This window comes from Rhopalosiphum maidis, chromosome 2 (assembly GCF_003676215.2).
Source record: "Rhopalosiphum maidis isolate BTI-1 chromosome 2, ASM367621v3, whole genome shotgun sequence".
In the NCBI taxonomy this organism is placed as follows: Eukaryota; Metazoa; Arthropoda; class Insecta; order Hemiptera; family Aphididae; genus Rhopalosiphum; species Rhopalosiphum maidis.
Window position 1 is genome coordinate 91868047 of NC_040878.1, and position 57942 is coordinate 91925988.

At 26.6% G+C, this 57942-nt stretch overlaps 5 protein-coding genes, 1 long non-coding RNA gene and 1 pseudogene across 6 annotated transcripts; 5 read left to right on the forward strand and 2 right to left on the reverse strand.

Moving 5' to 3' along the window:
- LOC113552674 overlaps positions 1-3160 on the forward strand; it is a 168107-nt pseudogene extending 164947 nt beyond the window's left edge.
- Positions 3161-5323: 2163 nt separating this feature from the next.
- Positions 5324-12110, forward strand: LOC113554066 (peroxidase-like). The gene is made up of 14 exons (XM_026957742.1): positions 5324-5676; positions 5759-5886; positions 6522-6672; positions 6743-6945; positions 7010-7186; positions 8094-8272; positions 8382-8580; positions 10282-10479; positions 10662-10809; positions 10876-11032; positions 11149-11322; positions 11413-11611; positions 11696-11801; positions 11968-12110. Exons 2-14 carry the CDS (start codon positions 5799-5801, stop codon positions 12029-12031), a joined length of 2043 nt encoding a protein of 680 aa, XP_026813543.1. The 5' UTR covers positions 5324-5676; positions 5759-5798; the 3' UTR covers positions 12032-12110.
- A 1859-nt stretch (positions 12111-13969) lies between these two features.
- On the forward strand, positions 13970-20653 carry LOC113553843 (peroxidase-like). The gene is made up of 13 exons (XM_026957384.2): positions 13970-14086; positions 14229-14319; positions 14399-14601; positions 14672-14845; positions 15697-15878; positions 15994-16192; positions 17016-17213; positions 17691-17838; positions 17915-18071; positions 18190-18363; positions 18476-18674; positions 18772-18874; positions 20450-20653. The coding sequence occupies exons 1-13, from the start codon at positions 14005-14007 to the stop codon at positions 20511-20513; spliced, it is 1974 nt and encodes a 657-aa protein (XP_026813185.1). The 5' UTR covers positions 13970-14004; the 3' UTR covers positions 20514-20653.
- Positions 20654-28432: 7779 nt separating this feature from the next.
- LOC113552676 (zinc finger MYM-type protein 1-like) lies at positions 28433-32030 on the reverse strand. The gene is made up of 6 exons (XM_026955520.1): positions 31578-32030; positions 31226-31300; positions 30854-30952; positions 29283-30601; positions 28997-29174; positions 28433-28798 (listed from the first exon to the last, which is right to left on the reverse strand). The coding sequence occupies exons 1-6, from the start codon at positions 31611-31613 to the stop codon at positions 28433-28435; spliced, it is 2073 nt and encodes a 690-aa protein (XP_026811321.1). The 5' UTR covers positions 31614-32030.
- A 1961-nt stretch (positions 32031-33991) lies between these two features.
- Positions 33992-36177, reverse strand: LOC113553873. Its single transcript, XR_003405219.1, has 3 exons — positions 34779-36177; positions 34631-34704; positions 33992-34542 (listed from the first exon to the last, which is right to left on the reverse strand). It is a non-coding gene; the product is annotated as an uncharacterized LOC113553873 (long non-coding RNA).
- A 1316-nt stretch (positions 36178-37493) lies between these two features.
- LOC113553209 lies at positions 37494-43554 on the forward strand. Its single transcript, XM_026956411.1, has 10 exons — positions 37494-37764; positions 37847-38164; positions 38689-39290; positions 39365-39553; positions 39750-40016; positions 41421-41613; positions 41679-41848; positions 41925-42022; positions 42462-42657; positions 42761-43554. The coding sequence occupies exons 1-10, from the start codon at positions 37638-37640 to the stop codon at positions 43280-43282; spliced, it is 2682 nt and encodes an 893-aa protein (XP_026812212.1). The 5' UTR covers positions 37494-37637; the 3' UTR covers positions 43283-43554.
- A 3787-nt stretch (positions 43555-47341) lies between these two features.
- LOC113554938 lies at positions 47342-47677 on the forward strand. Its single transcript, XM_026959040.1, has one exon. The coding sequence runs from the start codon at positions 47342-47344 to the stop codon at positions 47675-47677; it is 336 nt and encodes a 111-aa protein (XP_026814841.1).
- The last annotated feature ends 10265 nt before the right edge of the window (positions 47678-57942 follow it).

Sequence of the window (57942 nt, forward strand, 5' to 3'; positions counted from 1 at the left end):
AGAATTTTTGTAAATAAAAATGTCTATAGTTGTTTTAATGTTATCAATTAAAGCAAGACATTGCATAATTTTAAATAAAATTGTGTACCTATATAGTATTATTATATATAATACTATTGTGAAATAACACACTTATAATAGAAAATAACTTCTATTTTAAATAGACTGTTTAGAGCTTAAAATTATCAATCATCATTCGAATTAGTTATTATAAAATATCCAAGCAAATATATTTTTTCTTCAACTGCGCTAAAAATTGTGAAATCGACTATAGCAAATTATTAAGCATTATTAATTTCTATTAAGAGGACGTTATATCCGCTTAATGTGTCTCTGTCTTGCTAGCGTACATCATACCAAAATTGCGTTCAATAGAACACTTTTTGTGATGTTAGCTTTAATAATATTAGAATAAATTTACCTATTATCAAATTTAAAGTTAAAGATATTACCTAGGAAATCATATCCTTTTATCGATATTATCATTTTAAATTAAGTTATAGCTATGTAAAATATTACAACTTTAAAATGATAATATCATTAAAAGCATGTGAAATTTTCTAAATAATATGTTTTATTTGATAATAGGTAAATTTACTCTAATATTAAAACTAACATCACAAAGTTAATTCTGCTGAACGAAAATTTTTCATATTTTATGTATGTAAGATAAAAACAACACATGCTACTCGCAATGTCCTCTTAGAGAAATATTAATTAAAAATTAAACAATTATCAGAAAAATAATAGAATAACACTATAAATACCAAAAAATAGGTGCAATAGTTCTTATCAGATAAATATGTATTAAATACTCACATATACTTATAAATTATATCTCATTTGTTTTTTTTCAAGTCGAACTTTATAAAGTATTACTTAATGTACATAATTATTAATTGGTAAAATAGATTATATGTTTACCGATAAACTAATCATATTATTGTCAGACAATTATCTATATGCAATTATTATGTTTAATATATTTATGTATGCGTATTTAATTTAGCTTTCTATATATGTATTATTATTTTATTTTATTAAATTCTGTTTTTACAAAATTAACTTCCTTTATTGTATAAAATGTACACTTTATTCAGGAGATCTAAGAGTTAACCAACATCCCAATATGGCAGTCAATACAATTTCCTTATTACGATTACATAACATACTGTGCGATGAGTTAAATAGATTGAACCCCGCGTGGAACGACGAAAAATATACCAAGAAGCCAGGAGATTACTCATCGCAATGTACCAGCATGTTACTACAATGAATTTGTTCCGGTAATTTTGGGTAGGTGATCACTATTTTTCCATAAACATTGGATTTTCAATAAAACATAAAACTATTACCTACAGATGTATTCGTCAAATACATAAAACTATGCGTATAATGTATTGTAATTATCATACATATTAAATAATTACAGGAAGAGATTTTTCCAGAGAAAATAACTTATTACCGTTAAGTCAAGGCTTTAACAATAATTATGATGCATTTTAAACCCGACTACATTTACTAGTTTTACCGCTGCTGCGTATAGAGCTCTCCACAGCTATATACAAGGATCCATGGAGTAAATTCAATCATATGCATCATAACATTCATAACATTATTCTACGAAACTCATTTAAATTAAATTAAAAATGATTTATTTATAGTTTAGTTAATGAATCCAGGCAAACCACGTCAACGCTACGTCTAAGTGATATTTTTTAAGACCCGACATAGTACAAAATAAAGATAATTATGATAGCCTCGTTAGAGGAATGCTTACTCAGCACGCACAGGGACAAGATCAATTTTTTACCAAAGAAGTATTTCATTTTGGTTTTAATTATATTATTTACCTATTGGGTGAAAACAATAATATTTGCAACAAAAAATGTGTTGATTGTTTGATATAGATAAGTGAATTTCTATTCAAAACCCGAACAAAACAGACGGCGTTGACTTGATCACCATAGATTTAGAACGTGGCCGAGATTTCGGGGAACCCCCCTATAATAAATTCAGACAACTATGTGGATTGAAAGCTGCTAGAAAATTTAGTGACTTGACTGATCAAATAAGTAAAAAAGTAAATAAGAATTCACTCGTTGGTATATTATTGTCTAATGCAATAATTATCTATATCTAGTAAATTTAAATGTTTTGTAGAACGTCGACGCCTTAGCTAGCTTGTATGAAGATGTGGATGATATTGACTATTATGCAGCTGGTACTTTAGAAAAACCGAAACCGGGATCTATATTTGGGCACACATTCCAGTGCGTTATAGGTGAAATGTTTTTCAGATGGAAATTTGGTGATAGATTTTTTTACGAATTTGGAAACCAACCGGGTTCTTTTAGCTTAGGTAACGTTGATGGTTATACAGTTTAAGTACCACTATTTTTATGTTAATTTAAACTGTTTAATGGATAAATTTATATATATTTTTTTATTTTATTAAAGACCAACTTAATGAAATACGAAAAACGACATTAGCTTTCCTGATGTGTGTGACGTCAGACATTCGTTTTATACAACGGAATGCATTTGATGTACCCAGTAGTCGGTGAGTACTTTAAAACATTAATTTTTACAATTTAGATTGGTTTCAACTAATTTTATAGAATACATCGTACACGGGTATTTAAAAAAATATGCCATAAAAATATAGATATAATTAAATTTCCATTATGTATTTAAATTTTAAATATAATATAGAAAATAATAAAAAGTGTATATAATTAATAAAATTATAATATTATTATTATGATACGCAACGAATGCCATTATCAATGCAAATTTATTATTAAATTAATAAAAAAAATAATTTTTTTTTCTCTCTTTCAGAAACCCTTTGGTATCCTGCAACTCAATAACGAAATTCAATCTGGCTCCTTGGATAGACAGTCAATAAGAATATTGTGTCAATTAGTTTATGTATACATATATATTCTATATTTATATACTTTGTATCATGTAGTAAATAAGTATAAAATATTATACATTTGTCATTAGATATTTAAACATGTTTAGTATTAGAAGTTAGAACAAAATTGTTACACATGACTCGTACTACATGAAAGATATTTTAAAAAACTTATCGTTTTATTTAAATTATTTAATATCTATATACTTTTTACTTTTAGATGTCAAGAATATTAAAAATTAGACAGTAGATGATTATTTAAATTAAATATAAAAATTACAACTTTTATTTCTATAAAAAAACATTATTATTATTTAAATGGTTACCGAAGAAAAAAGACCCGAAGTTTTGCACTATCGAATAACTACTGTGAATGTTGCAAAATGCTGCCATACACTGGTCAGTTGAAACTTGAAATGGCTTAAATACTAAATTATTCGGAATCCTCAAAGTAAAAATCATTAAAAATAAAAAAAAAGCTTCCACTGTTCCAAAAAATCATCGTAAAGAAACTTTGTCAATTGTTTATACTTACAACAATACTTTAATATTTAATTGCTACAAATTATGATTGGAAATTTAATTTCTTTTGTTCAACCATAATCATTCACAGCGTTATCTAGGTACGTACATTTTTGTTAAAATTATATGTATCTATATCCAAAACCAGAAGGGTTCTTGCACTTTGCATAAGTGTTTTGAAATCAAACATTGAGAGATAATTTCTCTTAAGTATATTCTCCATAAAAATAATTAAATTAATATAGGTTAGGTTAATTTTTAACCACATTCTGCGTACATTCCTGACATGAATATCCGTAGTACAGTGATTATTATTGATATTTATATGATAGTGTAAAACAAAAACTATTTTGGTTGACATTATTACCAACTATTTTTGTTAAAATCAGTTATTTAAAATATTTCGATATTGGATACCTATCGATTTAATAAAATGTGCTATAATCTGTCCCGAACCATTATATGAGTTATATTGTGTTGTTTAATTCTGGCTTCTGAGTGTGGAATGATGTGTCTGTGTATCATTATTAATCACACCATTGACTTAAAAGTTAATGATTACCTACATTATATGATATTTGTTTTGACGAAGACTAGTTCAACATATTATCGTATTACCGATGGAAATATAAATGTCTAATAAAATGTCCTTAAAAATAAAATATTAAATATTAACTGACAGGACATCTCTGCTTATTATAGTTTTTCGTTTTATAGAATTATTTATCGTTTAATTCAAATTCAAATTTAAGTTTTAACAAATCTAATTTAATGATAATTTTTTTTTTTTAAAATAAGAAATTTGGATTTAAAATTTAGTTGACTATAATAATTTGTGTTTCGATAAACATAATAGCTTAGTATGCCATTATTATTTAGGTAATACAATATTATATCGTAACATAATGTTAAACCAGACCCATTTAATGGAAAACACTTATTTTTTAATACCTATTTACACTTTTTAAGTTGGATGAAACCTACTTCAAGATAATCTATGATAGGACACGATTTAAATGCATCAATATTACCTTAATTCATTACGCGTTATAGACAAGTGGTTCGTCCTTCAGTTATTGACCAATTATATAATTAAATGACGCTAATATATACAGAGTGATTAATTTAATGTAATATATGCATTGTTTCAGAATTAACTGATGGTTTTGTAAATATTTATTTTACTTATTTTAAAGCCATTAAAACCAGCATCTTTCTAAAACAAAAAAAAATAGCTTTAATAATTTTTTATCGTTATCATTTGAAATTTTTTTATGAAGGATATATTTTAGAAAAAGTAATTTGATACAAGAAAATTGAACTTTAGACTACTTGTTTATAAATTATAAGTATTTGAAGTTTAAGCGGAATGGAGTTGCACAGAGGTGATCCACAAAATGTTTGAACAATTACTCCCCTCATCCAAACTTTAAATATTTTTAACTAATAAGCTACTTGTAGAACATAATTTACTTACATCACGAATTATATTCTGCTTTGAAAAATTAAAAATTAATAATGTATGTTGTCATTCGAGTGAGTAAAAAACTTAAAAACGATAAAAAATATTAAAAAAATGCCATAATTTTTTTTCAAAAACGTTGTTTGTAACGACTTAAACTTATATAAAAAAAAACCTCAATAATTTTTAAAATAATTAAATGGATCACTCCATAGATATACTTAAAAAAATATGCAATCAACATTATTCGTACGATTATATAATTGGTCAAATATCAATTGATGATAAGTATTTATAGTATAAAATATAACATTATACCTGGTATAAACTATATAACCACTTTTTAAAATACAATATTTGGTGAATTTAAAATTATTTACACTAATATAAATATTTCCACGTCGCGATTCAACAACTTCACTAATTTCTAAATCCACATTTAGTAAATATAGGATAAAGTCACAAATTCTATGTACACACACTATAAGTTCTCTATACGTTCTGTTTGTAAGGAATTTAATAACATTTCCGTAATCTATCTTTATCCGATGTATATCAGTGCTCATCTGTCACCGAAATAAAATATAATTATTTTCATATGTGCAAATCAGTTTTACATTTAATATAACCGTGTGCGCCTACGAGTTCCGATTTTTAGGTAAAAATTATAGATTTTGCGCAAACAAGTTGCAGCCAACTAAATTATATAATCTAATACTTATACCGATATGCCAATTTAAATATCAAACCAATCACCGGTATAATATAGGTAAGTTACAACTCAATAGAGTATTATAACAATTCATTAACGACAAAAACCATTTAAAATTTCAATTCTCAATGTGTTTCAGTTATTGCATTACTATACTATAAGTTAACAAAAGTTCAAATATGAAGACAATTGAAATTATTAATTTAGTGTTATTTGTTGGTGTATCGCATGGCCTTCATCAAAATGTGGAAAACTCACATTATACAGGTTAATCATATATTAAATCATATTTTTCAATTTTTGTCAGCCCGGTACCCTGAATTTAAAATATTTGATTTAAACTATTTTTAGAAAGTAGATATTCAATTAGTAACAATTAATAACCAAAAATGTTGTTTAAAGGTAGCCTTTAACTTAATCAAACTTTGAAAAAATAAATTATAAAAATTCGGTAAATATTAAATGTATAGTAATATAGATTAAAAACAAAAAAAATACAAGTAGGTATAATACCTACTAGTAAAGTAGTCCAGTAATCTCAACTATACATTAAATTTCCATAAGTTAAAGCTGACGAGTTAGAATTAAATTAAACACCACTAATCAAAACAGATTAGAGCTAATTACAAATTGTACTAAAATGTGCTCAAGATTAAATAAAATTACTATAATAAACAAAGAATAAATACTATAATTAATTAGAACAAGATCATAATCAGATAAAATTCAGCTGAGATAGTAAAAAAAAAATGTTCACACATGAAACATTAAAATTAAAATTAAACAGTTTCGCGAAATTTTTAATAATAACTGTTTTTCATGATAAGTAAAAACGGAAAAATTGTATATTCCCTCTTTGTATTTAAACATAGTATAATCCATCATTATTATTTTTCAAATAGATTACAAAAATCGCATATCAAAGGGAGCCCGTTGTAAATATGCAACAAACGATGTCCATGAAAATGACAACATTCAGGATACAAGAACGTATAATTTTATAATAAGTGATTTATTAACTAATAATTCAGATCCAAATCCTTCTACAATACCGTAAATAAAAATTTAATCTGTGTTACCTTTTTTCTTTATATTTAATTGTGTTGAATTTTGTATTATTTAGGTCACTTATGAAGGAACCTGAATCTACTGGACTCTTAAGCCCAGACGATATTAACCTTGCCGACAAATGTTTTTCTAAGCCCGATTGTGATATCGAGTATCGGTTTAGAACTATGGATGGTAGTTGTAATAACTTAGATAATCCAGTTTGGGGACAAGCTAATACAGCAAACATACGAATTATCCAAGCAAACTATTCAGATAGTATGTATACTAAGTGAATATCTTTATTGTTTATAATATGAAAAACGAATAAATTTAATTTAAGATAATAGCGAAATAAGAAAAGCGAAATCGGGCAATGAATTACCAAATGTCAGACACATACGAACAACTGCTTTCATAGATAAAGATTTTCCGGCACCAAGACATAATTCACTTATGATGCAATTTGGTCAAATTATTACACACGATACTGCATTATTGCTTTCCAAAACTACATTAGGTAAGTATCTCAAAGCACGTTATTCAAATTTTAATTTTTGCGTAACACAAATTAATATAAGTAAACTTTTACCATTTTTGATGAGATGATTTTTAACAGCTTTTTTCATGTAAAATAATTTATTATTGCTATATACCTAATACTCACATATTCTACTAATAATAACACTACTATTTTAAATTAATGAGAGGGATATGAGGTATATGTTTTTTAAGGAATCGATTAAATTACCTACCTATTTAGTTATAGTTGGATGATAAATAAAAAAACCTTATATCTAATAATTATAAAAATGTAAATTACTTAAAATATTATTGTGTAATATTCTTATTTATTTAAGTTCCAAACAAATTAAAAATAGTGATTCAACTTTTTTTGTCAAAAACATTTTAATTTAAAACAATGCGTGGACTCGGAACTAAAAATATTTAAATACATTTTTATAAATGCTTTATAACTCAAGCTCACAAAAAAACACGATGAATGAACCTTTATATAATATTATGTCCATTTAAAAGGTGCTAAATAAACACAACTATAACTATAGTGTTAAAATCAACAGCTTCTATCTACACGATACAATTAATTAGTACTAAGCATATTTGTATGTTGTAGCATATTTCTCTTATATATTAGTATATTTAGTATATATACTAATATATACATTTTTGATCGACGTGAGTTTCACACATTATTAACGCATCTAATACACGGGCAACGCCGTGACGGAACAGCTAATAATGTATAAACAAACTAACTAATTAATTATTGTATTTGATTATTAAAAATTATTTTATCAATTATTCAAGTTAACACATCATCGATGGTTCAATATTGTGAATATTTTAATAAATAATAATTCATCAAGCGTCTTGTTTTTAATAAAAATATCTTACATTTCTATAAGACGATAGCAGTCCGCTGGAATGTTGCAATCCAGATGGTACTACCCCGGAAAATCTACCAAAACAATGTCTTAATATAACAATCCCCGAGGACGATTCTGGATCGAAAAAACGATGTTTATCCATTGCACGAACAGCTGACACATCTGATCTAGGGTGTGCGATCAAACCAGTCAGACAAGTAATAAAAATGAAAACAAAATACAATTTATTTAAATTATCTTATATTAACTGAAATTTATAATGAGATCTGTATAATTTTTGCCGAATTTCGTTTATCTACGTATTAGCAAACTGGAGCTTCCAGTTTTCTTGACACTTCGTTATTGTATGGTCCGGATAATGACACAGCTATGTTCTTACGGAAATTGACTGACGGAGAGCTCAAATATCAATTGGGACCCAAAGATCAGGTATTTTTACCCAATGTCGAAAATTCAACACAATTTTGCAACGTGAACAATGAAACAGCAGTATGCTACTTTACAGGTATTTCAATGTCATATTTATACGATTAAGATAACGTCGTAACCAAATGTGTTGTTTCCGTCTTACTAACGCATACCATCCAAAATATACGTTCAGCTGTTCCAATTGTAGATGGCATTATTAACACTAAAGATGGCACTAATCTGTATAAAACTATTAACAATATATTAATCTACTGGATTCCGAAAATAATGTAATAATATAATCTGAATGTAGTATAGGTCGATTATTTTGTAGATATTTCAGTTTACCAATGATTTAGTTATTTGTTATACAGTGATAATCCAAAATTCAATTCCATTATTTTTAAGCGATTTCATTATACAATTAATAATTAATAATTGTTTAATGAAATCACAATATTAATAGCGTCTATAAACATAATTTCTGGTTGATACTACCTGGACAAACCATATTGAATTACCAATAGACAACAATAAAGATAGTTTGTAATTTAATATAGGTAGTAATATCATTAAAATGTTATAATATACTAGATGTTTAATGTTATACACAATACACTTCATACTTTTATAATGTAATAATATGAAGTCATTGATTATAAATACTAATGTATGATGAAACTTTTATCCTTAAGAGGACGCCTTACCCGCATGTGTTGTCTTTGTCTTACTAATGTACATTATAACAAATTTTGTTCAGCAGAATACATTTTGTGATGTTAGCTTTAATATTAGAGTAAATTTACCTATTAACAAATTTAAAGGTATGAATATTATGTAGACAATGACATATGATTTTATTGATATAATCATTTTAAAGTGAGTTATGAACATTTTAAAGTTGTAATAGTTTACATAGCTGTAACTCGCTTTAAAATAATAATATCATTAAAAGCATAGGTCATTATCTAGATAATATTCTTACCTTTAAATTTAATAATAGGTAAATTTACTCTAATAATCAATATTAAAGCTAACATCACAAAATGTATTCTGCTAAATAAAAATTTGTTATGATGTACATTAGTAAGACAGAGACAACACATGCGGGTATGGCGTCCTCTTAATCAAGTTATTTTCTATACCTATGTTAAAACAATTTTTTTCCCATATTTTAATTGATTGGAAAAACGTTTTGAGTCATAAACCTTTGAAAGTTAATAATAAGTACAAATTATTTTTTTTTTAAAACAGAAATTATGTATAATTAGTATATTATGATTGGTATGTTATGCTACAAAAAATCACTCCATTCAAGATTCAATTATCTTAGCGATACAGCATAAATAAAATAATGAAATGGTCTATTTGATAATAAGTTATGTGTATATATATATATATAAGTTTGATAACTTAAAGGTAAGAACAATATTTGTATTTTTTCACACTCGTCGGTATTTTAATTTTTAAGTGAATTATGATAATTTTTAAATATTAATAATTTACCCACCTATTATACTCATACCTCGCTTAAAAATTTAAATACCGTAAAAAATTCAGTGAGAGAACGCAATATTCTTACTTTTAAGTTTAATAATTCGTCATTTCACTCTAATATTTGAGCTAAAAATACAAAATTTGAATTGCCGAACGTGTATTTTGGTATAGTAGGCATTAGTCAGACTGAGAAAGATTGGATAATTATTTTTATTATTGAAAATCGTATAACTATTTATTGGCTATCTACTCAGTTGAATTGTATAAAATTTAAAAATAATTTGGTTAATTTTTAACTTAGGTGATCCAAGAGTGAACCAACTTCCTGATTTAGCAGTTGAGACGACTAGCTTTCTTAGACTACATAACTATTTATGCAAAGAACTTAAAGACATGAACCCATCGTGGGACGACGAATGCATATACCAAAATGCAAGGAGAATAGTTATTGCAATGTATCAGCACGTTACATATAACGAATACGTTCCGGAACTTTTAGGTCAGACGCCATTTACCATTATTATTGTATATACATATTTAGTATTTTAGTATAAGATTAATGATGAAAAGTATAAATTATTATAGGTATATTCTGTATAAGTATACATACACTAATAAGTACTTTGAGTTTATTAACTATAAATGTTTTTATTATTATTGATTTGTATTTTATAATCTCAGGAAAAGAATTTGCAAAGGCAAACAAATTATTACCATTGACTGAAGGATTTGACTACAATTACAATAAATCTATAAACCCTACTACAATAACTAGTTTTACTGCTGCTGCATTCAGATCACAACATAGCTATATACAAGGACGTAGAAAGTAATATAGATCATAATATTTTAAACATTTTTTGTTTATGCTGATGGTTATATTTTTGTTTTCCAGTTTGGTTGATGAATCCGGAAATGTAACATCGAAAATACTCTTAAGAAATTATTACTTTATACCTGAAATAGTGCAAATGAAAGATAATTATGATCATTTATCAAGGGGTTTACTAACTCAGAATGCGCAAGATCAAGATCAATTTTTTACAGAAGAGGTATATCGCATATTTATTAATTATTTGTACTATATTATGTACAAGGTTATGTGATGATATAATAGGAAAATAACTGTAGTTTTTGGATTAAAATACTTATTATTATTTTTTATTAGGTTAGTGAATTCGCATTCAGAACCCCAAACGAAAAAAACAGACTTGACTTGGTTAGCGTGGACATGGAACGCGGTAGAGATTATGGAGTACCGCCCTACAATAAATTTAGAAAACTGTGTGGGTTGAGTGAGGCTAAAACCTTTGAAGACTTGACTGATCAGATAAGCAAAAAAGTGAATAATAAGTTGAATATTTTACATTCATAGATTTACAATACAAACTCATAGATAACTTTTTAATTAACCAATAATTTTTTTTTTAAGAAAGTCAATACCTTAATTGAATTATACGAAGATGTAGACGATGTTGATTATTATGTAGCTGGTCTTCTAGAAAATAGAAAACCCGGATCCGTGTTGGGTCATACGTTTCAATGTATTGTCGGAGAAATGTTTTACAGGTGGAAGTTTGGTGATCGATTTTATTACGAATTTGGAAATCAAACGGGTTCTTTTAACTTAGGTAATATCTACAAGTTTTAAAGTACCAAATAAGTTAATAATTTGTGATATTTATATTTTTTATTATATTATTCTATCTGAGAAGATCAACTCAATGAAATACGAAAAACTACAATGGCATACATAATGTGCATCACAACAAATATTAGTAATGTTCAAAGGAATGCATTTGTCGTACCGAATAAAAAAAAGTAAGTACATTACATATATATACTATGAATTAAAATAACCATGTTTGCATTATTTCAAAACTCTTAATTTATTATAAATTACAAATTATACATTATTATTTCAAAGAAACACAATTAAATTTGTTATTGTTTATATAAATAATGTTAATACTTTATTATTTTCCAGAAATCCATTGGTACCTTGTGATCTTATACCCAAGCCCGATTTTTCTGTTTGGAAAGAAAAATAACTTATAAGAAAAAAGTGTCGATTTTGCAATAAGTAATCAACATTTATGAACTCTTCTTCATTATGAAATACAATAATAATTGTATAGTCTTAACAGTTTAAAGGTTTATAGTTAAATGTTTAGAACTATATTAAAATAATCACTTAGTCATAATATAATAAATATACATAATTTTTGATTGAGAATACTAAAAAAATAGGTATTTTTTTAATAATAAAAAAATGATCAAATAAAAAATAGCAAATATGCAACTATATAGTTAGATACATATTTTTTCAACCAAGAGAAATTTTTTTATTAATCGTTTTATTTTTAATAAAAATAATAATAATAATAATAAATATGTTCTGTTTGTTAAATAATTTTTAATTAGTATATGATTCAATGATATCACTTTTGAATAATAAAATTCGTATCTATTGTTATGAATATGACTTCAATGATAAATAATTGTATGTAACTGGAATATAACTTTATATTCACCATAGAAGCTATAATGCACTAGTTATACTTAAAGCTTTTAAATTAATCAAATGTAATTAGAATAATAAGCTAGATTTATTTTTAATTGCAGTATAGTTATATGCTACAATATAAGTCAACAACGTTTAACAGCCCCGAGCCACTGTCCAAACATCGACAATATTATCCAAAAATATCCAACAAAAGTATAAACGAAAGGTTTATACGAATTTAAATACTTTTATTTAGGATTAAATTATTTTTATTGTAAAAAGTGTAGATATGTATATTAAAATAAACCACAATATAACAAATGCAGCTATAATTGTAATGTAGTTTAACAACGCAGAAGCATACGACTTAAAAAGCATTTTTAATAAATAGAAAAGTATCTATGCTGTAGTTGTAGTACCTACATAATTAATTATTATCATAATTTCATCTTTAACTAAATTGTATATTTGATTTATGATAAATGGTTTTAACATATACTGTAATAGTTACCAACGTATGTATTTTTACATGATTATGTATCTTAACTAGCTAATATAATAAAACTCATTGGTAACATTTAAAATATATTAAGACAAAATTATTAACATATTATCACTAATAAGATTCAATAAACAAATAATCAAAAATTATCCCTAATCACCTATTTATTAGGTATAAAATATGAAACATAAAAGGTAAACACGTTATAAATAAAGTAAAAGTAGTACTTGCTATAATAATAATCGTAAATTTAAGTAATTATAATATGATATTATACGTACTTTACGTATGCTACATATCTATAATACTTCACCTATAATACGTGTATATATTACATTCATGTTATACCTAAATGGCTAAATCGAGCGTGGACAAACCGTGACGGCTGATAGTGTGAACCCTTTCCGCTCAAATCGCCCTCGTGGTCAGCTACTACCGGCTGTGATACATAATATTAATATCTTATGACCAATACGGAAATATATTACTTAGCGATAAAATGCGTATAAGTTAACGTAATATTTTTAAACAGTATCGCATCTACTACGATTTGACGGTGTGTTTTGACGCGTGACCATAGTTGGGTACAAAAACGATCGAATAAGGGAACTTTATATGCATTGGCTCATTTATAATATAATAGAGCCAAAATTTGATTTTGGGAATACAGACACAGAGTTGGCATTTGGGATTATTATTTTTAAAAACTAAATAAAATAAAATCATTAGTCAAAAATACCATGATTCACACAACAAGAATAATAAATAGAAGTATAAGTCAAGTATAAGTATAGTTCATACGTTGTATGTATTTCAATACTTACAATATAGATATGTGATAAAATGATAAAAGGTGTACGATAGCATTGTATAAATATATTATTTAAAATTCAACCGATACATACCAAGTAGGGTTGAGATAGTCCACACGTAGGTATAAGAGCTAATATGTATTTAGCATTTATTTGTCAATTAGTTTCACTTCACGGCTGTGGTATTTTCGATATTCGTTAAAAATGAAAAAAGTTCCAATTATGTTGGTTTTGATTGTTAGCATAACATGCGAACTTCAAAATGAAGAAAATAAATTGTTTACAGGTAAATTAATATATTTTAAAATTATAACATGTATAATATTATTAGTTATATTTATTATTTATATATTTAACAATATAATATAATATTATGTTTATAAATAATTGATTATAATAAAATTATAATGTAATTATTTATTGTATAGATTCGTACAGTAATTTGGGAATTCAGTATGAAGAGACAAATGATTGCATGAGTGGTGAACTCATTATCGATCAAAATCCTTCTAAAATACCGTAAATAAAAATAATAATTGTGAATAATTTGCATTATACCTATACGGGCTATACGTGTATATATATATATATCCATTAGGTCACTAACGGATCCATCAAATACTATTGGATTCTTCCAACCTCAAGACATTGATCTAGCTGATCAATGTTTTCCTAAACCAGTATGTGATTCCACAGCTAAATATAGAACTATAAATGGGAGTTGTAATAATTTATTATTTCCAATTTGGGGACAATCTAACTCGGCAAACATACGAATTATTCAAGCAGACTATTCGGATGGTACAATAAAAATAAACATATTTGTATTTAAATATTGTACTTATAATAAAAAAATTAATTACAAATTAAGGTAAAAACCAACCAAGAAAAGCAAAATCCGGTAAAAAATTACCAAACGCAAGAAAAATACGAACAACTTTGTTCCCAGACGTGGATAAACCTTCACCTAAGTATAATCTATTGTTTATGCAATTTGGTCAAACGGTTGCACATGATACTGAATTAATTCTTTCTAAAGCGTTAAGTAAGTTTTTAAAAATATCAACATACATTTAAGATTTTGAATGTAACTGAACATTATGTTTATGTTGTACATCCCACAGAAATATTACACTTAAAAGTATCAAAAAAAAAAAAAAAATATATTTTGATATTAGGTTTTACTCAATATTATAATATATTAATTTAATATCGTTCACACTTTTTTTGAAGTTTTTTATTCGTAATTTATTTAAAAATTTAGTGTTGATTTCTTACTAAAAGATAATAATTTAATTTTTATTTAATTTAGTTCATGACGCTTTAACAAAAATAATTTTATTAATTGAAGATTCCTAAGTGTTAAAAAACCGACAAAAAGTTTATTGATATATAAATTACCATTTTTAGGATATTTTATTATAAAATAATTCACCAATGACCAATTACATTTGATTATTTCAAGTTAAGAATAGAAAATCTGTAAAATTTAATTCAGGGATTGAAACGTTTTCGAAATTTATTATACATTCTTCATTGTTTAAATATTTCATTAACCTAATCCAAATGACCGATATTAACAGACTATGCCAGTTTTCAAGTTAATGATTTTGATTTATCAATGTGTTATTATTCTTTAAAATCATGCAGACATTTTGCTGGAATTGTTAAAATCAGTCTTAACAAAAATAAAAACATCTAATTTTGAAGAACCCTATCAGAAATGTGTTTATTTTTATAAATCATATTAAAACAATAAATATCATTTTATTTTTCTGGGAATTAAACCGAAAACAAAATCATAAAAGTCCCGACTACGGATTTAATTGATAGTTTATTCAATGTATTGTTAAATTATAATAATTAATTAATATTTATACCACCGTATTTCAAAAGAGAATGGTAGTCCACTAGAGTGTTGCAATCCAGATGGTTCCACACCAGAAAAACTACCTCAAGATTGTCTTCAAATTACAATTCCGCATGATGATCCTGATGGTCCAAAAAGACGATGTTTGTCCACTCCACGAGCCGCTGATACAGCAGATCTAGGTTGTCACATAAAACCAGTCAGACAAGTAAATATAAATTTGGACCCTTGTCTCACCTAGGCACTTATGCAGTCTATGTTTGTTTATCGTGACCTGATAATAAAAAAAAATATTAAACGTATGTATTTCATTATTTTGTCAGCAAATTGGAGTTACCAGTTTCATTGACGCTTCATTATTATATGGTTCAGATGAAATCACAGCACATTCTTTGCGAACATTGTCTCATGGAAAACTTAAAAGACAATTGGGACCTAAAGGAAAATCATATTTACCCAACGTTAAACAAGCAACAAAAGAATGTAACGTGGTTAATGATGGGACTGTGTGCTACCGTTCCGGTAATTTATATTAAATTTATGTTGTTTGCTATAGGAATATTATTACTTAATTAAATGAAAGTGCTTTCATATTATCTTAATAATTAATGATTATTAAATCATGAAAATTAATATTGTTCACTTATAATATAATTTTAACTTTAATCATTGTAGTTTTAGATTCTGGTCGGAGTGGTGAATGTATTGATTTTACAAAATAATGTGTTATTATTTGTATCTGCCGTCACCTTTTAATACAAAAAACATTATTAAAATAAATAAAAACTAATAATATAATAAATGAAATATATTTCGGAAAAATATTATAATAACCGTAACACTAGATAATTATAATATATTATTTTAATAGCTATATAAAAAAAAACCTATCATGAAATATACTTGACGATATAGGCTAACAAGCTGTTTCTGCTCAGATTTGTTTTTGTATACAATAATTTTATTGAATTCAAATTTAACATACCTAAAAGAGTAACTCACTCAATACCTAATGTACAGCAGAGCGGCACCCACTTGACTATCTACCTTATTTTATTTATTTATTTTTAGTAATAATTAAGGAAATACTATCATTTTTCAAATAAATAATAATTAGAATTGAAAGTTTCCGTTTAATATGTTTTAATTTTTGATCGTAACTAAAGTACTTAAATAAATATATTTTACTGACAACTATTAATTTCCTCCTAATTTTATTTTCATATAAATTATACATGCATGCAATTTAACTATTTAAATTGAATACCTATCGTGTAATGTTTAATCAAATTACTTAATTAAATACATCTTTAATAATTTAACATTTGAAATATATTTATCTAAGGTGATGTAAGAGTAAACCAACATCCCAATATAGCAGTTCAGACAATATCACTATTGAGACTTCATAACATGTTGTGCGATGATCTCAAAAAGATAAATCCCTCGTGGGACGACGAGCGGTTATATCAAGAAGCTAGGAAATTACTCATAGGAATGTATCAGCACGTGGTGTATAATGAATTCGTTCCTGGACTTCTAGGTATATCATAATAATTAATATTATAATACCTACCTAACTAATACAAAACAGCAATTAAAAATGTATTTTATATATTATTGCTTGTTACCTACTCATTAGATAGGTATATTTATAATATATTATTATAAAGTATGTTCAAATAAACTAATATACATTTAACTATTTTTATACATAATAAAATATATACAATAGAACATTGAGTATTGGGTAATATCCGGTATATATTGCCGGACATCGCATCTCATCGAAACATTACTCGTAACATAATAATATATACTTACATATAAATAGTATTCAAAAATGTAAAAATTGAATATTTAAAAAAAAATCTATTTATATTTTAAGATAAGTTATTGTTTATTTAAAACATTTTAATTTCCTAAATGCTGTATAATAGGTACTTGGTACTATCTAATACAATATTATAATATACAAATTAATTTTAAATATTACGTAATATATTTAAAAATATCATAGGAAAAGATTATGCCAAAGCAAACAAATTATTACCATTAGAGAAAGGTTTTAATATGGATTACGATGAGTTTTTAAATCCAACTACTATAACCAGTTTTACCAGTGCTGCATACAGATCACTTCATAGCGAAATACAGGGATATATGGAGTAATGATAATATTAAAACTATTTTTTGTACTAATTTAAATTTACAGTACATATTATATGATTAATTGTTTTATAGTTTGGTCAATGAAGCTAGAAAGGTTACTTCAAAAATTCGTTTGAGTGATTTTTTCTTAAGAACTGACATAGTGCAAAGAGGAGACAATTATGATAGTTTTAATAGAGGTTTACTTAGTCAGATTTCACAAGACCAAGATCAATATTTCACAGCTGAGGTATGATAATTATTTATTGGTTATATTATTTTGTGTTCTCAAAGAAATTAAATTTACGTTACCTATTTCATTTATGAATAATAAGTATGGCACTGGTTATTATAATTTTTTGATTTAGGTTAGCGAATACCTATTTAGAGATCCGAATAAAACAGAAGGCTTCGATTTAGTCAGCTTTGACTTGGAACGTGGTAGAGATTTTGGAGAACCGTCATATAATAAATTTAGGCAATTGTGTGGATTGAGCGAAGCTAAAACTTTTGACGATTTTACTGATCAAATAACCAAAAAAGTAAATACCTACGTTAAAGAATTGTACATAACATAACACATCAACTATTACACTCGGAATTCATCGAATAACTATTAAACTAATCATTAATAAAAACATATTATTTTTGAAGAATGTTGATATCTTAGCTAAGTTGTACGAGAATGTAGACGATGTAGACTTTTACGCCGCCGGTCTGTTAGAAGAACTGAAACCGGGATCTTCGTTAGGTCACACGTTTCAGTGTATTTCTGGAGAAATGTTTTTCAGATGGAAATTTGGCGATCGATTCTATTACGAATTTGGAAACCAAACAGGATCTTTTCGCTCGGGTAATGATTGACACTTTTGTTAGATATCTACTTATTATATTTAAAGCTTAATAACATTATTTTTACTCTCCGTAATATTATTAAATTGTTTAAAAAGATCAACTTGATGAAATACGAAAAACATCATTATCACTAATCATATGTATGACATCAGACATCCAATCTATACAACGCAATGCATTTGATGTAATCAGTAATCAGTGAGTATTTAATTTTATATATTACTTCTAGATAATTTAAATTTGGGTAAAACATAAATAAAAAATATTTTTAAATCAGAAATTTATCGTTTTTATAGAGTATGTTTTTTCTTGCTAGAGATGTAAAATGTCAAATTTAGAGATTTTAAGATTAAAATATACTATAGAAAAATATATAAACAATAAATATCTTACAAGCGCTTAAATATAATTTTCTCTATACTTAATTACTGTTTTATATTTATAATTTTTTACTTAGTAATTTAGTTTAAAAAAGGAAGTAAATACTGAGCTAAATGAATTACTAATATCCTATCTAATATTATAATATACAAATAAACGAAATGTCTTAATAAAAAATGAAACAAATGAAAAGTTTATGTAACAAAGGAAACCTGATATAGCAGTGGTTTTCAACCTATGCGTCGCGGCTCCCAGAGGCGTCGCCGGTTATTATCAAAGGAGCCACGTTCGCAATAGAAACTAAAAATAAAATTTCCGCGCATCAATACATATTGCATATTGCGTGTGTGCGACAGATCGGCCGTCGATAACCGTGTTTGCGATATCGAGTAATAGCATATTTCGATTACTATTTACAATTAGGTAGGTACTTAATGATTTGTCTCTAATCTAATCTATCAGTTGTACAATTTTCCCGAGGACGATCAACAACAAAATTATATTAAAGATCTTTTTACTACTGATCTACCGTCAGAATTAACAATTACTGAACAAGAACAACTGATAGACTTGTATTCAGATTCAGTATCAAAATCCAAATTTGTATCATTATCTTTACCAGAATTTTGGATAGCTATGAAGAAGCAATACCCGATCGTAGCCAATAAAGCTATCAGGACTTTGATTCCATTTACTTCTTCATACTTATGTGAAACGGGTTTTTCGGCCTTAGTAGTTATCAAAAGTAAATACAGAGCAAAACTAAATACCGAAAAGGAAATGAGAATCGCACTATCAAAATTTACCCCACGATTTGATGATATAATGTAACAAAAACAAGAACAGCCGTCCCATTAAAAATAAAGTTGGATTAAAATTATTATAAATAATGTAAATTTGTTTATTTTAAATGTTCGTATGGGAGCAGTGTATTTTATTTCAAATTCAAAAGGAGCCGTGGACCCAAAAAGGTTGATAACCACTGTGATATAGTGATATGTTATATTCAATTATATATATAAAAAAAAAACAAAAATTCCGATAATGTTGCATGTAATAGCTACGAAAGCTAAGTACCTATCATTTAAATAATAACGTACTTATTGTCGTCAAACAAAGAGGTTAAAAAATAGTCAAATATTTTGACTATCAAAAATACAGTGTCTATATAATCTAGGTAATATTAATATTAAGAAACATAGGTAGGTTAGGTACCTGGTAGCTAATACTTACCTATGTAGAGTTATTTAAATTAAATATATCTGACAGATATTATCTGTAGTTAATATTATCATAATATTACAAAATATATACAATACAGTATAAAATAAGAAAAATATGAAATTATAGATCTTTAATCATTTTTATCGACTTATTTTTTTTTTTTTTCAGAAATAAATTGGTACCTTGCAGTTCCCTACCAAAACTCAATTTGAATCCTTGGAAAGAATCTTAATATATGCCTAATATTGTAGTGTTTATATACTGGCTGTCTTTTGTAATAAATTAATAATTGTGTACAAAGTATTAATATTGTTGGAATTCAATACCTAATTGTAGCAGTCAGTAAAACAAAATAATTCTAACCTAACCTTACTATACTGTTTTTATTTTAATACCTTTATGTTTTCATATTCTTGGATATAATTTTATATTCCTATTGTAATTTAAAATTTAACTAACACTCAGAATATGGGTCAAGAACATGTTAACCATTTATTTATATATATATATATATATGACAGCAGTGACACCGAACTCCTGTGTCCAGTGACACCTGTATCCTGTTACAGGTCGGGCGGCCGCTCGACCAATTTTATTGGGTGGTAGGTGATGCCCACATTGTTTTATAATTTCAGGGAATTAAAATGGGTTAAAACTCTATTTAGATACCTAATTGTTGGGTTTTGTATTAAAATCCGGATAAAAATATTATGCAGTGCTTGATTTGGAAAAAAACTAGAAGGGGGATTCACTGGATGTTGGATGAAAGAGCGTTTCACACAAAATTCAATGTCACATTACTGTGGGGTGCAAAGCCCCCACATCCCCTTCAGCCACCCGTAATCCCCAAAAATCATTATATTTATTATATAAAAATATTTTAAAATAAAGAAACACTTATTTATTTGTTACACATCATCCAATGACATTAAAATTAAAATTACGATTTATAAAGATACATAACATGTTATTAATAACTCATCAATATACCTACAAAAACGAATCATGTATTACTACATATATACACCCATGTACATGAATACAGTATTGTGCGACACAAACGTCGTCGAGAAACACTTTAACGGTATACAGCACAACCCGTGGTTGAAGATATATGACATAAAAATTAAGCCACCGAGAACAACAAAAAAAATATAAATACGATAAAATGCAATTTATTGAATCAAAAAAACAGTATTGTACATCGACAAATAGGCTTCGAATCAAATGTATATTATATACGTGGACATTTAATCAATAACAATAGAATAAATATCTCGTACGTCGATCGGCGTCCGCGATCCTATGCGCGAAAATAGAAAAGAACGAAGAAAAACGCCCGGGAGACTGTCGTCGGCGGTCGTATTCGTTTCCGCGATCGCGACCGCTACAAACGCAAATGGCAAAAAAATCGTATATACGCACGGCTTTTTAAAAGACGCAAATTACGCAAATATGAAAATAACGGGTTGGAAAAAATCCTGGAAAAGTCTTTAAATCCCGTGAAAAGTTTGTACATAATAAATAATTGTTTGGTATTTTAACTTTTAATTTGTTGTCCAAGAGCGGGAAGTTTCCGGTTCGGTGTGGGTGGAGGTGCATGGATAAGGTTCTAGATTCTTCTTTTTCTTTTTATTATTCTTATTTCTAATCGTATTATTATTATTATTAATATTACTATTTTTATTATTGTTATAATTATTTTATTCTTAAAATAACTTTTATTTAAATTGTGCGTTTATTGGCGATTGCACTATTGGGGTTTCGACGGTTTCTTCTTATCTGTCACAAAACACGAATCGGCCCTGCATATTGTGTAATCGCTAATGGATCAGGTATAAAAGGCCCGGCGAAACGAGCAGCAATGACATTCACCGTCTGTCCTCCGTCGTAGCAAGACCCACCCCGGGCAGACTTGGGCGATTAGAGAAGGCATGAGGTATCTACATTTTTTGTCAAAGATTTTTTGATATTTAACATATTATGTTGCCTCTTTGCCTGCACATTATATTGCTTGTACTCGTATTATTAATTAGTGATTTTATTAATACTTCTGCGAATTTCTAACATTTCCTTAACTCAAGCTCTGGTGTGCACAAACAAAATTCGACCTTGGTCTTGTTCCGTGACCTATAATATAAGTCTGACACCGTACGGGCAGTGCGTTAGAGGTTGGTTTGTTGCGTTTGCACACTGTTCAACACATTATATTTGCATATTTTATTTTTTCTGTTCTCGTGTTATGCGATAAACAGTCATTCGTAGGAATACGTTATTCGTAATCGTTCAAGTATGTTTCCCAAACAGAACGTATGTTTGTAAAACCCCGTTTCCCTGTGCGTTATCGCAGAGCTACGGCGGGTTACGTTCCGCAGAAATGGCAAGTCGCGTATACGTCGGATCTAGCGAGCAAATGATACAGTTCCAGTGACTCGTCAGACTTCCGCGTTACGGATGTATCGCTCTCGTTTGAGCTGCCCGTCTCGTGTGCCGCTGTAATGATCTGACAACGCGTGCGATTCGATTCTGATCCGATTATTCGGTGGCTGTGACGTCGTTGTAAGACATACGAATCTGTTCGAAACATTGTACACATTACAAAAACGTTGTGTTTTTTTTTTTTTAGTGTTTTACGTAAAATAATTGTCTATTATACCAGTTTTTTTTAGTAATACATAAATCCATGTTCATTTAGTTGAGTTTATTATTTATAAGCACCTAGTTATGAATATTTTTTTTTTTTTTATAGACTTCCTACAAAAAAATGAGCAATTCACTGAACTGTGGCCAGTCACTGTTAAAAGTGAATTAGTGTAAAATTTGTTGAAAAAAACACTTATAGATTCGACATCTTCTTATATATATTTAATAATAATAAAACGTAAAAAAATAGTCACGTTCACAATATCTAGGATGGCAGCGGTCGCATAGAAAAAGGTCTAGGTGTGGTCGCCGCAGCCTAGCGATTGATTATATTAATTATCCATTGTTATTAACCATTTTTTTTTTTTTTTTTTTAGTCGATACAAATACACCAATATTATGGCTATAGATTATAGGTATATTTTGCATCAGAAAAAACTGATTTACAAATTCACTACAACAAATGTTGGGTTTCCAGCGTTTTGTTTCAAAAAAATAGAAGCGGTATGCTAAAAAAAAAAAAAATTCTACTTGAACAAAAAGAAATAAGGAAAGCTAAAAAGTTGCGGAAAACTTTTAGAAATTACAAATAAGAACAGTACTCAAAGAAACATCAATAATGTTTATGAAAATAAAAATTGAAAATGTTTGAAAAATATTTTTAGAACGAAATTAAATTTAAAAAATAAAAATAATATTAAGAAATAAACAGTTTAATAGTTATATAGTTTATTAGTTCCTTATATTTATTAAAATAAAATTATTTAACATTTAGCCAGTATATTATTATATTAATATATAATATAAATCTATATGCTATTATATAAAATTGTAGGGGTTTTTCTACGACCGCGCTAACCGAGAAAACTACTGAACCGATTTGGCTGAAATTTTTTACTGTTATACCCGACACTCTGCTGAAGGTTTTAGTACCATTTTTGTCAATAAAAAAAAAGTATAAAGTTCATAAAAAATTGAAAACAATTGTACCTATATGTGCGGCACGGAAGCCCGCGGCTATGTGCAACCTGACCTTTTTGTTCGTCAAATTGTATTGTGTTTGATATCGGCGTGTATACATGAATAATATTGTTCCGAGAAGTTTATCGCACGTACACCGATAACATGTATATCCAATATTCGTATTAATCTATACTATTAAGTATATATTGTTATATTATTATTATGTACGTTGGTGTAAATCTTCGTACAGAGTGCTTTTCACATGGACAATTATACGTGGGATTTTCTCGAACTGGGAACCCGAATCATATTATGATTTTAATTTCAACAGTAGACAAAAAAAAAAAAAAAAAAAAACGTCACATACTCAGGAGTCTTATAAAATTCTTTATCAACCATACATTACTCAACATTTCTTTTTTATCTGTATTTATTTTTAATAAAAATATATTTATCATTCCGCTAGAAAAATTTCAATCCGTTTTCATTAACCGTTTTTTATATTTATTTGCCGATCACATTAAACAATAATATTTGAATAAAAAATTCTACATATCATGGTCCGAAGGCAAAATAAACAACCAATCAGGGGCTAAGTCGTGACCGGGTCGGCTATTATAACATAAAATATGAATAAATAGTTTGCGTTTTATATTATGTCTATAGCGAATATACGATAATACGAAATATTAAATAATACTAACTACTAAAGTACTACAAGTATTTATTGGGTATAGCCAGTTGCGTAGCAATAAGGGTACGGGTGTATAGCGAAGTGTGCCTGTGAAAGTAGTATATTTATTCTATCTTCAAAACGACTGTTTTTTCATTATACATGACACATTGTTTATTTATACATACTAATACATTACGTGTAAATTTAACTATGAAATTATGAAAATGCCAAATTGTTCCATCAGTGTCATTAATGTTGTTCCATTAATTATTATTATTAACGTGTACATTACTTCAATTTTTTCAATTGTTTTAATTGTTAAAAATACACTTTTTTCCAAAATTTTCTTACTCTCTTAAAAAAGACATACAATAATTTTTTTTTTAACGTCAACAAGTTGCTATGGTTATGAATTATTAATAAAATAATTGATATTGTATAGTAACTAATAATATGTATAGCTAATAATGCCTGTATTTAAAGCTAAAATGATCAAATATAATAAATAAATTTAATAATAATTAACAATACGTTATGTTTGTATTATTGTTTGTATATTACTCGGCTTGTCCGGCGCACTGTACAGACAATTTGACTACGTCTATGCGTGGAGCAAAACATTATTAATGATATAATATTATATTATTATAATGTCTAGTCGAAGTTTTTTAACACACTATCTGCAGATTTTTTACCTCGACACTCGGTGTAAGTATACCGTTAGCCGCAGCCGCAAGGATAAAATAATATATAGCTAGCTTAATGAATATTTCTAGTTGCAAGTCTTTCGAAAAAGAATGTCTTATGACATATGTAATAATATTTTTGTTGTTTGAAGATTTAAATCGTTTAAACATTTTATAAGTTTTAAAAAAATAACTATTGTGTCGCGAATATACCATGTTTTAGGGAAATTTCAACTAATTGCAATTTGCATTATGCAGGCAGCAGCCGAGTAGGTTAACAATGTATATAGATAACTGTGTAAAATGTAACAAGTATATGTCGTAATTTTATTGTTGTATGTATGTGTTGCATCCACTTGATGAAATTGTCTATTTCGTGAACTGCATAACTTTTTGTGAAATGGATACTAAAATTTCATATCGTATAATTATTGTTTTCATCGTAGATGGTCATTCGATGAAAAAAATTACACGACATGAAATTCAACAGCCGAGTAGGTTAATAATATGTATCAGTGTAAAATATAATATGTATATATTGTAATTGTTGTAATGTTGTATGCGTATAATACAATTTACATTAGCACACGATGTAGATGGTTATAAATCAGACAGTGCGCTGATTGAGTGACGTATTGGTACACTCAAAACCGTAATATTATATTACATCGTTTTGGTGCGTATAATGTATAGCCGCATCAGTTTCGTTTCGAACATCTATGGTTTAATTCACTATTGCCGGACGACGCATCACACCGAAATCGCCCAATATCATTACGTATAACTAGTCGCCGAACAGGACGACTGCCACACGCGGAGAAAATGCTGCAATAAGTAAACTACTCATGTCGGTATAAGTCAACTACGCGCGTTATTCGGCCACCCGCGAACGTTAACGACACCGCTTCAACTGCACTACCCCAGTGCTGTGTTAAGGTTTAATGCCACCAGAGGCACACATATTTTGCTACCTCATAGCCCCCCCCCCACACACACACGCACACAAAACAAATCATTAAAAAAATGGTATAATATACTGATTAAATGAATACAGTAAAGATACTTTGTCGCATCAATGTATCATTACTTTTTGGACAAAATATCTATGTTGAGCACAAGTATTTATCATTTATATTACCTGTATAATCGATTACATACAATATAATTGAATCAATCATATAAAATATAATTTATATTATGTTTATTTGCTATGGAAACTAATAAAAACGACTAAGGCTACAAAAATATGCTGTAAAGGCTATAATGCTGTCAAGATCAACATGTAAATTAAATTTTATGTGTAGACTGTAGAAAACAATTGATCATTTCAAAACATATCTAATATATTAAATTTAAAGCATTATGATAAATTAATACAATTTAACATACCTAACAACAAAAAATTATTAAATTTTATTCTGAAAAATAATATAAAATATAAACCGTAGAAATAAATAACAATGCTTATGTATACTGTTGCTAATGACGATCATAGATAATTTTTTACTCTCTTCAATACAGAAAAGAATAATGTAATTTGTAGTATGACAACGAACGGTCTACTGTCCAGTGTCCACCGACTGTAATAATATAATGACAATTCCGTTATTTGTAAGTGATTTTTAAAAATAAACTAATAATTCGGCACAGTTGTAAAAATGAAAACGCGCGCTTGCGTCGTAATTACTATAACTCGTTCTTGTATTTTCACGAATTCACAATAATGTGGGCACGCCGCACGCCAATACTTATCATGAACCATTTAAAGGTAATAGTATAATAACATAACTACAATAACTGTAGAATCTACAGTGTAGATACGTCAATCCACTCAAACCTCGTCCACCGAGTTTCGGCTGCGTACGTGTAGGTATTGAATTCATTTGAATTTAACTTATTATCTCTGTGTGATATGTTTCATATAATATTTTGATATTCATAAAATGTTTAATCGCAGATTGAGAAATGTACATATTACGAAAAAACAAAAAAAATGTATGAAAATCCGTACACGAATGCAGCCCATGAAATATTTTAAAATTTGCGCCGGGGCAAATGTCCACTTTGCCCCCCCCCCCCCCGTTAAACGCGTCTCTGACAGTACCAAATATTACGACGACAGCGACACGTTACGACGGCGGCGGAGATTTTTCACCGGTCTGCGAGGCGAGTGCCCGATTGATAGGTACGTATACACAGCGTTCCGAGCGCGTGCCGGAGTCTATGCAAATTAAAATGCTCCGTTTAGTCCGTGACACGATGTCAGTGATGTGTCACCACAGTATTTCGATGTATAATAAATAATTATATTGTCGTCACCACGGCCACAGTCGGTATAATATTGTATGGATCTCGTCCCGTGCCACCGCAATTATAGGACGTCGTCGCTGCACTCAACAAACACACGCCGACCATCGTTTGTGTGTTTCCGTATCACTCGATATATGTTTTTTTTTTTTTTGCTTTCACAATGTCTTGTTGAGACGTCTCCGACACCGACATCGTATTTTTGTACGGTCGCAAAACACCATTTGCCATTTGAGTCGGCTGCTTAATCGGTCATTGCCGTATTGCTTGCGACGCGTAAACGTCCGTACACCGGGAAGTTTTTACCTCTACGCGCGTCCGAGTGTGCCACCGCTTCGTGGCGACCTACTCGACGTTAAACGCTTTAGTACGTCAACTCTTCTACCGTTTATCGTTTATACGTGCAATGCAGTACGGTCTCTAACTATACTGTTTTCCACAGTGGCGTAAATTGGGCTAAATTGTTAGGGTTGCAATCAGTTTCTAGGTTAGACAGACTTGTGGGGGGCTTTGCCCCCCACACCCCCCTAAAATATTTTATTTTATTCTAGATTTAACATTACAAGTACATAAATTCAACAAAACTATTTTAAACTTAAACACATATTGTATCTATTGGCAATTAGTATTATGAATATACGCTATAAATAGGGTATATAATTACTTACTGTCAATAAAATATTTATAATTTTCTTAAACAATATATGAGTACATTAAAAAAAAACAATTTTTTTATTTTATAAAATTTATATTTTAATAACAGCTGCCATTTATATTTTTTGTGTAATATAATACCTAATACAATATAATATATATATATACATTATAGGTAGATTTAAAATATTAGTTGGTTTTTTACTGAGGGAATAATATCATTTACTGCAGTAGTAATCGGCGGCCTCTACATTCTGCGGCAGCACTGAATTTTTCTATTACTAAATCTTTATCTATAAGAGATGATCTTTCACGTTCAATTTGCAAGATTCCAAGACTGTTTAATCTTGATTGTCCCATTGTGGTTCTTAAATATGTTTTTAACCTACGTAAACAAGAAAAACTTCTTTCGCATGATGCGGAGTTAGTTGGTATAGTAATAAATAATTGTATCAAACTTGTTAATGTTGGAAATCCAGCTTTATAATTTTCTGATGCAATGAAATTGATTTTTGATTGCACATTACTTTGATTATGTACAGCTTTATACATCCTATTTAAAATTTTTGTTTCTGCTTTAAGATTATCCTCATCAAAACCATACATTTTATTTATTTATTTAAAAGAATTATTATTTGGAGTATCATTTAAGAGTATGTCTTGCATACAGTTTAAAATATATAAATTATTTTCTTCAAACCTTTCACTCATGTCATTTATAATATTATCCAGAACAGCAAAATATATATTTATTTTATAATGTTTATTTATGGTAGTATTTTCAACCTCCTTCAATCCACCGCCAAGTTTAGCTGGTATTTTTTGCTTTCTGGGAAGTATAGGAGAAGAAACATTATATTGTTTTCTTAAAATGTCTACTTCATTCCAAGTGTTATTAAAACTTTCTTCACACCGCATATTGCATAATTCTTGTATTGTTTCTTTTGCCATTGACTGTACATTACTATAAATTATTGAACTTGATTGTAAATACTTTGATAAAATATTAGTTAACAACAGTATCTTTTTAAGAAAGTATATACAAAATAAAAATTCAAAAGTATTTATTGACTTTAGTAATGCATTAGCATCAGATCCATAAACAGCATCATTTTCCGAAATATCTTCTAAAGTACTAACCACAGTTTGAAAATTGAATAAAACCGCCTTGAGGGCATCTAGTCGGCAACTCCACCTAGTATCACTGAGACTTTTTAAAGTTTTAGGTCCTTCACATGTACTTATATTTAAAACTGAATACATTTTTTCAAAAATCGCATGTCTCTTGGATGATGCACCAATAAAATTATGTAATGTATTTAATGTTCCAAATACATTTCTTACATAAGATACTTGTTTAGCCAAATCTATAAGGCATAAATTTAAAATATGTGCATTACAGTGAATGTACATTGCTAAATGATTTTCTTCTTTAATTCTTGCTTGTACCCCTTTATACGACCCTCTCATTGACGCTGCACCGTCGTAACACTGCCCTCTCAAGTTTTCTATTTTTAAACCATGAGATACAAGAGTTGATTTTATTAACATTGAAAGTGTTTCTCCATCTGTATTTTCTGTTTTATAAAAACCAAGAAAAACTTCTGCTGGAGATAAATCTTTTGTTGCGTATCTTATAATAATTGCGACTTGTTCATGTCGAGACAAATCTTGAGTTTCGTCAACTATTATACTGAAAATACCCGCAGCTATTACATTATCAATTATATTTTCAATAACAATATTAGCTAAATACTCAAGAAATGTATTTGTGTAATCACCACTGACATAACGAAATGTCTTTTCTTTTTCAATAAAATATCGTTGAATAATATCATTATCTTTAGCACGAAGTGTTAATAGTTCTAGAAAGTTTCCTTTGTTTGAAGAGTCTTCGTCTACTCTATGACCTCTGATAGCTATTCCTTGACGAGCACAAAAAAGTAAACTGTCTAAAATACATTTTAAATAGGCTCGATTATCAGCTACTATCTGCTGATGGTGTGTATTAACTTTGCTAATTATACTCCCAGATTTCTTAGAATTTTTATAACCAGCTAATTTGGCACTAGCTTCTTTGTGTCCAAATGATTTTTCATGCTGAGGAAAAGACTTGAAACTAGCTTTTGACCATTGCTTGAATCCAACACTAACAAAAGTTGGATCTGATGTTTTAGATGGAAAAACACGACAGTAAAAACAATATGCAGAGTTACTGCTAGGACTATATTCTATCCAAGGAAAAGAAGTATACCACTCTGTTCGAAATTTTCTTCCTAAATGCTGTGGAAATATAATGTTATTTGGTTGATACGGTCCAAACCCACTTGAAAATAAAATTAAAGCATTTGTATTCTTATGACCAGGATCTCGATTAAGATTGTCACTTATCTAGATAAATATATATACTTGAAATTAAAATAAATTTTAACAAATACCATATACAATTATTCAATTTATTAAAGAGTATAAAAATGAGTGAATATTGACTATTTTGTACAACATTTAAAATTCTACAAATTGAAATTATAATTATTTCAATACTTGTTTTATGTTTTGTGATTGCATGTACATACTATTTAAAATTCAAAACTTTTATCATTGGTTTAAAGATTAAAATTGAATGCAATATTTTATATTTACCAATAGTGTATTTGTAGTTTGATCTGACTTTGATGTACCTACATGGCTAGATATAGCATTCTGAATTTGATTTATGTCCTTGGTATTTGGTAGAATATCCTAAAATGATCAATGAAATTAATACAAACATGATTTATATACATATTTATCACTTTTATACTACACAAAATAACCAATACATTTACTATTATTTATTTAACGTAGGTAACTAGTTACAGAATTTTCACTTTAAATTTATTAAGGTAAAGTGTTTACTGTTAACCAAAATATCCTTAAATATTAAATGATATTAAATTAATATAAATTTAATTTCAATAAATTGTAAATTAATACTAAAGATATGATATGAAATTAAGTATTAACTGTATTTACCATTTTTGATCTTTTTTCTGGGGAAAGGTGGTTTTCTTCAGGTAAGTTAACATTTTTCTCAGCATTAGTATTTTTCTAATAAGCAGGTACAACAATTTATTAGAATCAAAATAATAAAAAAATATATAGCAAAATAAATTTAATTTTCCCAATAATATAATATTACCTTAATAATTAATATAAAAATTAAATTACAGATCAAAAATAAACTGTTTTATTCATCAAAATTGTAGTTTTAATATAATATAAATCAGTAATATATTTTAATGGCTACTCTTAACTTAATGTATACTAAATATGTGTACTAAAGACTAAACAATTATATGAATTTAAAGTAAAAATAGACACTTACTTTTGACTTCGATACTTTTATAAGAAATTTGTCCATTGTAGTAAGTACTTAATTTTAAGTCGATCACGAATAAGAAATAACAAGTGTAAAAATTAAATTCATGAATAAAACAAACAAATAGTAATTTTAAACTATGAAACACGTTTTCATTATCAGCTACCATTGAGACTCGAGTCGGCCGATCACAATAAATATACATATTGGTATAATAATAGAAAATTATTAATAACAAAACTATAAATAAATGTGGAAAGGATATAGTATAATAATAATTCCAGTGCTTCAAGACAACGTTAAACATTGGTTCTCAAAATATAAATTAGTTAGTTTATTATTATATTGATATTTCAATTTTTTGATAATTGAAATCGTAATTTTTTGGAGTCGCAAAAAGATACTCTTGCGACCCTATGATATTTTCAGGGGTTGCAAGTGCGACCCCGTGCGACCCCCAGTTTACGCCACTGGTTTTCCATAACGTGTTTCGTGTCTAAAAAGCCGTCGCTCGCATTGTTACGTAACGATTAATTGTCGAGCTTTCGTAATTCAGTGACGATCGCCATGACAACTGTATTGGTGCCGTTAAGGCAGCATCGTTGTTTACTCCGGTAACGCTAGCCACCGTATAGCCGTCGAGCCGTGCGATTGTAAAAGGCGTATGCCGTCGCCTGGCCATCGGAAGCTCTTACTACGCCTTTGTTGCAATAAGGCGGGCCGCACACCAGAGAAATTATAAACACGAAACTTGTAACATGAAACACGAAACTATAATTGCATGAAACCAGCCGATATATTTGCATGGGGAAACACACACCGAGTTTCATGCAACTATTTTTATTTATAGTTTACGAAATTGATAACAAGAAATTTGTTATTCTGGTTTCATTGTTTCAGTTTCATGAACATTTTCACTCAGTCATGCACGTTTTTAGTTTTTACTGAGTGAATTATACTCATATAATTTGATTTATAAACTTATTTACTATTCAATATTTTTATATTAATATTAATATTTATTATTAATATAATAATACTTAAAATACTAGTGCTAGTTTAAAAAACAATATTTTTTTCGAATTTTTCGACATACTGAAATAAAGTAAGTTAGTAAAAACATATTTTTTAAACTAATCAATAAAACAAAATCATACTTTAAATTATACTTTATATACTTATTTATTTATATTCATATATTTTTTGTTCAACATATTCTGTAGTTAATTAAAAATGCCGAAAAAAGAAGATCCTGTCTTTAATACACTATTAGTTGAAGCAGTAGAAAAATATCCATGTTTGTACAATTATAATTTAAACGAATATAGCAAACGTGAGTCAACCCAACATTTTGAAAACTAATCATATTTCGTTTATTCTATAGTTTCATTGTTTAAGTTTCTTCAATATACAGATCAACGTGAAACTAGTTTCTGAAACCGATTGCATATAAAAAGTTTCGTGTTTATAATTTCTCTGGTGTGCGGCCCGCCTAATATAATCGAACGTGCGACACCCGCAAACGGCGCAAACTCGTCACACAACGGGGTGACTGAGAACGTGCGTTGGTGACTTATCGCCAGACTCCGTACCCCCTCTTTCTCGTACCCCCGAATCCCGATCCTGCATCGTTGCCGTCCTATCCGATGGTTTCAGCTAAGAACCACAATTTTATGTACGTCGTCGGTTCGTCAACTACTGCGTGCAACTTCAATCCACGAATTCATCATATTATTATTGATGACTTTATTAATAATAACAGTGAATATGATTTCATTGATATACACAAATATATTTATGTCAGTGGCGGATACGAGGGGGGGGGCGATAGTTGATATTTTTGATACAACTAATAACAAATAGAGCATTACAGTTGGTGAAATAATGCAAAAAATTAGCCTCCAACAAATTACAGGTTATATTATTAAAATAGGTATTTTAATTTTTTTAAATTTGCCTCCCCTCCTTGAGTGACCTCTAAATCCGCAACTGATTTATGTGTGATTGTTAGTCATAATATGAAACATTTTACACCTGATGAACTTGAGAATCTTTATTTTTAATAAGAAGTGATGAAAATTGATTATATTTTTATTGAAATCATTATTTTTTACGTTTTTTTCTACTGTAATATACATCATATATAAATGATGATTTATTTTATTAAAATTATAATATTTTTATATGAATAATGAAGTTATAATATTTTATGTATTAATAGAACAAGTAGTATAAACAATATATATATTGTATGTTTATTTTTAATAAACACATAAAAAGTATATTTGGACAATATTGTATTTATCTATACTGTGTGTGTTACCTGCACTTACAAGGTATAATCAAATGACGTGGTTAGGTTCAAAATATTGAAACACAATACACATTAACATGTAATAACAAAGTTATTTTCATATAAATATATTTGCAAAAAATATTTATAACATCATAATTTTCTAAAACAAAAAAGTGAATAAATCTCCTTTTAGACATAATATTAACAATCAATTTTAAAGTGTCTGAGTGTAGGTATGTATTCTATCAGATTGTACTATCTATTTGTCATCTTGTCAGTTGAAGCATACTTTGTTGGATTTGATGGTTTAAATGATTCGATACAAATATTTTCCCTACACAGATTAAACTTGTTTTTTTAATCATCATTGAAAAGACAATTCAAATGATCATTGAATGTCATGTGATTAAAAACCACACGAGATATGATGCCTTCCGCTTTAATTTTTTCCTTATCTCATGAAATTTAAGCATAGGATTTTGCTCGGGGTGCAACAAAGTCTCTCATTATACATCCATCAGTTTCATCAGAAAAAAGTCTGAAAATCTTCTTTCTCTTATCAATGTAACATGGATAGTTACAGTTCACGGGGTAGATTTGCTGTGTTCATTCGGTCGAGCAAATTAGAATTATTCACTAAATCACTGTAAAAGTCGTCAGTCTGGATATAATATACTAAAGAATCCAAAATAAAGAAAATTTCTTATATATTTAATATATGAATAAGGTAATAATAGTAATAATAATGATAATGATAATTTACCTGTACTTATGTACATGGCTTGATTTTGTCGTTATAATGTTTCTGTGTCTTACTTATGTCTAGTACTGCAAAACCTATAAAAAGAAATAATAAAGAAATTAATAACTCTAAGAAGAAAAATTAATTGTCTGTGTAAGTTAATAGTTACCTATATATATTGGTTTGCAGAACTTGATAATTTTATTTTCCAGCAAAATAACAGCTAGGTTTTTGCTGTATGTGGTGCAATGTTTATTCAGAAGTTTTTGTTATCTTTTTAAGCATGAAACTAGTTGCATCTTAATACATTTCCTCATAGATTCCATGGTTTTCTCAAAAACTGCCCGCCTGTACAAGTTATTGCAGTTTTGATAAACTATCTATGATTTAGGCTATTTCATGTCATAATCTAGGGTATTTTCATTATTAGCTTTAGCGTATCTCCTGCTAGCTTGTTGTGTGCCCACCGCAGATGAGTTTTCAAAAAATAATTGTATGTAAAATTCGGTGAGTAATTCTAGTTTGATGTTAGTATATTTTAACATGCAGTCGAAACTGAATCTTGGAGCGGTATAATAGTAAACAGGATCCAAATTGTATGTTGAAATGCACATGTCACTGAGGTTTTCAAATACATCGGTCAATAGTAAAACATCGATTTTGAGATAAAGGTCACTATATTCTCCGAGATTTTTACATTTAAAATGATTCCATACAGTGTTGTATTCATTATGGTCTTCTTCTATATTAGATTCTGTTAGTGTACTATAAAAATCACTTATTCCTAGTAAATTCATTTCTTCGAGCTTATTCCAACTAACAGTATATTCATAAGGGTATACACCTTTACGAGTAATGAGCTGCATATCTGCGGTAAAAAAGTGTTTTGCTGTCTCTTTGAACTTCTCGAACCCAGGTGTTATTAAATTGTCTGCAAGTGTTGATAGTTTCGATACCATGAAACAGCACGAGTCTATAAATTTTATTAAAAAGTTCTCGATCACGTGTTTTGAAAATTAATTTTTCTTCACTATTTGGGTTAACCGGAATAGTTTTGGAATCGTAACCCAACTTGGTTACGATAAAATGTGTAAAATGCATGGTATGAAATTCGGTATTTGAAGCTTAAGGTTGCAGGTATTACACAATGATGTTTGTCTGAATTTGCTCGATAAGTGACAGTGATCTCTCACTTTATTATTTTTGATGGAAAAATTACATTTACACAAATTGCATGAGTCTGTCACCTCGTGAGCTGTTTCCTCTTCGTTGGTCATTATGATGTGTTTTTTGTTTTATCAAGCAACTCTTCTTGCGATCTTTGTCACTTCATTCACGAATCTTTTGGCTATGTCTTGACAAGACTCATTACCAAGGAAAATAACGGATTCTTGTGGTAAATTGAACTCTTCCAGCAGTTCCGCGGAAACGTTTTCTGTAGCCTTTACGACAAACCCGTAGCATTCGTAGTTCATGAGTTAAACGAATCTATTGTTTAGTGTTTAGCATGTATTATCAGATTAGAATAATTGAAAGATAGAAAAATCATGACAAAATGTATTTTGTCATGAAAAATATATTAAAAATGTGTTATCTGTAGTTGATTCTAAATTATAATATTTGATAACAAGATAACCAATGATAATGTGTATTGCAAGTTGCCTATATTGTTTAATTAATACATGTTTCTAGGATTGGCGATTTGTCTATATAAAAGTCGTTTGATTTTTACATGTAAATTTAAGGGGAGGATACATTTAACAGAGAACAACAGTAGAACAACCTACTTGTATGATTATTTACTTATTCAATTTTAATGTTTATTTTGTTATATAAATGGTTATATTAAAAAAAAATTTTTTGTATATTTATTAAAAAAGTTCTACTTTTCAAAAACATCCTCCCCGCCAAAAAAAATAATACCACATACGTCCCTGCACGAAATCATCATATTAATAACGATAATATTATTATCGCTGACTAATAATAAAAGTGAGACAATAAATTCGATTTCATTGATGTTGGCTGATTCGTAGTCTGCAGATATTTTAAAATAAATTCTTCTTGTATAGTGTTTGACGTCTAAACTCTGAATTGCAAATGAACTAAATTGGAGTTTTGTGTTTTGTCGAACACTGTCTCCCCGAAAACGAGTAGGTACAACGTTGTTTATTACTAGCCAGTAAGTTCAGTGTGCGTACGCGCATCACAACATACATTTTTTTAAACAGCAACAGGTGTTTTGAATGCCAAATTCAGATAAACCAATTTTTTTTAAGTCATTTCGACCTTTTAACTATGGCTCTAAAACCAAAATTGACCGAATGACAACAAACAAATGTTTTGATTTAAATCATTGAATTTTTCGATGACTATCCTGATTTGACAAATTTCTGTGCGATTTTGCATATTTATTTTACTCAAAATAATATGTTTATAGACATTAAATAAATTATTTTTAAGACTTTATTTGACTTGAAATAAACATTTATCTCAAGTTTTGTTTTATGTAGGTGCTATGAATAGTGTAAACAAATTGACACAACAATACAACCTTTATTGTAATTTCCATTAATCATCTAAAATATAAATTAATATTTAATACCAAACCTACCTATCTTACAAATTATTCAAAATTTAGCACATCATTCACAGCTTTTTTACATGGAGTTATAACGAAGTGTTTTTGGTGTTATGATTATGTTCACGAACTACATAATATTACAATATTGCATAGTTCGTAATATTTGTACAATTCTTCTGTTATCAGGCCATGACTTATCATATTATCACAGAATATTCTGTGATATCTGTGATCACGATCGACGGTGTATCAGTCCATGCCGGATTTTTTGATTATGTTGTTTATCTTATTTTTTTTAAATTTCGTTCTACTTGATTTTTATGCTTGCGAATTCGTGATTGTTGAACTGTTCAAATATTTCCTGTAATAATTATTATATCATTATTATTGGTATTATTTATTTAAGTTGTCATCATAGTCCCGTACGCGGTTCGATCCTCGATCATGTCGTCGAACCTCCCGCTAACGGTTGAAAAACTTTTGACGGCGTTGGACTGCATGTTGGTCGATGGTTTTGATATACAAGATAAAACGTTGCTGGAAAAACTTTTGACAAGCTTGCAGGTCGCTGGTAAGTAGCTTGCCGTTTATAAATATATTTTGGTGGCATGAGTGACTTAGTATACATGTCTAGTTAACATTAATGTTTTTAGATGATTTGCTGAAAACAGTACCGATCAACACTCACTGTAAATGGTTTGCCAGCGTTTTGAATTTGTATCGGAATCGAACTCCAGTGTCTAGAAATGCTTTGATACATCTGTACGCTTTTTCCCTTAAATACTTGGCCATATTGGTGAAAAATGCCGATGGCTTGGTCGCACTCATCGAGACTGGTACTCTCCAATCAATGATTAATCAGCTAGACGTTGGATCTGATCTCAAAGAGTCTTCAATTTTTAATGCCTACATGTCGTTGTTGCAAACATTGAATACTCATAAACAAGGTCTTGAATATGTTTTCCAAGAAGGTAATCCTTAATTTAAGTGAAATAAAAGTGAAACTCATCCTAGTTAACACCTATGCATAATAAATTAATAAATAAACTCTTAATAAATATAATGTCCTGACAAAAAAATAAGTATTCTAATGAATTTTGACTTCTCTATAGTGGTCCTTTCCTGTTTCGGACATAGACAGTTTTATATCTCCCTGTAACCTTAATAATAGACAATAATCTTTGATCAAACTCAAATATAATTTCATATATAATATATATTTTGTACATACGCAACAGCCACCAGTCACGAAAATGTAGTACACAATTATATGTCAAGGCATCTGTTATAAACAAGTGTTGTTCTTTTATTATGTATAGTTAATACTTTATTATATTATAAACCTATTAATGTGAGAATATAACCAAAATTTACTTAAATTATTTATAGCTAAAAAATAACTCAATAACAAAATTGAACACTGGTACATACTTTACTTAATACGGTTTTGATTGTTTATTTATTAATGTAATTAACTATGATTTTACATTTTTAGGTTTATGGAAAATGATACTTTTTGCTATTCGTGGATTAATTGTACCAGCAAAATATGTTGAAATTCAATCTAGTCAATATATTGCCGATTTAATTTATAAATCATTTGATTATGAAATGGCACATTATTGTGAACCTCTTCTTAAAGAGTTATTTTACAGCTTAAATAAAACTGATGATCTAATTGCCAACCATCAAGACATAAAACATTTTTTTGCCTATAATGTTAATGTGAAAACGTTAATTTTATCTTTAGAAAAATTCATTGGAACTAAATATGAATCCGATGTTGTCCAAAACATAATTAATAAATTTTCTTTATCAGATGTATTAGTGAATATTCAAAGATTATTAAATGTGAATTCATTGCTATTAAAAAACTATATGACATTACATTTGATATTTGATTGTCTTACTGTTTGGCATCATTCTGACTTGGAATATGTATTAAAATTGATTTTTTCCCATATGAATATGCCAAAAAACATACATTCATATAAACAAATTAACAACTTATATACACAAGCAATAAGATATGCAAACATTAGTAATGCACAATTGGGAACTAACACAATATTTGAAAAGGAATTAATTATCGGCCAGGTAAATAAATATCTTATTCTTAAGACTTTAAAATCTATTAATATATTTTTTATTTTTATTATTTGTGTTAATAGTTGATACCATTAAATAAATGCACTGATTGGCTTCAGTGTTCTAAGTATGAAAAGTTAAAATATGATAGAAGTTGTATAATTGAATCCAAATATATTTTAAATTATTGCAATAATTATGATTGTATGTTAAATGAAGTGGCTATTTCTTCTGTACTCAACATTGTAGACATTGTTCATATACTCAAACAGGTAAATCTAGTTACATCAATATTAATTCTTATTTTATAGTATATTAATTTCTTAACTTGAGAAATAATATAGTCATAAAAAAAGCTATTTCAGTTTTAGTTAAAACTTTTTTTTGTTTAAAATACATTGATTATAATTTGTTAATGATATTTGTATAAAAAATCTTAAATATTTTTATATATTATATAATTTATAGGTGTCATTGGATTATTTAATCATTTTTTTTTCAACATTAACTGAACAGTTTTTGAACTCTGATAATTGGTTAGAAGAGAATCAAGATCAAAATTCAATTTATAATAAATTTTTAGAAATATTATCATGCATATTTATATGTTGGGCAAAAGTAATAGAGTGTAAATTATTTACTGAAATTACCACACAAAATATATTATTTGTGCCACTTGTACAGAGCCATAATCAGTTTTTTCATAAATCTTGTCATAATTCTACTCTCTTGCAGGTAAAGTAATTAATTAAAAATATCAATATATATGTGTATGATATTACAGTGAATGTCTGCAGTTAGTTAATGCTAACAAATTAAAAAAAAAAGAAAAGATAATTTATAAATTACAACATTATTATTAAATAATATATGTAATTAATATTATATATAATATATTAATTTAAATTAGGTTTATTTTATTTTACAAAATTGTTTGATCTCTTATTACATAAGCGATTGATATCAAATTGCCTTTGTACACAATAAACTGATTTATGGTATATATATAAAAAAAATGTTAGTTGTTATGCAAATCAATTTATTCAATACAATGTTATATGTATAGCTGAATGACAAAAGCATACTAAATAACAGTATAGTAAGGCCTTAATCAAGATAAAATATTATAAAAGTTGTTGGGTATGGTATTAAATATTTTATAAAAATTATCTACTTGTGTAGTATCTAATATTGTATAGGTAGTAGGCTTACTTTGTATTATTTTTGTACTTTCCCATTATCCCAAGATTACATTAAAATTAAATTAAATTGGAAGTACAAACATTCACTAATGAATGTTTACAATGAGTATAATTTGAATCAATATGTCGACATTCATAGGCATGCAAACGGGGGTGGCAGGAGAGGCAACTGCCTCCACTGCGAAATTTCTTGCTTCTTCAAGATTTTACATTATACATTAATACCTACCAATTTTTGATAATATTTAAATAATATGTTCAAATGTTCAATATTAGTATACTGGTATTTATATTATTTGAAAAAAGTAAATATTAAATAATATTAAAATCTATAATTTGTGTGATGTCACATACATAGCAATCCTTATCAAAATTTAATTTTGGATCCAAATAAAAGAAAATATTCATTTAAAATGTATAAAAAAGTAATATAAATTTTTAAAACATTAGACCCTACTGCTAAATGACGTTGCATATGGAACTTTAATAAAACATAATATTAGCTATTATAAAAGTTGTTCGAATTATGTTTTATATTTATTAATTTTTTTTATTATGACTTCTTGATCGTAAAAGATATTATTATTAAAAAGGACTTATTGAAAACTCCTTTGGTAATTTTATGTTTAACCTAACTCTTAACCGTATAGAATAATACTATGGTTTAATAGAACCTTATACTTGATTTTGTGTGAGGATTTATTTAAATTATTGTTGCTTCTCATCAAGGTCTTAGCTGGGAAAAATCAAGGGAGGAGTTTGGAGTCTGGACCTCCTTAGCTAAGGTATTGCCTCCCTGTTAAGAAGACCTGCGCACGCTTATGTCGACATTCACCAATCATTTTGGTATAGGCAGTATTTACCAATTACAGACATTCACAGTAACATAAATATATAAATATAAATAATATTATAATGCATCTATACGTGTTTACAGAATGGTTTAAAATTAATTAGTACTGCATTAAATAAAATGAGCAAAGGAAATGTACTATGTACAGATAATTTGGCAGATTTTAGTACACTGTGTACTACACTTAATAATTTATTATTGGATACCAGACCAGAAATCCGTGATAGTTGTTTACAGTGTATTAGAAGCTTAGTAAATGCTTCTAAGCACAGTTCTGGTAAGTTAAATTAACAATGTTACCATTGTTAGTATGTAATAAGATTTTATGTTTATTTTAATCAGGGAATTGTTTTATCAAACTCATCTTGGAAAAAAATATGTCAATAACTGTTATAAATACTCTTAAACATGACAGTGATCCATTTGTAAGATCTAAAGCTCTTGAATGTTTAGAAGAAATGGTTTCTGTGTCAGACATTTGGGAAATGTCTTTAAAAGATTCAGATTTACTAGTAAGTATATAATTATAAATTATAATTGATTATTAATATTTTTATTAAGGTGATCATTGTTTTTTATATTATTTAGACACATTGTTTAAACTTAATGCAATGTGAATCTGAAGGTATCATTAGACGACAAATAGTAAAACTCATCACTGCATTGTTTGTGTATAATGAGCTCAGGTATGTTATCTTATATTCATATAATAGAAACAATTTATTTAATGCTTATTATATATTAAGGAATAAAATTAATGCCATTTTGTTATTTAAAACACTATTCATAGAGCCTGGTATTGTGATTACTAGTATTCGTTATTAACTAATAAATTATTATAAGTCTGAGTGGTCCAACTGGTCAATTATATTAATATTTAAATATGATAGGTAGTTAAAGTGTAGAATAATATTTATAGCAATTGATAGAATGAACAAAATAATATCTGAGATATATTATATTGTATAAAAACACAAAATGAATAATTTGTTTTAGAATAAAATTTGTCTTTATTATATAATGAAAATATTAAAAATTATTAATAATTGATTGTTAATATGTAGTTTATAGTTAAATTTGTATATATTCATATGATGATAATATTTTTGTATTATTAATTTCCAGTGATAATCTATTTAATGAAATATGCATTGTAATGGTACATGTAAGTATCAAAGATCCACTCTGGGAAGTAAAAACATTTACTTATGATTTTTGGGATTCTGTTATTCATAAAATTGTCAAAGAATCTTGTAAAAAAAATAACTCTGAAAAACTAAATGACAATCTTGTCAAATTAAGTGCAACAGGCTGCTTACATGTGAGTTGATTGATTAAACATTTTTTTTTTTTAATTTGCATTCAAATCAATATGTTTTGATACTTTATATTTTTATATTAATAATATAAATTTTATAATTTAGGTTCTTTATATTGCATTGAAAGAAGAATATGATTTGGTAGTACAAAAAAAAGCAATAAATGTAACAAAAAAATTGCTTACTTATATAAGTTCTACTCATAGTATATATGGCTTAAATTCGAAATTAAAACTTGAACCCGAAAATTGCCTGCATAATATTATTGATGGAAGCGTAGATAATGGTTTTGATTCCAAGCAAAAAAAACCCAGACAAATTGATTCATCTAATAGGATTTTAAATTCTATTACTACAATTAGTGACTGTGAATTATTGCCAAATTTAAAGTCATTTAACCTTAGTAGTATTTATCCAAATGATATTTGTCTTCATCAGAAAACTGATGATTATTTAAAGATAAATGATTTTTGTAATTTTACTTGTCATTATGATTTTAATGAATGTGATGCTAAGACACAATGGGTTATATCAACAAGGTCAGGTTTAGATTCAATGTTGGATGACATAATTGGTCAATCACAAAATTGCTTCATTGAAGGAGCTGATCTTTTAGATTGTCAATAATTATGTTTTATCTCATATTGCTTTAAACTAGAGTTGGGCTAGTACTCAAAAGCTATCTAGTACTTGATAAGGGGATAAGTATTCGAAAATAAGCGAGTACTTGAAAATTGTAATACAAGTAGTTGAGTCAAGTACTTGAACTCGATTTAAAATTATTTTCAGTCGAGTATTCGTCCAACTCTACTGTAAACCTATTATACTATTATATTATTGCAGATTCTGGTTTAGGATGTAATCATTATTATGATTGTGTTTTTAATTTTTGTTTCCTATTTTCTCCTTTAAATTTATGAATTTTATTAGAATTTTTATTTTAAATTACATACATAAGATTAATATTATTATTTTTTATTGTATGTATAGTTTTTAACAATATACTTATATATTGTCTTCATTATATTATTTATATTGTATAAAATGTAAAAATCAATTTTTCAAAGATAATAAAATTGAATTTTTAGATAAAGTTTGTTATAAAAAATACTCAATTTATAAATATTTAAATAATTCAATAATTGTAATCACGACTTAAAAAAAATAATCTAATAATTAAACCACATAGGTAATATTTTTATTTTTTTAAGACAATGTTATTATTATTTTTTATACATATTTAAATGTTTAATATATTATATATATATATAATTAAAATATGAACATATGTACATTTCTTTCAATTGTTATGTAATTAAAACAAAGTTTTTATCTAATTTAAATTTTATAATCTAGGTTATGTTATTGAAATAAAATTGTAGCTATTTTTTTAACATGCGGTCTACTACCATTATGTGTACTACTTAACTATATACAGTGGAAACTCTTTACAACGAAAAACTCTATATAACGTAAATATTACATAATAATGGTTGGTTTGCTTTATAACCCATTAGTCCATTCATTCTCTATAACGTATAGTCACTTTCAATAACAAAACAATATTTTATGTTTCACAATTTACCTGTTAAGTATTATAAATTATAAAAATAATCGCCAAAAATGCCGAAATTTTCAAGATCGATTATATTCTTTCATTATCTACTTTTAATATCGTAATAATACCATTATTATTGATATCGAATATATTCATTTTATTATCGATGTAATTTCTAAAAAAGTGTTTTTTTTTTAAACCCTCTCTATTACGAAAATTTTCTTTAACGAAAGAAATCTCTTGGTCTCTTCAGATTCATTATAAAGAGATTTCACTGTATACATATATATATATATATCTATAGTAAACGGTCTATCGTCTACCAATGTTTTTTGTTCTACTGTAGCAAAGATATCTAAATCATGGCCATTAACCATTGTATTATTATTTATTTTTATACTAAATTGGAAATATTTTCAATTTATTCTGATATGAAATTATGCAGTCTGGATTTAGGCAAAAAATAGACTGAAAAAATTTTGAGTCGAGTTCGAATGTTTTATTGAAAAATATTAAAAACTATAAATATCTCTATTTCCGATAAAAATATCCTAAGGAATAATAATGAGAACGTTCATTGTTTGAATTTATAAAAATAGATTGTTATTAAATATTTTTAATTCAATGATACCTAATGAAAAAATTAAGGGAATTTCGAATTTTTTCTATACCTACTTATTACGGTAATAACCTACCAAATAATATTTAACTTATATTTGTCAATAATAGAATTCTGAAATTTCACTGTATTCTGAAAATATTCTAGTACTTGTGCAATTTAGAAATTCTGAGTACTAGGAACCTTTATTGTTTTTAAATACGTATCAAATACGAGTACCTACTACCAGGCCCTGATTTATGCAAGTGCAGATGGAGCACTAGCACTTTGCCCCCAATTTCTGGAAGGCCATAGGCTCTGTAAGTTGTAGAAAATTGTTTTTTTTTTTCAAATTAATTCCATAAAAATGTATTTTCTAAAATGTAATACCAACTGTTAATGTTCAAAGTTTAGTATATTCTTATCATTAAATTGTCAGTTGAATTTTGGTTATTTTTGTCATTCCACACCCCAGTATTAATAATCATTTACCATCACAAAATATTAAAATAATAATAATAGAAAATTGTTTGAACATCGGAAATATTTAATACCCAATAACTAATTTAAACTTTTTTTATGATAAATAAAATGTTATAAAAATAGAAATTATAGGAATTAATCATTTTTTATTTAATTTTATGAAAGACTGAAAATTAATTTTAATTTAAATTCATATAATAAAATCCTTAAGTATTTTTAATATTTTAATATAGTATAATTTTGTTATGTTATTTAATTAGTATTGTCTTTTCATTGTCCTTAATTTATTAGACCAAGTAACTAAATTGTATTTATAGTACATAAAATATTGTACAAATATCTTATGAGTTTTGAGATAAGTATTTTGGCATTTAACACTTTTAATCATAGAGTATACTCTTGCTTTTAAAATATAAATATTTTTTTTATTATCAACATTACCCATCTTTATGTAGATTTTTTCTAGAACATTTTTTTGACTTGAGGGCCCCTAAAAAAATTGTGCACTTGGCCCTAATTTTATTAAATCAGGCCCTGCTTACTACCTACCAACCAGTGTCCGAATACTCGTTTATTTTTGAATACTTTATCTCTTATTATCAAGTACTCGACTGCTTTTAAATTCAACTGCTTTCGAGTACTCGACTACAAAAAAATAATACTCTCCCAACTCTAAAATCACTAAATTTAATAAAATGTGTATTATGTGTTAAATACTTAAATCATCCTAAGTTTTAATAATTATAAATTATAATCTATTAATTATTTTGTAAATTATTTACTGTGTACCTACCTACCTACTTAATAAAAAAATTGGTTTTAAATTAAACATATGTGTTCATTAGTTCGTTGATTTTCATTAACATGATTGTGTTACAATAACAGAATCGAGTTTAAAACATAACGAGCATTAAGTATGACATATTTTGATAAAGAGAAAAAAATCCATATTTCTTAGTAGGTAGATATAGTAGATATATCTTACTAACAATTTAAAAATAACATTTAAAATATTTTTTTTGTGATAATAGATGTATAATAATAATACCTAGTAATCAATACCTACAATAATTGTAAAATGTATGCTTTGTGTTGGTATAGGACATAAAATTAAGAAATATTTTTCAGTGCAATAGAAATCATTGCATTGATTTATTCCTAATCAATATATTTATATATTGTCCACAGAATACAATATATATCATCCATTAATAGCATATAACTAGGTACCTACCTATTTATGATGTAACAATGTAATTTAAAGTTTAAAGTGTACTTTAGTTGGTATCATATTTTTTACATTTTCACTTAAATCTTATTGGACTATAAATTATAACTTATATACCTATAGTTATATATTATAATATAATTATTGATTGGGTACTTAGCTGTAACTAGCTTTTTATGATAAATTCTTAGAAAATATTCAAAGTATAGATGGGAATACTTTTAGTAGGTATGTATTAATTAGGATATTATTTTATATTTCAATTTTATTTTAATTTAATTTTTGTTGACCTAATTGTGCCTCAATAATATTAGATTGTGCTATCATTTTTTTAAAATTGTATTTTATTTATAACGCTGGTTTATGATTTAGTATATTATGTATAAATATTTTAATTTCTTTCAATCATGTATTCATATTTATAGGCGGAAATTGGGAGGGCTTGAGGGGGCTTAGCTTCCTCAAAAAATGCTAACAGAAAAATTAGCCTCCTCAAAAATAATATAAGTAAAATATTAACTTTCAATTCAATTATTGTTGGAATAAAAATTTAATAAAATTAAAAAAATTAAAAAATTAAATATCTGATGTAATAGGTAGTAGGTGTTTCTGATTCCATTACAAAGTCCATAGCGTAATACATTTTAAAGTAGGTTGAAGCTAATATTCTGGATCCACCATAAAATATTATTATTGTTATATGACATTACACGTTATTCTATGGTTTCTCTGCGCCGACATCGATATTTCGTTAATTATAGATGATTGTTTATTGTCTAGGAGCTATTGGATGTAAAATGTATAAGTGTTAAATCAGAAATGTGTGTTTCAAAAAACTGCATACCTACATTTTCAACTGGCAAAAGCAGTATTAGATTAGAAGATTTAACTTCAGTACTTTCTAAAGATGTATATCCAAACATATATAAGCTTATGCAAGTTGCACTCGCTCACCCCATAAGTTCGTCTACACGTGAACGTAGTTTTTCAGCTAAGAGAAGAATAAAAACATGGTTGAGGTCATCTATGTTGCAAAACAGATTCAACAATTTAGCTATCATTATTATAAAAAATGATATTTCCAAAACAATTGATAGAGAAGTCATACTGGATTCATTTGCAAAAATAAAATATAGATATATTGTTTTAAAATAAATATTTTAATATAACAACTAGATAACAAGGTTGTTACTGTAAATTAATATTTAACAATTTAGTTTTTCTTTATAATTTGTATAAGTATAACTATTATTATCTATCTTATATTATATTTAAAGTTAAAATTCAAGTACGAGTAAATTTATAACACATATAATATGTTTAAAATAAATCATGCTTAGTTTTTTCATGATGTATTATACTTGCAAGTTCAGAGAGCGGCTTTGATATGCAATAAAGTATTTTTAAATATTAGCCCCTTCTAAAACTATGGCAAATTTCCGCCTATGATCATGTTTTTAGTTTAAGTGAATGGATATGATATGATATAAGTATGAATAATTTGTGTAGAAATATATTGATTAGGTAATACTACAAATAATACCTATTGCCTATAATAAATAATACGATCTTGCAAGTTTTTTGGATAAGTTAGGTTACCGGTTACCTAGATTAAATCTTCTGATTTCAGATTTCAATGTATAAGATTTAGGTATTCATAGCTCCTCTATATTTCTATAACATATAAAAATCGAACACGAGTTTTGTTACCAATTGCCGGTTCCTAAATTAAAACAAAGCATATTTGTATATTATCATTTATCAATGGTTTAATGCCAATTTAACACATTTAATTGAAATTGACTTATGATTATTTATTCAATAATGATAATGGTTATAAATATAAAAATATTTTTACATCCACTATAATTGTTTGGAGCCAATGCCTCTAAAAAATATTTTAGTGACACCACTGAGATCTGAGAATACCTAGTACCTACTTGCGTTTAGGTATTTTAAACGTTAAATTGCAAAACCAGATTATAAGGTAAACTTGTATTTCTATTATACTATTATTGTCTATTGAGTATTGATACAGTTACTATAAATTGTTTCAAAGTCAATATTAAAAGTATCATGTGTAAATCCGGCGTAGGTAGGTATCTATTATCTCGCTGGCTAGAGTATAGTGCCACAGTCCACAGTGACAGTTATTGGTAGTTGATACTATTCACAATAAATTATTCTGAATAGTTTCATCCGATATGGTATAATCATAATATCAAATTATATATCTATTGTATGTAGATGTGTAGGTAACTATAATGAAAACGACTATAATATCATGCATCCATATTAGACAGCGATAATAAACTTTAATATAATATTGGAAAATCAATAATAGGTAGGTAAGTAGGTAGGTACATAAAATATTAGCTATATATCCTACAGGTACATAGAACGATGCATTGTTGAATACCTAATGTAATGTTCAAAATGATAATAAACAATGTATGTAGCAATGTATTGTACAAATAATTATATTTATGTCCAATATATTAAGTGTTAGATATGTTATGGCTTTACTCCTGAAGTATAGTTGGATAGAGTAAAATACAAATTTAAGAATAAACATTCTATTTTTTAACCTCTAAAAAACATAAATGTTGGCGTTTATTCTTTCCGTATTTTAATCAAAGAATTTTTTATTAGTAACTTAGCAATTTAAACATACAATTAGGTAGGTAGTTAAAAAAAAAATGGCTTCTGTTTTTATCGTTGAATTTTTACTTATTACGTAATTATATATTTATACATGTAAAACCTATAATATAGGTAGGTATATTATAATATGTAATATGATAAAGACATTTATATTTAATAATTTAAAATAATAATATTATTTACATACATAGGTACCTTAGATAGGTATCTACATTACGTTTTGCACTAAGATAAATAAAAATACTTTAATAACTTGAAAATGAAAGTGGATTGATTTCCACTTTTTTTAGATGTAAGAACTTTTATCCCTCTACCAATAAGTATTTATCTAACTGTGTTGTAAAAGAAATAAAAGTAATAAATTATTGTTCTACGTAAGAATAATTAATATTTCTCCCTTGATTTTATCTTACATTAAATTTAATTCAAATTTCAAATATTAACTGAGAATAGTATATACCTACATATATTATATATAAATATACAGTTAGGGTCTAAACTCTAAATAGAAAAAAATGAACACATCCAGTAATTTATTCAGCCAAAAATAAATATTTACGTATAATGTAGTTGATTTATCATTAGCTTTATTATTATAATTTTGTATCAGTTCTATGTACCTACATAATATACTAACAATGATCATTATTACAATAATAGTATTATGGTTTTAAACAAAAATATAATTCAAACAATCCACAAATAAATACTTAAACAAATAATTTTATATTTGATACTATAATAATATTATATATGATTTTTATCATGATTTCTAAGTTATATCACATTAACACATTTATAAAATTTAGATTGTCTATACATGACAAGATAAGATGCAGATTTTTAAAAGAAGCTAGTAAGCTACTGATTGTCATTGTTATGTTCAATAGTACCTACTTTTAAGTAGACTAAAAATGAGTAAATACATATAGATACTTAATATGTGCATGTACCTGAAATCTGAATATATAAATATATTTTAATTGGTATCTATATTAAATAATTATGATAGAAAAATGCATTGAGCAAAAAGTATTAAATTATTAAATGAAGATATGTGTAAAAACTAAGTGATAGTCTGCAAGTTATTATACCGTTATACATAATAATGACAACAAGACAAAGAAAACTAAACGAAAGAAAAGTATTTAATAAGTCGTGATAGTTATTTTATATGGGATATGCAAACATATTTTTATCTTTCTTAAAATATAATATACACAATTATATAATATCAAATATTTAAATATTGTAATTATGTATTGATTATAATATTATAGGTACTTGACATAAGAATTATTCAAATTAGCATAAATCTTTACACATAATGGTACTATTTGTACTTACTATACAGTGTGATCCAAGTCATTTGAGGGAGAGGGTGACCCATTAGGAATTTGTAAATTCCTGAAGTATGTAAATATTAAATGCTAATAATTTATAGTAATTATTAACAATAAATATGATAAATATTTCTAAATATAACAAGAAACTAAAGTAAACTATGAACAGTATTTAATACGAGGATGAAAACAATATTTTTCTCTTATAGTTTTGTCAAAACGGTAACCAGCGTAATACCTTTTTCAGATATAAATGGGATATTTCTATAATAACGTTGAATTTAATTGGTACTTTGCTAAAAAAGTACAAAAACTAATAGATACTCATAGAAATATTTCAAATTTTTAACTCTTCTAAAACGCACATGCGCAATAAAATTTATTTTTATAAATAAAACCTTCTAGTTTTGAAACCATATTTAGGCAGTCTTGTTTTTTTTTTATAACAACTAGGCATTGATCTACATTAAAAATTGACTGAAGGTATTTAATTTTTTTAATTATATTAGATATAATTAAAAATAAATAGGTCAAGTTAAATAAATAGGTAAAATGTATTGCGAATGCGTGTACCAAGATGTTTAAAAATTTGAAATTGTCTTTATCTAAATGTGTACCATGACATCCAGCTAAAATATCTAAGGTAGTAACCCTTAGCTTGAACACACTGTATAATATATACAATATAATATAACAAACCTGTATACGGTTCGTCGAAGAAACCGAAAAAAATAAGAACAAACAAGTCACACTTAATGAACAAGAATAAATTATGTATAAAATAATGAAACTTAAAAATTACGACATTGATAAAGTAGTTATAATAATTGTTGACGATTTCTGGCTTTATTGCTCATAATATTGTGTTGTTGGTAGATGTAAAATATTTGCTTTTATAGTTTCGTATTTGACAAAATAGATGTACATAAAATATAGACTTTAACGGGACGTCGGACCGTTCAGTAAAATTCAAGCAATAGGTAATATTATTGTGTAGTTATAACAGTGGTATTGGTCAGCGGAGTACGACTGTTCACTTGTTGCCACTGAATAGTTGATACTGTAATAATAATAATAATAAAACAGTAAATTAATAATTATTAACACAGTTTAACGTAAATCTTAATAGTATATTATAGGATATTATAAATAAATAGTAAAAACTAATAATATTGTGAATTATTCAGTTTTTGAATCTGACTGGTTCAATAAATGAATTGAAATTTTTAAATATTAATACCGACATACCGTATTAATAAATAATATCTAATTGTTGATTTGAAGATCAAACCAAAGAAATCCAAATTGTACCAAAGTTAATAATAGACGACAATTATAGTGCGGACAAATATAATACCCAGCATACTGCCTAGGTACTAAATATTAATCATACATTTCATTTATTTACGCGCAGGCACAGATACATAATATACATTTTTTAAAGAATAATATATTAACAATAGATAGGTACTTATTCAATGGATAGGGTTACTTCCTATTTTGGAACAAGTCACACAATTTTCCTATTAAACCGAGTTGCATGTCGCATAAATATTACATTATATAATTATATTTAGATTGGACACGGGCACTGTGCGAATTTCGAACGGAAAATATCATTAAAACAATAATAATCATAAAGTTAATCGAATAACACAATATATAAATACATTTTGAATTTAAATCAAGTTATATTATATTATATAATCGTGATGTAAACAGAAATCATAATAAATACATAATTACATAATATTATGTATTTTTCAGCCACCGAATTTTAAAATATTCAAATAATGTCTTTATCAAAATATATTATTTATAATAAACTTATCTAGTTATATATCTAATTCGTTGTAAATATCTAAAGCAGATGGTATAATTTAACCTTTATAGATAAATAGTAGGTAACTATAGTAGTACCATTGATTATATATAGTCAATAAGAGTACACTACTACACTAGTACATACAAATCTATAGCTTTTATATAAAGCCGAGTATAAAATAATAGTAAGAAGATCGTTTGGTTTCCAAATGACTTATTAAGGACGTGGTAGATATAATACGTTATAACATGTTTTACCCAATAATTAATTTAATATGAACATATCGCGCTACGGCCTATCAGAGCGTATTTTAATGTTATGTTAAAATTACTAATACTGTTTTCATTTCGATAACTTATACTAGATTTATATAATAATATTTTAAGTATATCAACGGTAACACCACTATAATACTAGCATATATGATGATATGCTTACCGGATTTTGCAAAGTTGATAACTGTTTCACTACACCGGAACCAAGTTGCTGCAGAATGCCAGTACTAGAATTTTGTGAACACGTACTTTGCCTCCTGGACCGGATGCTGTTCATACTGGAGCTAAGCAAGTATGGTACGCTGCTGCTCGTGTTCGGCATGCTACCACCCTTAAAAATCGTAAAACATCACTCGTTTTAGTATTTACACGATATTCTGCCATAAATTTACTACACGTAAATCATACACACATACACACACACACACAAATTTAGTAAGCTGTACTGAACAGCAGAATTGGTTTTCCTGGTTTTCCGTTAAAAAATAATATTAATATGAATAAATTAAAAAGCCCTTCAACTTGCAATTAATACTAAGGTAATACATTTTTAAATTTCTTTTGGAAAGACTGTTAAATATTTATATCAATCTTTAAACTTATATTTAATTCACTAAATTTTATATTAGAAATTTAAAACAAAAATCTATGAAACAATATATATATATATATATATATTATATTTAAATAATAATTAAAATATTATAATATTGTACGCATTACCAAACATGATTATTTAAATTTTAAATGTACATTGACTATATATATTTTTTAATAATATTTAAGTATTTGACCCGTTAGTAGTTCTAAAACATGTATGCCTGCTTTTAGTATAAAAATTGTGATTTATATCTGATGTACGATAAAACATAACCTACATTGGTACCGAAAAGATTTATTGGATGCATAGTGATTTACCTTTTGAACGCGTAGGTGCACGTGATTTGTTTCTAGTGAAAAGTAGTTTATTTTGAACTGTCTAAAATCTGTGATTGCGAGTTTATTGTTTGTATTTATTTATTTGATTTATAAATGACACAACACAAACTAAATCATTTTTATGAGAATCAACATGTAAATAAGTTCAACACATTACGTTTAATGTATTTATTAGTTAAAATTATTTAAAATGCTTATCGCTTGGTATTACAGTATTATTTCTATCTTGAATAGATATTTGTTTTATAATTGTAATTTCAACAATTTTATAATTATAAATACTAATTAAATCAATAGGCTATTTTAGGATTGTAAACTCTGCTCAAAGAGTTAATAAATTTAGACTGGAATATTTTAGATCCATATTGGATAAATGTAAATTTCACTCAAAAAGAACAGATAATAAAAGTTAATATTAAGCTATATATAAAGCTTTTAATTGTTTACTAATTTTTAGGAAGTCTATACATTATGTATTAATTAACGATGAACATAAATAAACAAATTTTTTTTTCTTAATAAATAGCATCTACCTACTAGTAATAACTATTCAAAAATAAAATGTTGTCACACATAAAATTAAATTGTTTTTAATTATTCTCGAGAGTTTAAGGTAACACCTATGTTAATTATGTAATAAAGACGCAAGCTGAATTGTAATCATTGCCAACACGTAAAAGTATGAAATTAATAATATTATTATGATAATTTTTAGTTGAATTACCTACATTAAAACCTATTAGTTTTGTGAGTTTTAACTTATAAAGTAAACTTATCAAAATATTTTAAAAAGTAACGCGTACCAATGTAAATGATATGATTTTGAATTTTATCTAAATACCCTGAATACCATTAAAATAATAAATTGAATTTAAATTCATACATTGGTGGCAGTGATTCTAGGAAAATTCTAATGTTAGGTATTTATACGATTTATCACACATTCATTCGTAGGAATAGGGTATATAATATAAAATATAATTTAAAGTACAGTATACTACTATATTGTATATGTAATATATTATATAAAACGTAGAAAAACATATAATTGTCAATTTAAATTGAATTCCATTTGGTGTGAAAAATGATCTTTGACCGGGGAAAACTATTATTAAAGGCAACTTAACGTTTATACCCGTAAATAACTCGGAAGCCCGCTGGGCTAAACATTGTGTTTTGTTATCGAATTCTTCGAGGTCCGTTACACAGTACTATGGTGGTTTATGGACTGCGGTTATTAGGTGTTTGTAATTTCATTACATTCTAGATTTCCCAATTCCTCAAGATATAAAATTAATGTTTAAACTTTTTCACAAAACCTTTTTGACTTAAACGTCACATACAAACTGACTTACATAAACGTAGTATTTTAAACATTATTTTAAGTTTATTTACTATACATATTTAAGATTTGATCAAAATGAATGTTACTGTTATAACTATTCAATAATAATACAATTTAGAAGAGGAAAAATACTATTTATAATTCAACAAAATTCCATATTTTTTTAATAACATATAATATGCTTTGTTTACGTTTTTGATAATTTAACGGCGTAATTAATTAAGTACCTACACAGTTTTATCATTATAGTTTATGTAATTTGTAAGTACTCTGCTTTATCGTATAATGCTTAATTTTAGCATAATAAAACCTAAACGGTGATGAAATATATTTAATATGTTACGTCGCATTAACCAACATGACAATAATATCCTGAATTTGTATTGTCAACTTTTTAATTAATAATGTGATACGATGACAACTTATTTTACAAACTTAAGAATGCAATATTACTTCACATTTATTGTTATATTTATAAGTAAAAACTAAAAATAAACATACCTACATAATACATATACATATTTCTTATCGATTATACTGTTTTAATTTTATTTAAACAATTTTAAAATAATAAAAAAAAATCTAATATTTATTTTTAAATTATTTAGCTTATAAGTAAACTGTCATATTTATATTAGAAAAATAAATTATAAAAACTACCTGAGTATTTTCAATTTAATTTTATAAAGTAATTTTATTTTTTATTTAGGGTAAGGTCAAATTTATAATCTATATACCAAAAAAAAAAAAAAAAATACAATAAATAAATATGATAAAATTTAACTGAACGTGACGACGTGAAAGAAGAGAACATTCATTGACACTACTTAAAATAATGAACTTAAAAATAAGGTTTGATATAAATAGATATTTAAATTTTTTTAGACATTCACTGATTATTAATAACAACAGAGTTTGTTAGAAGAGATATGGAGAGCTTGCGGTGATTTTTTTTTGTTTGTAAAAAAGTGCATTGGCGATGATTAGAAGAATTTAGATTAGGTAGTCTATTTTATCAAAATAAAACAATGCTTTTTATACTTACAATACTTAAAAATATACAGTATTACTACTTCTACTTATATATATATATATATATATATTGTATTATAATACATATTTTACTTTTACAACTAAAAAAGTCTTCAAATTTTAACTAAAGAAACAATTAATGTGGATATAAAATTTTAAGTATTAAGTAATTTATGGTTTTATACTTCTTTATTATATATTAATATGATAAAAACGATAAAAAAAATTATATAACAGTTAAAAACAACTGATATATAAGCTGAAAAAAAAAATTAAAAATTATAAATTGTATATTATATTACATAGATGTAGGTATTATTAGTTAGAAATCATCAAGGACATAATTTTATCATTTTTATATTGGAATTTATTTAAGAACAAAGTAAATATAGATAAATATATTTATATAGATTAAAATATTATTATTATAAAAAATAAATATTTATGAAAAATAAATTGCTCTTTTTTTTATTATTATTTTTAATTTAACTATATTTAATGATTGTGTGTGGAACTGGGCTAACTGAAAAGTGATTACCTAGGTTTTTGTTAATTTGCCACTTGTAGCTCTCATTTCCCTAGAGTTGTATAGATATTTTTTTCTTTCCATTTTATAAAAAAAAAAATACCAGGAAATTCAGTAAAATACCTTTTTTTAAAGTATCATAGTATGTATTCAGTTTACAAGTCATGAAGGTTTTGCAAAAACTTTTTGACCTTTTTAAAACTAAATTTAAAGAGCTTTCCGTGGAAAAACTTAAAGTGAAAACAAATAGTACCTGTTCTACTTAGAATTATAAAATTGAGTCAATACGACGCTGAAAATATTTCATTACGACTAACTCGCAGTTAGTAATTTACCCATTGATTATTATAAAAAAGTATTTCATAAATGAATCTTAAAGCAGATTACTTTTTTTAGTGATGCGTTTAATTATTTTAATGAAAATCAACTTAATAATACTCACAATCATGCTCCGTGCAAGCTGTACTCCGCGTAAGTTGCAATCAAACAGTAAAACAAAATATAAAAAATAACTCAAAATTGTAATAATAATTTAAAAGCATTATTAATATTGTTATGATTAAATAATTTATCATAGTAATATATTTTGTTGTAAAATAATATAGTAATATTTTACATTACTGTTAAAGTGTAACACGGCGTTACATACTGGCAATATAATACATTGGTGATTTTAATATTTTATTAAAATAGGGACTTTTGTCTTTTGATTTTTTAAGTTATGTATTTTTGTTTTTTAGAAATTCGAAATAGCATAAATGTTATGAAAGGACATTATACTTATTGCATGTATGGATATAATAATAATAATAACGTAACAAAATAGTTTGTCCCAAAATAAATATTTATTGTATTAATAAAAAAAAAAAAAAAATGTTTGCGTGCTTAAAATTATTATGGAAATATTTAATAATTTGTATTGTTTACATTTAAATGTTTAATGTATAATTGACTCTTTTGAACACATAATATGTTTGTATAAAAAATATTGAGTAAATAACGTATAATATAAGACAATCAGAAATATTTAAATTGTAGCTGGTATACGGAAAATGTATTGACATACATCACTTTTTGTATTTAGTAATAGTCACTGAACTGAAAATGTAAGTATTAATAATTTTTAAAAATTAGATAAGTATTACTTATGTACAAAATACAATGTATATTATAACATTATTGTATTTAATTTAATATTTTGAATTACAAATTCAAATTTTGAAGTGCTGTATTTTAATTTATACTAATTGTTTGTAACATTTAAAATAATTAAAATATAGTTAAAAACGTTTGATCTTTTTTAAATATTAAATAAATTATAATGTTCAATGAATAAATAATAATATAGTGTTCATAATATTATTATAAAAATAAACGTATACCATACATTTTATTATTTGGGCTAATTTATCTTAGTTTAGTTTAATTTAAAATCGTATAATTAACATATTGAATTTATAAAGAATAACCC

Coding starts and splice junctions, on each gene's coding strand:
- LOC113554066 (XM_026957742.1), top strand. CDS start 5,799: ATGAAGACAATTGAAATTATTAATTTAGTGTTATTTGTTGGTGTATCG. Junction 6,946..7,009: donor CCAAGCAAACTATTCAGATA/GTATGTATACTA, acceptor ATTTAATTTAAG/ATAATAGCGAAATAAGAAAA. Junction 10,810..10,875: donor TATATACAAGGACGTAGAAA/GTAATATAGATC, acceptor TTTGTTTTCCAG/TTTGGTTGATGAATCCGGAA.
- LOC113553843 (XM_026957384.2), top strand. CDS start 14,005: ATGAAAAAAGTTCCAATTATGTTGGTTTTGATTGTTAGCATAACATGC. Junction 14,846..15,696: donor AATTCTTTCTAAAGCGTTAA/GTAAGTTTTTAA, acceptor GTATTTCAAAAG/AGAATGGTAGTCCACTAGAG. Junction 17,839..17,914: donor GAAATACAGGGATATATGGA/GTAATGATAATA, acceptor ATTGTTTTATAG/TTTGGTCAATGAAGCTAGAA.
- LOC113552676 (XM_026955520.1), bottom strand. CDS start 31,613: ATGGACAAATTTCTTATAAAAGTATCGAAGTCAAAA. Junction 31,301..31,577: donor TAAAAGTATCGAAGTCAAAA/GTAAGTGTCTAT, acceptor CCTGCTTATTAG/AAAAATACTAATGCTGAGAA. Junction 29,175..29,282: donor GATGCTAATGCATTACTAAA/GTCAATAAATAC, acceptor AATAATTTATAG/TAATGTACAGTCAATGGCAA.
- LOC113553209 (XM_026956411.1), top strand. CDS start 37,638: ATGTCGTCGAACCTCCCGCTAACGGTTGAAAAACTTTTGACGGCGTTG. Junction 37,765..37,846: donor GACAAGCTTGCAGGTCGCTG/GTAAGTAGCTTG, acceptor TAATGTTTTTAG/ATGATTTGCTGAAAACAGTA. Junction 38,165..38,688: donor TGAATATGTTTTCCAAGAAG/GTAATCCTTAAT, acceptor TTACATTTTTAG/GTTTATGGAAAATGATACTT.
- LOC113554938 (XM_026959040.1), top strand. CDS start 47,342: ATGTGTGTTTCAAAAAACTGCATACCTACATTTTCAACTGGCAAAAGC.